The sequence below is a fragment of the Watersipora subatra genome, chromosome 5 (genome assembly GCF_963576615.1).
Source record: "Watersipora subatra chromosome 5, tzWatSuba1.1, whole genome shotgun sequence".
Taxonomy (NCBI): Eukaryota; Metazoa; Bryozoa; class Gymnolaemata; order Cheilostomatida; family Watersiporidae; genus Watersipora; species Watersipora subatra.
Window position 1 is genome coordinate 11,657,897 of NC_088712.1, and position 72,089 is coordinate 11,729,985.

A 72,089-nucleotide genomic window follows, 5' to 3' on the forward strand; every position below is an offset into this window, starting at 1 on the left:
CAGCACGGTCACGTTAGTCTTTTTAAGATTATGGCTGTAGTGAACTTCCAATCTGTTAATAGTGACTATAATCATGAAAATCAACTGAATGCTGCAGTAGATACACAGTAGAAGAATGCTGCAGTAGATACACAGTAGAAAAATGATGAAGGAACAAAAATTCCCACTCCTATTTCTTATTCTAAACAAACTGCAACTCGCGGATATCGCATATAGACTATACACGCGCCGTTCGTTGAACAGATGATCTTCGGAGCATATCCGTGGAGATCGAGTTAAAATTTGAAGCACAATAGTCAAAATCTGCTCTTCTGCTTTGAAAAATCATGCCGAGGGGTTGTGGGCAAATGCCTTTACCACACAATGTTTGGTTAATTTTTCTGAGAAACCAGAGCTAGTCTGTATATTATTTACTATCGCGAGAAGCGTTTCACATCTGGTAGCCAAAACAATCATTATACATAACGGCATCATTACATTACTTACATTACATTACTCATTATCATTACTTACATCATTTCATACGTCACAGTTTTTGGGACTTTCGAAGGGTTTTCCTCTAATTCTTTATTAGGTAGACCTGTGTTTGGCTGGCTATATCTCAGCTTGTAGTGGGTCAATCTCCTTGATTCTTTTTTTAGAACATCAGTCAACACCTCAAGATAACTAATAAAGCATAATAATATTATGCTTTCTTTATTCTTTAAGTATTTTCTGCTAAAAAATGTAAATTATTTAAAAAACAAAATGATTAGAAATTGAGCGTTATATATGTTTTTTGCAGGTAATGGAACTAGTTGCTGCTATGGTAATAAGTGATGTCCATAACCTAATCACAGTGTCTGACTTAGAAAAGTTCTTGGAAAATACTGCTATAGATGTAGATGGAAACACTGTAGATTATCGGATTTACTCGTCTGGAGGCTGGGTGAGTTTTATGTTCCTTTCGTTCATTCGTAATAACATTTGCTGAATATTCAGTTAAAATTAAGCAAATGAATATCATATGAAATTTTTGGTAGACAAGAAAACCTTTGTTGTTGTTTGCAAAGCAAATGCAAAATATTACTAAAAGATAGGTAAAAAAGCTTCCTAACCAGTTCGCTCATATGTGACTCTTTTCATCAAAAATGAAAGGTTTTATTTATGCGCGTTCTTATTTTTTGTCAAACACAAGTTTGATATTTGTCAATGCTATCACCCCAGTATTTCAATGTGTCGTGAGGACTAATTAGATGTACTGTAATAACTATTCACACATTTATTCTACTGTGGCAAAGAGAAGTCAGTTCTAGCAATGTAGCGCTCCTGGCTGCAATTCAGGAGGTTTTGGGTTCAAATCCCATGCATTGCAATCTTTTTTTTAACTTCCAGTCATGGTTTCCCATAGACAAACATCACGGCTTGTATTATAGCTAAAATTTGAAGATCAAACATCTTGCTGCTCACCACAGTAGTAAAAAGTTGTTTTATTGGGATATAGGAACAGCTAAGAATTGCAAGCAATTTATACACAGTAATATAATAATATATTATTTTGCTTATAATTATAATATTACTATAACTATTCCGCTGCAGTAAAAGGAAATCGGTTGATAGCGATTGTAGCAAGTTTAGAGATACAATCCTTTTTTCAACTGACAGGCGACTGGCATGGATATTATTATAGTTGAGCTAGAAGGATCCAATATTCCACTGCTGACCTCAACAGTAAAAACTGTCTTACTGTTATAGGAGAACAGCTAAGAGAGATCAGCAATCAATTACATACTAATTTTAAATGAATTCTACTTAACTCGGTTATCATCCAGCGTCCTGTCAATCAATCAATGCAAAAGTCTACTATAATTTTGCTACAAATATGAGGAGTTGTGCACTCCTACATGCAACCTCAGGGCACAACTCTTACAGCAACCTATTATGGCTTCCCTTACTCGTAGGAATCTGAAAGGACAGTTAAAGCCTTTCTTAAATCATGTGGTGGCCAAAATTCTGCTAGTTTTTAACAATTTGTACATGTTGGTTGTTTGTACCTTTCACTGGTCATTAGGTATGCAGTATACTGCATACTCTGGACAGTATATATTATACTGTATGCAGTACTATGTGTACTGTAGTTGTATACTGTGTATGACATGCAGTATATTATATACACTATTCAGCATGAATTATACCGTATAACGCACACTCTATATAGTGTGCAGTGTACAGTGTACAGCATACCGTATACTGCATACTGTATACATTACTTATGGTATACAGTATACTGTATAATATATATAGCATACATTTGAATATTATACAGTATACAGTTTATTATACAATATACTGTATAATATATCTAGTATACAGCTGCAGTATGCAGTTGTTGTATACAGTATATTGTACACTGTGTATATTGCGTACACCTGTACACAATATACACAGTGTATATTGTGCAATTTATAGCATACAGTGTGCAGTATTTTGTATATTGTATACATCATGCAGTATAATGTACAGTATAATTTATGTGGTATACCGTATACAGTTTGCTTCATACAGTAAGCAGTTACACTATAAATTTTACTGTATATGCTATACATTATAAAGTATTTTGTACACTGTGTACACTATGATGTTTGCAAAATACATTATACTGTATTCAGAAGCTGTATACTGTATACAATATGCAGTGTACAGTATGCAGTGTACTTTATTTTATATACAGCATACAGTATATTACATACAGTACAATTTATGCAGTATATTGTATACAGTATGCTTCACACAGTAGGTAGTTACACTATAAATTATACTTTATATTGTATGAAGTATGCAGAATTTCATGTATGGTATACAGTTACTGTACGCAGTACACTGTATTTAACTGTATATAACAATATAAAATACACAGTATACTACTATTCTATACAGTATACAGCATATTATATACACTATATTTACAGCTACAGTTATACTATTTGCTATGTAAATATTCATTTACATGTACTTTCATGAAATTTTATGAAAATTGTATCAACAGTACTAAGGTACTTTATTTTACAAGACAGAGCCATCAGTGATATAACATAATAGTTATTTTTGGATGTACGACTTCAAAATCATATCTATTGTTAGATGGTTTCTATGAAATTATTTAAAATTTTACTGACTAATTTAACTTTTGGATTGATTGCAAAATACTACCCTGTACTCACAACCTTCAATACTTTTAGAGAGCAGCTTTTTTCAAAGATAAGAAAACAGAAAAGGAAGCAGGCGAGTCAGAAAGTTCAAGGAAGAGACATATTTTTGACTCTTCTGACAGTTTATCGACAAAACACAGGGCTAGAAAAACTTTTCCTCATTCCCCTATGGAGAGTAGTCCATGCAGTCCGACTTCAGCTTCACAGGAACATAGAACTACAGAAAATGTGTATCATTCTTCTATGGAGAGTAATCCGGACAGTTCAAATTCAGTTTCACAGAAACATAGAACTACAGATAACCTTTCTCTCTCCCCTATGGATCTAGGCAGTCCAGCTTCAGCTATGAAAAGACACAGAACTACAGATAATTTTCCTCTTCCCCCTATGGAGAGTAGTCCAGACAGTCCAGCTTCAACTTCTTCAACTGGTAGACAGAATCAGTGGTCTGATCATTCTAAAGCATTAGATTTAGCCGTTTCTGAGCTTGACGACTTCAATTTTGGATTGACACTAGAGGATATTGAACGTGGCCCGCTTGCTGCCTTTTCTCCAAATGCAGAGTATGACAGCTTTATTCAAAAAGATTATATTCTGAATGAATCATCTGATATGCAAACCGAAACAGATACAGACCCCTTAGCAGTACTTGATGGGTGCAGTCAAATGTTTCTCAGAGCCAAGGGTATTAACTTTAAATGGTCTGAAATCATATACGCGTTCACCAAAACGGGTGATAAAATCAAACCAGTATTTATAATTGAAGGAAAACTAGTCATAGACAGGGCTTCAGTGCATGATTTAAATGAAAGAAAAGTTCTTAAAGCAAGAGGAGGTTTAAAAGATTTTAAAAATAAAATGGTGATAACTAAACACGCTCAAACACGAGAGAACTATGAAACCTTTGCAGAAATAAATGGAGAAGTTTTGAAAAATTTCAAGCATAGAAATCAGAAAGGGCTGAAATGGGACCCAGAATCTGTTAAAAACTTGAAAAAGGGTCGAGGGAGTCAGGTCTACGTCGGAAAGCACATATCAAGTAAAATGTTCTTAGCAATATGCAAGATATCCACTGATAGAAGTTTAGTTTGTCTTGAGTTTCTTAATGATGCTGGTATATCCTTAACCAGCATTCAGAAGATGATACTTTTGATGAGTATGCTTAAGCTTTATTACAGCGCCTATAATATGAATAAACTTCCGATGCCGGTAGGTCTTCTCTGGCAGTTTCCTCTAACCACCTGTCCTCACCCTTCACTCGATCTTCTGCTTAAACCAAACCTGAGAAGTCTCAGACTCCGCCCGAATATGCGAAACTCTGACGGAGACGTCTTTTTAGATGCCCTGAATTCTACGAGTGGAATCACGATGCTAGTCATCAACTTGGGTCTAACGGATTCGATACTTATGTGCAACGATGTATTTGATAATTTATTATTTGCTAGCCATACTATGTGTGAGAATAAGGTTGCTTTGTTGAGTGGAACTGGTGCCGAAATTGGAAGTTTTGCTATGGGTGAAACTTGCGTGCAGTTTTGGCTTGCCGATCAAGAAAGCCCTATAATGACACAAGGATCTGCCCCATTTCAACTAGGAAACAAGAATACCAAGTCCTTTCATGTATATGATATTGCTACAAAGATTGAAATTGCTAGAATAGAGCCTGAAGAGACAACGGTTCTTGTGGAAATTATTCCAGGCAGACAAGCCATCGAAAACGCTCTTATCCTAGCCTATTCTTCGTTGTTGGCCCACTACCGCTTCAAGGTCAGCACTCAGATTATGGAGTTTGGCGAGTATCTATATCGGCGAACAGAATGACACTAGTTATTCTGTATCATAACTTTTTGAAGTATATACAACACGTCAAATAAAACTGCGAAACTAATATTTTACAGTACATTTGTTGTGCCTTTTATCTGTAGTTTGGTTCAAGCAGAATAGCTTATAGCTGATTTCCACGCCAATGCAAAATAACAAAATCGCAATATAGTCACTGTGTTTCTATTGTGTTGATGATGTACATTTGGGTTTGTGTGCTCCCTGAGTTACCATGCAATTAGTGGTTTGATGGACATTCTCATGTGCGGTTTAAGATAGAACTTTGTTAAAAAAGATAAGTAATTATACACCAGAAGACTAATGTTCCGCTTAGCAGCATATACTCTTAAAATAGGTATGACGGTAATGTGGAAATATTTAATGTGGAAGAGATTGCGCTGCATTTTCTTGTGCATATCATTCGCAAGTGCTGTTTCCATTTTTTGCAAATTTGCAAGAATCAAAACTTTCTGAACTTGCAGTTTTACTGCTTCCATCTCGTGGATGAAACAAACTTGCGATACCTCATTCACGTTTATTCTGCCTGCAACTCTATATGGGCATAAAAGATTTAAGAACAGAAACCCTTGATTTTACAAGTACTGGCACCCTGACAGATTTGACTGTCATCGTCAGAGATTGTCAGTTTTGCCAAGAGAGCACAGAGAATAATTATGCACGCAACTATTCCTAAAAACCTGCTAAAACCCAGTTAAAGATTGGTGCAGGCCGTAGATTGCCAGATAGTCAAGCTGAAGGTTGAATGTTCAAATCAAATAACATGTAGTACTTTTTCCTAAACCTTTAACAGGGGCTTTAGACTGACGAACAAACACGGCTCATATTATAGTAAAGAAGGCTAAAACTAAAGCTAAACAATGCTCAGCAGCTTTAATTCTGCTCTTGACATAGCCCACCTTCCAATACTTCAAAACTTAACATAGCCTAACTTCCAATACTTCAAAACTTAACATAGCCTAACTTCCAATACTTTAAAACTTAACATAGCCTAACTTCCAATACTTTAAAACTTAACATAGCCTAACTTCCAATGCTTCAAAACTTAACATGGCCTAACTTCCAATACTTTAAAACTTAACATAGCCTAACTTTCAACACTTTAAAACCTACATAGCCTAGTTTCCAATATTTCAAAATTTGATAGCCTAATTTCCAATATTTCAAAACTTTGTTTGCTGTAGTTTGATTAGCGTTCCTGCAGCATGCTGCTCTTAATTCAGAACCAAATGCAAATTTAAATCTTTATGGAAGAAAATAATTATTTTTTTGTTTCAGGTAAAAATTTAGCTCTTTTCCTGGTGTGGCAAGTTGCCAGAATGGATTTTAATTTACTGTTATAAAACTTATTGAAGCACTATTTTGGCAAAAACAATAGTAAAGAGGAAATCTACTAGTTAGTGGTTTGGCCAAGAATCATCTAGTCAGCATTGGATCGGCATTTTGTAAAAACGGTGTTTATTGTCTGCAGAAATTACCAAATTATATGTCTATGTGTGCTTTTAGGTCTAAGTGTTGGTATGTGACAAGTGTTCTTAAATGGGCACCTTTTTATTTCCAACCCTAAAATATGGGGATAGAATATTGCTTTTATTTAAGTTAAAATTTTGGTCGCAAGGTACTTACACTTTAAACTAAAAGACTGATACATTTATAATAGACTTCATGTAATAGTTATATAGTGTATAAGCCAAGTTTAATATAGAACAGCGAGCAATAGTGACAAAAGTGAAATCGGTCATTGTGCAAACTTTATGTAGTGTTCTTACTGTAAGTTCTCAACATTTATCCATTTAAAATTACTGTAAGTTCCCTAAATGTACTCATCTGAAATTACTGTAAATATTTTACATGTGCCCTTCTATAATTACTGTAAGTTCCCTACATGTACCCGTCTATAACTACTGTAATCTCGTTGCATATGCTCATCCATAAGGAAGTCTAACTAGAACACATAAATGTTGTACAACTAATAAAAGTTTTTTTTCCTATAAGGTTGGCGAGGAAAGGGCAAGACAGATAATAATTAAAAAGCATCATCCTTGATCAATATATTTTGACTAGGCATTACAAATTTCCCAGCAAGCAAAAAAATGACTAGTGCAAGGAAACACTAACAAATGAAAGCAACACAAAACCATTGAGAAGGCACAATAAAGCAAGTTTATGCTATTCCAAAAACTCCTTAGCGCTTCGAAAACCAGGTGCATACTATATTGCAGTTTAAGGGTTGTCCTCACTATGATTGTTTGTGGACTATGTGCAGTGAAGACTGATGACATCACAGGGGCATCGCAAATTTTTCAGGTAACATTACAGCTGTTAGACTTTCTCAATATGCCACTCTGCATCTACTGCAGTCTGTGTAACTTACAACACAGATGATGATGGGCTCTACTGCAGTCTGTGTAATATACAACACAGATGATAATTGGCTAACATGAATTGCTAGATTTATATTTCCATTTATAATAGTTTCTGCAAATTACTGTGTCATCATTTCAGCGACAACATTACCTAGTGAGAACAATGCTGCATATTATCAGTTGATGTAAACTTATATGGATTCGTAAATGTGTGAGCAATGTTATTACAGACTATCACCAATTTATTGTGGTATTAACACCAACCTACTGTGACATAGTGTGTGTCAGTTCTAGGAGCTGCAGTAGATCATAGAGTGATGATCCATGGCTGTTCCTGGAAGGTTTTACGTTTTTTGACAAGTTGGCTAACAGGAGGAGCTCCCCACCCCTACCAAGTATTGTTTTCAGTCTTGCAAGGTCACTAGCTACCCTGCTCATCTACTCTGGAGTGTGGATAGATGAGTCAGCTTATTCACTGATGACCTGCCTTAGCACAGAGGCAATTGTGATTGGGTGCTCCTCCTAAAACCACCACTGGTCCTCATGTGATTTGAACCCTTGACCTATTGATCATAAGTCAGCAACCTAACTACTGAGCCACTGCTGTTCCTTGTAATCTGCTCAGCCAAAAACCATCAAAACCACAACTCAACCAAATATATTCATGTATTAATTCTAATATAAGTAATGATTATATATTTATTAACGGATGCTCAACCGAAGAAAAATTTTGCTGCTTAGCAAGTTACTGTAGGCTAGTAAATACGTAATGTCAGTTAGCGAAGAAGCTGCAGCACTTTTCTATCTACTGGTGGAACTTAAAATGTCTGAGCTCACCACCTCTTTAGCGATGAATGTATAAGGACATAAACATTTTTCACAATGTAGTTTATTATAAACTACAGCAGAACATATATTAAGAAGTAATAGATTTATCCCAAAAAATTAATCAATAGACTTTACAAATAGTCGATCAGCTGAATATGATATTTCAAACCATCAGTGTTTCGGGCATGTCCAGACTTGTCAAACCCACAGATACAGTTCTGAACTAGTAAGCGCTGTGTTGGAGGTCTTTTAAGGCAACAGACATCTGGCTATACAGCTCCCCATAGGCTTCCTTCTGCTCTTGGAGTTGTCGTTCCAGAAGCTCCACTCGCTCCTTCAAGTGTGATACCTAAGAAGAAGACAACTCTATCAAATACTTTTTGCAATTATTTTCTTACACATGTAACTAGGTTTTCATAATAACTTATCAGGTCTGTTTGCATATCAGTTCTTAATTTAATTATGTACAATATTTATAGCTTAGGTTTTCATGTAATATGCAATTAGGTCGGTATACTCGGACAAAGCAAGCTAAAACAATATTTGCTCTCTGAAGCATTTGTATGTACTAAAACCCAGAAAAATAATTGGAGTAATACAAAAAAATTATATTTGACAAAAGTAAGTAAAGCATTATTTAATTAAAAAGTTCACTCTAATAATCTTTGATTCAACCTTCGTTCTAAATTACTAAACAATAAAGAGCGCGTAAATTAATGCATATCTAATTCCATCAGCATTCTGTTTGAAAAAGAAGTGAAAGCTAGTAGCTACGACATTTCTGAATAAACAACATTTTTGTGAGTGTTTTATTTTTTATCCGTATTTGCATTTGCCTTGTTGGCCAACATAAATTTTTAACTGCCGTGGATATCTAACTCTCTTGAGACCTCTTACAGGTGTCCAAGGGTAAATAATGAGTACTAGCGTCTTAGTGTTGACCCTTATTCCGGTAGGTATATACTAGGCACGTGCAAGGCTCTGTCCTTGACCTGATCAAAACTTGCCTTCACCTCACATAAAATACTAAGTAAATGCAAGCTTGAAGAAATTTACTTTGTAACTTTATCTCGTATACACAAAAGTGCACAATAATACAATTTTATTTTCTATTTCTATCTTTTTTTGATATGTTTATTCTAACCTCTAATCCTAGCTTTGAACAGACAAGTGAAATTTTGATAGACAGCATATTTCTAGTGAACTAAAAGCTGCTTTATCACTTCAAACCCCGAGCCAAAGATACTTCGGGAAAGTGTTTTCCAACTTAAACTTATGCTTGAGTCACCTCAGTTTTAAATTTTACTTTGTTTTTCTGCACTTTTGGTTTACATAAAACTATGAAACTGTGATAGGTTTGTGCAAAATACATTTGTACAAACCTATCCTATCACAAACCTAAAGCTTCTCTTCAGCAACAAGAGCTTTATACTACAAGTAATTGTTTATCTATTTATAACAATTGAACACACTTCATCACACTCGGTGTACATAAACCCTTGTTTTTCTTCAGTTATGTCTAAAACATCACTTCTTGGAAAAAAATGTTAAAAATTACCCCATTTGATTTCTATTTTCTCCTTAAGTTGTGCAAGTATGGAGCTTCAATATGATGTTCAGTTGAAATAGAATTGTGCTACTCTAAATACACCCACAGTCGTTGGAAAACCCTTAATACTGTTTAGGATCAGGAGACTTACTTGTATACACAAGAATAAGCATCATAGTGTTAAAGCATAAATTTCAAACTGTGTGCCAAAAACTTTAGAGGGCACTTGTTCCAGTCTGTCTTGCTTATTTTAGTCGTCATGTGTCAGAGAATGCCAGCTTTACGGGTCATTTAAGATAGTCTATAACCTTATAGTCTGAGGCAGTCTAGCTTACCTGTGCTTCATAGTCTGAGCAGCGTGTCTCAGATTCTGTCAGCTCTTCATGCAACTTCCTGGCTCTTTCGCTGCCTTCAAACAGCTGCTCATTCTCTGAACTCAAATTCTTCACCTGTAAGGAAACACCCATCAATAATAAGAAGCTAATTAAGCCAATATATATTATCTAATGCATTTATATATACTATTAAATACTCCAATCTATATATCAGCCTGTCTGTCCTGCGGTATATCCGACTATAGCTATTAAAATCTCGGAATGAAGAATCCGTAGCGGAGAAGAATTGATCACGGACCCTCCTATTCACCAGTCCCACCCCTTACCAATTTAGCCACACTAGTTTGATGGATTCATTAGGCTAGACGATGTATATTTTTATATGAGTGCAAATACACTACCGCTCTCCATTATGATGCAACGCAATGGCGCTCATTAGTAAGCTTACTCATATTAGCCATTGGCAATGTGCCAGGCTAATGGAAAGTGGCAGGCAAATACATTACTTCTCATCGTTTAAAAGCTGATTTTTAATACCCGTGCAATGCTCGGCATCCTGCTAGTATAAGTTATCATTAACCAATGGTCAGTGCAATAGTTTTTTTCTATCTTGATTTAGGGCAATTATCAATCAGATTCTGAAAAAATGATTTCTGACAAGACGGTGATTCATTTAATGTTCCACTGAAAGCTTACAAAATTAGTGGGCTACCATTAGAACATGGCAGTACCAATTGGGTTGCAATAATGCTTTTGTAACTTCAACCAAATATTTGATTTTATCGAGTTTTCAAATAGCGAAAATGAACAGAAATATTTGCTGGGTTTGCAGAGCGCGGTAAGAAAATAGCTGGTACAGTGTTTAGTTACTCGTATATTAAAGTTACTTGGATCTGAGCTCAATCATCAACATCTTTTTTTTATTCCAGAGTTTGAACAAGTGAGTTTTTAAAAGATGACGTTTGAAAATAGCTACTGTTTGCGGATAATATTTTAAATTTGCTGTCTTCTTAAAGAAAGAAGTTAGTGATTATTAGTATTACTATTAATATCATGATTATTAGTATTATTTTATTTTCATGATTATTAGTATTACTATTATTATCATGATTATTAGTATTACTATTATTATCATGATTATTAGTATCACTATTAATATCATGATTATTAGTATTACTATTATTATCATGATTAGCAGCATTACTATTATTATCATGATTATTGTATTACTTCTATTATCATGATTATTAGTATTACTATGAGCGATCTTTGTTGTGGTGATCAGTAGTCATATTTTACATATGAGAACATATTTTACAATATGTTCTCCACAAAGTACCACAACAAGTAAACTAAATAGCAGAGTCCAAAATAAAAAAATTAATGAGTAGTCTAACTAATGTAATTATGTTGGAGCTGAATGCATAAAATATATAAAAAGCAAGCTTTTGGATTGATATGAATATCAGCTTTATGTGAATAATTGAAAAGATTCATTCAGGGAACTTGCATGGTTATTGCGGTGCATTCGTACGTACCAGGTTAAGTCATTTTAGTAAGTACCAGGCATAATCTAAGCACTTACGCGCTGTTCAAGCTCTCATTTATTCATCTCTGACACACGAAGCTGTTCACTAAGGCTGCTGTGATTGGCTGAGTATACCGTCACTTCTTTTTCCAGTTCTTCAATTCGCTCTTCCTGTCTTGCCAATTGCTGGGTCTTCGATTCAACTTCCACAAGCTTCTCATTCAAATATCTGTAAAATTTACAAAGTTCTATACAGCTGTTATTTCTTTGTTCAAGGCAAAGAGTTTGTTGAAATAGCTTCACTAATTTTTGTTTTTGTTTTTTACGTAATTTCAAAGTTTTTTTAATAAAGAATTATTAAAAAAATGTCAGCTGTATTGTTGATGCCCTCTTTGAATACAAGCGTTTATTGAAAATAAATAAAAACTGATTTTAAAGATAAAATAATTACTTTAAAGGGAAGAATAGCTATTGAATAAGATTTAAAACTTTTACTGTTCTTTTGCAGTTATACTAAAAATTTGCGTAAAAAAATAACATTGAAAAAAGACAACAGATAGAGAATAATCGACAGACAAGGAGTTCCTTTCAAATAAAACACAGCTTCTACATCAACCAGTTACATCAATCATGCACCATCCCCAAGTATTTCCTGCTTTGTGGAAGCATAAGGCAGCGTTCTAACTACCTTTCTTTCTCACTGACAGCCTTTAGTTCTTGGCTGACTATCTGAGCCTCCTGTTGCATGAGGTTGGAGTGGCGGTGGTAGTCGGCAGCCTTTTTCTCTACCATCCCCAACTTGTCTTTCATCCTCTTTGAGTCGCTAACCTGACGTTCTAGCTGGGTGTTTTCAGTCTGCATTCTAGCTATGGTGCTTTTTAGCTCAACCACCTTGTCAAAGCATAGCAAGTGTTAGCAGGTGCTTGCAAGTGTCATCAATGTGTATTCGAAAATGGAGAAAAAGGTTACTAAGTGGTTCTGAATGCTTTGACTAATACCCCTGACACCTGGTGATGCAAAAGACCTTTTGAAAGTGTTAGATAAAAATGGTAACAAGAACTTTTTGCAGCAAAATGTGTGATACATGTAATATCTTTTGGTTTTGTAATGTTTATGCTACACAGATTTTTTGTTAAGAAAAAATTAGGAAAGCAAATGATGTTAAATTCCATATATTATTTTAGTATTTGTTTATACCTTTTTTCTGTGCACTTGAAACTTCTATGAGTTTGGTTCAATATCTTTTGACTTGTGTTGTAGTCATCCACAAATGAAGAGAAACCAAGAAAAATTTGAGAATACTTCTATATATTGACAGCATAGAAGTATACATAAACTTTTGCGCTAGGAAACGGGGTATGTGAACAAACGTGGAGTTTGAAAAAAACAGCAAATGATTTTACCAATGTAAAAAAAGTTAAGCGTTAACACAACTTCAATTAATTGAATAGGTTTACAATACGTGAGCAATAGAGCACAACTCCAAATAGCTGTCATATTGTTACGAGGTTGTAGGTGCTTATTGTCATAGTTCAATATGATTAACTCACTTGTTCAAACTACTCAAAATATTGACTTCATTTTATAATAAGAGTTCCTCTTACCAAAGTTGAGTCTATTCAATTTTGAACCACAATTGTTCAAAAAATTGAAACGAAAGCAAATTTGAAAATTTACAGATCTATTACCAGATCTAAATAGATTTGTTGTTTTTTTAGTTATTTTTAGTTTAGCGACTCTTTTAGCGAAGCAAAACCACAAATGTGGATCTGAATAATCAAAATAAAACGCTTCACCGTTAAGCTCATTAATTGGCCAAATTTGTTTTGATTATACGTTTCAAAATGAATGTGATTATTTTTTTATTTATAGCTGAAATTTTATTTGCACTACTTTCAAAAAAAAATTTAAACTCATTTTGCAGCATCTTAAACTAAAGCCCAATATTTGGAATAAACATTTGATTTTGTTAATCGCGGTTTATGCAAATAGGCATTTTTACCATTATTTTTTTAAACTGTTTTAATAATATGTACACTGAGTTATTTTGCTACTTGAAATAAATAAAAATATTGCCAAAAACTTTAAAAACACAGCAGTTTTACATAAAGTGATGCTTAACACTGCAAAATTATATTTACTGTTTGTAATTTATTAGCCCGGTTGAATATGAACTTGAATACAATTACAGTTCATTCTACCGGAATGTATCCATGTTTTCTATCATTTGCGTTTGATTTTAATGTTTGATGTAATCTGAATCCCAGGATGTTTCAAAATTAAAATAGATAAAACTTGATTGCTCAAAAAATGCTCAAATGAAAATAGTAGCAAATAGACCAACGGAATAGAGACGAGCAACATTGTAACTTGAACGCAGTAGTCAATATCAACTCTCAATAAAAATAACCGTTAACAACTAGTGATTTCATTTCAAAAGTATTTTTCTGAGCTTTTTAATCACGATCAAGTATTGCTACTTTTAATCTTAAAACATTCTGCAAGTCAATCACTTCAAAAATAAAACCTACCGCAGATAATAAAAATCTATCAATAATTTTTGATAAAGTTTACTAAAATTTTATGTAAATTTATCATTAAGCATTGTGTAAAGAAACCTGCTTCAAGACAGAAGCTTCAATAAATTGTTTTATAAACTACAGAAAAAGTGGTAAGCTTTTATAACAAACTTTGCTTACAACCTTCAATCGTATGCTAGCCAACTTGATTCTAGACTTTCTGCCAGAATGTACAATATTGAGTTAGCACTAGCGCTATACACATCATGTATACTTTGAATAGCGGCATATGGCTTTAACGTATTTCCAGCTGCCTCGTGTACATACCCTGTCCTCTGTTTCCTTGAGCTGATGCAAGAGTTGTCTTTCTTTTTCAGAAAAACTGTTGAGCTCCTGATCCAACTTGTCATTGTCCAGTTGTAGCTTGGCGAGAGATCGCTTGTAGTCTTGTGCCATCTGATCAGACTATAGAAATAATTGTTTTAAATACGTTATGTTGCTAAGTTACAAATTGTTTATCAGGAACAGAAGCTATTTACGCTTAGTTTTTGTTTATTTACAATTAGAATTACCAATGTTTACTTGGCATAGCTATAAACAAGGACACATTGTAAGTTTCATTTTTATTTTGGTTATTTTATAAAAAGAAACGGAATAAATTAAGGTCATATTTTTGTTGATTTTCCAAACAAATTATTTTGTTTGCAAAGTTTCTTCAAAACCAAAACCTATTTTGGACATGGTTTATTTTTTACCAACAATATACCATATTTAACCATATTTTATATTTTTACCAAATAATATTAAAATGATTATGAAATCTTCAATTTAAAAAAAAAACTGTTATTTCATCAGTAAAGGTTTCCAGTGTTATCACTTAGACACTCCATTCAAGAAAATGAAACAAAAAACTCAAAACAAATTTTCTTCAAAGAATTTTTTTATATAATATTTACCTGGCAACAACTTTAACTTCTGAAAGTATTAGCTTACTATATACATTCAGAGAAAGATATAAGAATTGTCTAAAATATTCTTATGTACCTTAGCAGCTAATTCTTTAGCCTCATGCACTTCCTGTTTGTATCTTTCTTCAGAGGCCTCCATGAAGGTCATTCTTTCACTCATAGCTTTAACCTGCACCACATACACAGGACAATTGTGGCTGATCAATCCGAGATACAACGGCATCAGAAAAATGAAATTATATTACAAAATTAAGAATAAAACTCTCTAAAATATAAAGTGTAAAAGACTACAACATTCAAAAAAATTTCTGATTTTCCTTACATTAAAGTGATTGTTGTGTTTACTAAAGTAAGTTGTCCTCATCTGATATTTTAGCATATGTCCTATATTGAAAAAGGAAAATTTTTAAAAGAAAATAACTTCTAAAATAACTGTTGAAATTTTGTCATGAACCATATTTTTATAAATATTTACAAATTTTTTAAACATTCCCATTATGGGTCTATTCAAGGTACCCAGGCTATGATAGCTTTTGCACTATAACAATGACATTAAATCAACAAATTTATACACACAGTTTCTTCTTACTAAATGAGAGCTCAACATGTCTCGACGTCTCAACGCATATGAAATGCTTAAAGGTTGACTCGCAACAAAATTCACACTACGGTTATTTGGTATCAAAAAATTTACCATGTTTTACTCTGCCGCGTTGTAGGTTAAAAGTATGTAGAATTGTGATTACCATATCTTAAAAGCTTAAAAACGAACCATTAAAAATAAAGGCCTTAGGTTGAAATCCTTTTATTTTGATGACATACTTTGATGTGCGTAGTTTATGAAAAACACTTCGGGTTCTACTGAAAATCCCCTATCAAATATAGATGCTCGCTACTTTACAGTTTTGTTTCAGCTTGGTCTAATCATCTAGTCGTAATCTGATCATGTGACCCATGTTTCCAATAAATAGCGCGAACAAATTCTACAGCATTTTTTACCATCACCAATGACCAACAGTCTCCTCATGTTTATCAGAGGATGATATGCACCCCTCCGAGCTGAGGTTAAAAATTTTAACTGATTGTTAGATTAGGTTTTGAGATAGCGGTGCTCAAAGTGACTGCATTACAATGATAATAGACATGGTTTCATTGAATGCATGAAGAATATTTGTGAAAATATTTCGACGATTGTGGTTGCATGAAAATGTAAATAGAAGCACGCCATGTCCAACTATGTCACATTTGAGCCATTTTGAGAAGGATTCCAACCTACAGAGTTTCTGTGATGGCTGCAACTAACTGTTCGTTTTTGAGCTTGTAAGAGCTTGTAATGACATTTCTACATGTTTTGCACCTACAACACGTCAGAGTAAGACATGGTGAACCTTTTAATACCAAATAACTGTAATGTAACTTTTGTTGCAAGTCAACCTTCAACAAGTTTTTGAGTGAAAAGTTCACAAAATCTCTCTGCATTAGAAATCATATTATTACTAATCACCTTAGATCTAAGAATAACAAATATTTGGTTTGTTCAAGAGGAAGATTTTTCAAGTGATGCTTGAAGCAAAAGATGTACTTTTTTAAACCGAGTAAAAAAATCATAAGGGCATCACGTCTAGCTATTTACTCATTCATTTCATGTTCTGTTTTTTTAGGTTTTTTCTTAAGTACGTTATTTCATAATTTGAAAAATATTTTATTAAGATAATTGTTGTATGGTACACATTAAAATGTTTTGGTACCTTTATTATTCTTCTAATAGAAGTGCTACAAGTTTTTGGACTACAACAGAAACAAAATAAACAAGCATTATCTTAACCATCGTTATTATCCAAATATTAAATTTCAAATGTTAGAAGTGACACTCTTTCAACAGCACCACTTTATACAAAGTTGAAATCAGTTGGTGAATTGTAGTTTTTCACTCCATAACAAACATTCTTGCTAATTCAGTACTTTTATAGAGAACAGGTTCGAAGCCTGATGCAAGCTTCTTTTTTTTCAACAGTGGCTTCGGACAGATGGACATGGCTCTTTTCATAGTAAAACTTTTCAATGTTTGCACACATGGTCAGACAACTCCATCTTTTCCCTGTTTTATCCTTTTCTTTAGCCTTTTTCGAAATCTAGTTTAAAATGGCACAAAAACTAGAGCCATTGGGTTTACAACTAGAGAAATAATAGTCATAAAGCATACATCATTAGAGAGGTTGGTTTGACTCCTGTCAGAATCGGTGAGTCTTCCAGCCAACTCTCTTAGTTCTTTGTCAAGATCAAACGCTTTATCCTCCAATTCATCCTTTTGTCTGTAAATGTTATGATTTCTACTCAGTTTCCGCTCACACACAATATTTTGAATAATTTAGTTGGCAGGTTTTTAATTCCCGTTAATAAATCCCCACTTTGTAATGTGGTGTGTCTGTCTGTTAGTCCATAATTCAATATTTTTTGACAAATTTCATCTGAACTTCACATGTGTATGCTCCAGGTTAATAAAATATTTATTTTTAAGCTCTGTCTCATTTCTAGAACCAAATCTTTAAACACCCATCTGCTTAGGAACTCAAGAAGGTGTATTTGAATGCATTAATGATAATTACCATCAACGAACACGTTCATGGGCTGTTGTCATGAAAGCAGTGTAGCAATTTACGTTGAAAAGTTACACAAATGTTGTTGGCTTTCTGACTGAAAATAAAATAAATCCTCTGCAATGCTGGACTTACTGCAAGTATTCATAATAGTTTGCGGTTTTGGTGAAAATTTTAATAAGGAGTTGTTTACACTATCACACATTGTACCTGTTTATTTTAAGGTCTTTCTATAGCTTGCCAAATAGCAATTCTCTCATAAGATTCAGTAGATTCCTTTGATTAAGCATGACCTAATTCTGTTCATGTTCAATAAAAGTTTAAAACAAAACTGTTAGATGCAACAATTTTTATAAAAAACTTTTGCTGAATATCATATCAATTTTGACAAAAGAATACTATTTCAATGTTTTGTTAAAAAATTTAAAACTTTCCCAGCATTTATTAATAAAACAGTTTTTAGTATAACATAGCACCATTTTTTGAAAGTTTAACTACGGTTTGGTTTTTATCCCTGACATTTATGGCATCATCCAATGAGATACATTAATGGAATTTGTATTACAATCAAACACCTCTCAAACTTGAAGTAGAATTGCGGTTAAATTTGTGAAGTACAGTATAATGGTATGTGACACCTAGCCTTAGAGCCCTTATTAGATATGTGTATGCCTCTCACCAGATCATTGAACAACCTAGTTTTAGCTCTTGGTAAATTTTTAAAAACCATAGATGATCACTCAGCAAAAACAGGTGTGTTTAGTTATTGCTACAATGCTTTCAGTTCAATTGTCTACACATCTTGCTTTGGTCATTTATTACTGCAGGCAAAAAGTGGAAGATAACTCCAACTTGATTCTAAAAATTGTTAAGATGGTTCGAATTGAATGCTGAAAACAGTCAAAAAAGCTAGAGCAAATATCTGTGATAGAAGTACAGAATGTATGTGTAGCTCACTTTAAAATTGCAAGGCGGAACTTAATAGTAATCTTGTTTACCTCCCCTTATGGCCTTTCTGTAACTAAAGGTTCACACTATATCGTCGAATGTCAGCATTTTTCTCACTACGATTATTTGTCGATTATGTGTATCATAAACTGATGGCATCGTCAAAGCAACGTAGATACTTTGGAGAATATTGCAGTTGTCAAACATTCCCAATGGTTCACAGAACATTCACAAAAGCTTGTCCAAGGTGTACCACTTCAGTGATGGTGTTTGGCTGTCAGGGATTGCTTAATCTATAGTTTTATTTAAGGAAGTTGTATTTTGTCATTTCTGTGGGTGCATTGTATAATGAGAATGGTATTCCACTAACTATTGACAGATGTAAACGGGGACGGCTTTGAGATAGAATGAACAATGTTATCTCAGATTATCACCAAAGTATTGTGGGATTAATGCTGACGTATGGCGGTATAGTGTGAACTAGCTTTGCAGGAGAACTTACACAACATTTTTGTAGATTTTATCCAAAAGTATCAGTATTTTTTTATTATTTGCGATTGTTTTTGATGTTTTTCGGCGATTTGACTGCCCAGATGTTTTAAGATTAACAAAACTAGATCGCGGTTAAAACGCTTGTATCAGTCGATTATTCCGTCTATAGTTGCAAAGAGATCGTCATATTAGAACCTCACACTGCTGCAACTTGAACGCAGATATTAACTATAGCAACTATAGTAACTAGTCACATCATTTCCTCGTATTTTTGATCAGTATTTTGGCTGCCATCAAGTTTTATCGATTTTAATCTTGAAACATCCTGATAGTCAGATCACCTCAAAAATTTGCTAACAACAGAAAAATACTCATACTGTCTGATAAAATTTAAAAAAAAGATTTCAAGTTATCTTTAGTTCATTACAGAAAGCTTCAAACATTAAATTGATATGTCCTGTTGTGTGTTAGTAGCTCTGCATAATACCAATAATTATATAATAAATATATTGTATTATTGGTAATAATTAGTAGTATAATTCACAAACCTGTGATAGCTGTCTCTTTCCTTCTCGGTCTCATACAACTTCTGCCTCAAATCAGTGACATCCTTTTGTAAGTCGTCTGCCCTCTCGTTGGCCTTATCAGCCTCAAGTCGCAGTGCTGACATACGATTTCTGACACCTGTGTATGCAATCAAAACTATGCCGTAAGCATCTAGATGCATTGAATCAGAGAATATTTGCAGGAATTGCTAGATAATACAAGCATGAAAATGCTTTTAAGTACAGTGAAAACTCGACATACAAACTGGCATGTTAATGTGCTCGTATCTCAAAGCAGTATTTTTCATGTAGAATTACTAAATACAAATTAATCCATTCCATGCTGTGAAAAATATTACCTGAAAACAGAATATTACAATGGAAAAACGTGTTTTTAATTGTTGTAATCCATTACCTACACTTACACAGTAAAAAATACCTATTATGTGGTTATGGTAGGTAATACTGTGTAACATTACTCTGAACAGTACTGCATGGAGTTCTTACCTTTGAGACAGACATAGTGGCTAACGACGGTGTAGTTATGGTAGGTAATACTGTGTAACATTACTCTGAACAGTACTGCATGGAGTTCTTACCTTTGAGACAGAGATAGTGGCTAACGACGGTGGGAGAGAAACTTAACAGCAATGCGTTTGGTATACTAGACTTTTGTGATGCGCTTAACATAACAAACTGTAAATTTAATTTACCCTCGATTTCGGTGTACAAGTCGACCCAGTGTATAAGTTAAAGTCTAAACTTTGATTTAAAATCCTGGTTTTGACATGTGCCTGCTGTATCATTCAAGCACCTCTTTCTCTGGATCAAGTCGTTTTATCTCTAATAGTTCAGCCGACAGCAGAGGCAGACAACGCGTAGCTGGAGAAATGACATTCAAAAATACCATCAGCAAAAACTCTCACATTTTCTTGTGCCGTCGACAATATACTACATGCAACTATTTCCAAAAGAACTAGAATGAAAGTTTTTGTGTGTGGATACAAGGCACGAAAAACCATATTTCACTATTTTATTTGCCCGCCTCACCAATAAACCAAAACTGTTACCTCTGATTATACGTTTTTAACAGAACAGCCATGCTGCCAGAAAAAATGTATAATTATGTGTATATAATTATATAAGTACATATGTAACTTTAATTCGTTAGCCTTAGATTCTGAGATTGATAGGAACTATTTTAGGTTTCAACACCACTCTATATGACATTTCTGCCTTACAATGCCAACACTGACGTCAATGCCAACACTGACGCCTACGGTAATGTCAACAATGGTACAAATTAATGTCGAATTGCAAGGGTCTACTGTACTTCATGTTGGCATCTTGGCTCAATGCCAATGAAGCCTCAACTACTGAAAAATTTAAGGTTTGACGTCATTCCTACCATCACAAGTGTCATTGTTGGAAATTCAAACTCAACCCGCTGCCTACAGGTCAGGTATTCCAGACTAGTAGGCTACGGCTGTTCTGTTACTTACTGAGTGCATAAGTGACCTTCAATTAACCTGAATTGCTCTATCACCTTTCTATCTCACATTCCATTCACTATATGAATATTAAATTTGACAGTTTCATAATAGCAGACCAATTAATCGCATATAAGAGGAGTTTATAAGATAACTCCAAGTTTATGGGTTTTTCAGGTCACACCAATTGCTCATTACGTTCCCCAGCCAGTGAGAAAAGGTTTCTACGCAATTCCAGAAAGTGAATAGGTAATACAAATGCACCCTTAAAATCAATAGCCCAACTATAGTGGTAACTGAAGCCAAATTCTTCTTTGACCGAATGTACCACCCAAAAAAGGTCCACCAACCCAAAGGTGAACCAACCCAAATAACTGCGTTAGCAATTAGATATCTCAACTAGTATCTCGTGATAGATGGTAATAATTGAAAACTGTTCCTGTTTTCCCTCATGACAATTGCCACTAATTATTAAACTTTGACCGTTCATGCAGCCATACAATACTGTAAAGTGAGCTTTGAAAGACATCTCACTTTGATGTAAAAGGTTATATATTACCTTGGATTTCTGCAGTCGCTTCTATAGCCATAGCAGCTGATACTGATGAATCCAAGGGTTGGGATGGTCCAACTCCACCCAAACCTCCTTTAAACCCTGGATTTGAGTGTGGTGGTTTAGCTGGCTTTTGAGGAGGTTTCACTCCCTCGCTGAAAGGTGTTCTGTTATTAGCAGGCGTCTGATTGGCTGGCTGAAAGCCTCTTTGCAGCTGATTTGCAGAGGAAACTTGTGGTTGGGGTGAAAACCTAACCTGTTGTTGTTGTTGCTGTTGTTGTTGTTGTTGCCAACTAGGAACACCAGTATCCTGTAAACATTTATCAAATACCGTAAAACTTCTAAGTGAACGCTATGGCGCTCACTTTTTCAACCCTTCTTCTGTTGTGGCGGTCAAATAGAAGTGGCATTCAATTAGAGGTTTTACGGTAATATAAAATGTGAGATTTCTAAAAAATAGAAGTTATATTATATTGTATTATACCCTATTAGACAATACTATTCACAAAATTATATTTCGTGGAAGTGGTCTTTTTATGCATTTTCAAGGAATGTTGTATTCATGAAAGAGCACATACGAGGATAAATTAATTGTCAACATCATTGACTTGATTGTTATAAGTTTTTGGATGTGATTTTACAGTAAAAAACTGCAGGAGACATTTGAAATGGCAGCGCCATGCTGAATTCGGAAAAGCTTGTAATTTTGTGAAAAATGTGGAGCACTGGAAATGGACATGACTGTAACCCCCAGCATTGGTTACAAAATGTTTGGAACTTAGCTATGTTTTTTACTATAGCTGGTGACTAGTTTTTAATTTTATGTAGTAGTTATACTATTGTAGCTTTTAAAACAAAACTAACAACTTTACCTAAAAACCTTTAAAATACAGTACATAATAGGTCAAGGTTGAAAACTGGTCATCAGAGTCAGCTGAACTGCTTCCTTGACATATATTAATGTGCGGCATGCTCTAGTTAGGTAGATACTAATATGAATTGGTATATGTAAGCTTTACTCTGATCACCGACACAACCAGCTTCTGCTCAAGTGTGATAACAAGTGCTTAAGAACACAATCATGTGTATGTAAGCACAACATAGACAATGTAATCTATAACATCTCACTCCTAAACGCAATACCAAAAGGTAACATTAAGTAAACAATCGAAAAGCATTTTAAACCATTCGGAAAATTGTCTGCCCATAAATTTGCAATTTTTTATATCAATCAAATAGTGTTACCTTGTAGGGTAAATGTAAACTAACTCCATTTTCCCTAAAATCCTGATTTGTGTCCCATAAGAAGTAATTTCTAATCACCCATGTTTATGCTAACGAGAGTTTTGAGAACAAGGTCATACCAGAGAGAGCCAGAGTTACCTAAGGCTACCTACACAATCTAAAAATGTTTTAGTAGGTCTGCTTTATTGGAGTCATCGATAGATCGGATACACTAATCTGTTTTACGCAAAACATCATTCGTGGAAAAAGACTAAACTATATAGCTGGGATTTTAACAGAAGCCCAAGTTATCTAAGACCACCTATGTGTTCAAATGTTACTTATTCCCTGGAGCACTTGCTATCACTTCTCAGACCAATAATTGCATAAGTTTTCAAGTGATAGCTACAGTCAATTACAGTGCGCGATTGGGTTACGATGACCCTGTTATACAATTTTTTACCCTGCAATGTAGAACACACTGATTTTTTGCCCTCTCCATACGCAGTATTTTTTTTCATACGAAATCAACAAAAAATTTTCTGGAAATTCAAGTTTGGTAGGTGTGCTTATTATGTCATAATAACAAATATGTCGATTTGCTATTTGCCGAAATTCCTCTAACAACGAATGAAAGAGATACGATGCTCGATCTCGCTCAGTTCAGTGTTATTCATTATTAGTTCTTGTGAAAATGAAGCCGGAAACAGATAGGTGATAAAATTTTAGCAATAAAAAAGTTGAACTTCAGTAAAATACACACTAAAACCTAAACCTGGCTTTAAGCGTGTGTTTATTGAGCTAAATTCATTTAAGTTAAAATCAACATCCATGTTATACGCCTGTCTCTAAAGTAAAAGCTTCCTACAGTACTTCTGGCACAAATTACAATGTAACATTACATTTTATTACAGATCATGACTACTAAATGCACTAAAGTTAAGGTAGGTAACTATAGTTACTAAGGTTAACATATTATTTTTTACCAACTTTTAATATGTACGGTACATAAAATTTTGATGATTTTTTACCAGGAGGTGATTGCATTAGAGAATTAGTATAGGGTTCTATACCACTATTCGATATTTCTGTCATATGATGCTAACACTTGAACAAATCAAAATCGTATGGCAGGGTCCAATGTACTTAAAATAGCCCCTAAAGTTTGGGCACCTGTTGTACAATGTTCATATTTTTCATTCACAGGTCACTTTTCTAATGCATTATTTATTTATGCATACATCCAACATATACATACACTGTAGCAACTACAAAATACAAAATGCAAAATACATCACACAACATCAAAGTGACCTTATACCAAGTGTCCTTATCACAGAACTTTCATAGCTTCTTAGCTTTTCATAGCTAAATTCCGTAGCAAACAGTTTACTAGATTGAGCACAATTGAGATTGAGATTAAATAGATTGAGCACACAACTCCTTGTAAGAACCACACTATCCAAAGCTTAAAGATGAACATATGCAAAAGGTTAGGAAATTTTATCAGAACACATCAGTATTCTTATATCGTTGGCAATTGATTTTGGTGTTGGAGATGATTTGATTTTCAGGATGTTTCAGGATTAAAATGTTGGATGCTACTTAACTTTTTGGCCAAATACGTACAAAAGCTATAATTTTATTATTGTATTACAAAGGCTAGAAGAAGAAAATTTCACTGCTACAGTGTTAAACTTTTTAAAAAAACTTCATGGCAATACATTTCTTTTTATTTGTTTTTGTGGCACCAAAAGTTGAAAAAACTTAATGATTATGTACCGCCAAATAAAAGTATCTATATATTCTCAACAGAAGAGTTAGCAGCACTTCTCACTCATCATTAGACGAGGTCATGGTGCTCCTGACATGCAATCAGAAGCAGAGAAGCAGGAGTCTACACACTCTTCTTATATGGAGCTCCGAGTTTGTGCAAAGAAATCACATTCAATGAAACTATTTTGTAGCCTTGATTAAAGGTTTTATAAAATTTTATTACATACACCATTGTCAAAAGATTCCTGTGTGAACCAGCAAAGAAATGTAGGTTACAAGAGATAAGTACAGAGAGAAATGACTGACTTTAGATTATCCAAGTAATAATTGTTATCTTGTAAATTCTTCATTCTATGTATAGTAGAAATATCAAAATTAGGAACATATAAATCGAATTTGATGAATGGATAAAAAAATATATGTAAAAAAGCACAGTCACTAGCAAGATAGACCTACCTTTAAATGCTGGTAGATTTGGTAATAAACTATATATTATATTACAGGGAAACACACAAGGTTACTCACAATTAATTATTTTCATCAATGTTTCACATTTAGATTGATAAACCAATAAATGATAGTTGGATGCAAGGTCAGCACTCCAAAGTCATTACATAAAATTTGTCAGTTTTCGCTGAATAACAACTTGGGCATGAAGGGTCTGACCAAAACAATTTAGTTTAATACATTGATTCAAGGGTTTATATTTAATGTGGAATACTGACAAAGAATATCGGGATGGAAAATCAGCTCTTCAACTTCCACCAAATGATTGCAAGTGCTGCCACTTGAATATTTAGTTTTTTTGTAATCGTTCTCAAATGTGTTTTGTCATTACGGTCTGTTTAGGATGGTTTTTGAACACAAAGGTTTGGTAGCTGATGGGATTTTGCACTCTAAATTCATAATTTTCTACTTTACAAAAATAGTAAGCCAGCCAGACTAGCATAACAACAAAAATGTGATATACAGTAGACACTCCTATAACCTTAACCATCGATAATGTAGCATCCAAATAAGATAAATATTAATGTAAAGAATTTATGTAAGGTTTTTACTTTAAATTACATGAGAAATTCCAGATAACGTAGGTTGGCAACTCGGTGCAAGTTCTCAACTTTAATAAAAATAACGAAAGCACTACAGTTACCATTACAAATATTCTTTTTTCTTTTGTTAAACTGTACCCTGGCAGTTTAGCTTGCCATGAGGCATCATCAGGTACGACGATAAAGCACAGAAAAAATTTATCTGCACAATTTTTTAGAAACATCTGAAGGTGGTCAGTTAGTGCAGAAGCTAGACTGTCGGTCTATCAATCAAACTGCCACAAGTTGGAATCATGTTGAAATCACTGTTTTATTCTAATCTTCAACCTTGATTTCGCACAGCGAAGGAACAGATAGACACTGACTTTATGATAGTAAAAATATATCTTTGCTTTGCTTAATTTTAGACAAAAACAAATTTTTTTCGTTCTACAATAGGCTCTGCTATTTAGAAAGATAAAGAAAAATCAAGTTAATTTGGTATTTAAGGTGTTCGCTTCTTTTAACTCAATAGAAAATTGTCGTAATCATGAACCATAAACCAAGTGAACGCGACGAAAAAGAGAACAAATGTTGACAAAAACCATTAATGATAAGGTTACTATAAAAATAATGAAGTTGAAACGTTAAATTTAGTTTTTTCCTATTTAAAAGGCTAATAGGATGCGTTTTGGATGATTTTAAAACAGAGCAAGCAATTTCCATATACTTTACGGATAGAAATACATAAAATTTTTATAACCTTAACATTCTCGGAACAGATTATTTACGTTATAGGAGCTTCTACCGTATACAAGCACATGAGACAGGAACACAACCATCTGTTTGTGTTCTTTTTTCAAAAAGGTGCTTTTTTTAAATTGTTATCTTGGATTTTACAACTCATTTTTAAAAAAACAGCCGGCAGAGCTTATCTACTTAAAGGGTTGATAATCAGGTACTGATGACAAGGGTTGGCTGAGCTACATAAAGGTGGGTCAAATGGAACACACCATAAGAAATGCCTCATGTATTATGTTTCCTCATCTCTAGAAAGCAGTAAGAAGTTCTCTATTAAAATACAGAACACCTCACTAATGAGCAAACAAGATTTATGTTATGAACAAGTCAGCTGATAATAGTAATAACTTATAGATAAAACTTTACCTGCAGTCCTAACTGGCCTCGTCTTTGTTCAGGCTGTTTACTTGCTTGTTGCTGGTGACCATTAGTTTCCTAAAAAGAGGTCTATAATTTAAGCATCCATTTTTAATAAATAACTCAGATACAAAACTTTGTTAGTTGTGAGTTGAGTTAGATTGAAATGATTTATACTTGATTAATTTGAGGTAAATTTAGATTGAGTTGAGCTACTGTATACTTAGATTGGGTTGAATTGTACTTAGATCAAGTTGATTTATACTGATAATGAGTTGAGTTATATTTAGATCGAACTGAGTTGTATGGAGATTAAGTTTAGTTCTACTTAGATGGTGTGAGCTACATTTAGATAAAATTTAGTTATACTTGTATTGAGTTAAATTATATTCAGATAGAGTTGACTTATACTTTGATACTGTATTCTTTAGAATTGAGGCAGTCTTGTGCGGCTAGCGTTTTCAAAAAGTAAAGTTTCACAATAGGTTGAGTCTTAGTTTTTGCTGAAACAATTTAACTTCAAACAGCTTTTGGTAAGACCCAGCTAAAAATATTATGGGAGTTAGAAAGTTAGTAGATTAGTAACAGACGTCGGGTTGTCAAATGTTCTCTAATAACCAAAGTAACAGGTTTAATAATAATGAAAAAATGTTTTTATTTTGATCTATTTCTTATTTTTACTGCTAAAAATAAAATTTCAAACTTTAAACTGTAGTAAGACTACACAAACTATCATTTTTACTAATGGAATGCGGGAAACATTTACAACCATTATTATACACAATTATTTTGGAAGACAACTCCAACAGTGCTTGTGAGTGTCTTTGATTGCTTTGCCAAAAAATTTCAGAAGGATGTTTTTGTTATTTATTATCATGTAACTATAATTGTGGATATTTCATTGAGCCTTTGTATAAGTTTCAAGATGTCATAACAATGTAAAGCCTTTTTGTCACTCAACTTGATACCAGAGGATGGTATAGCCTAATTACTCTCATAGGCGTAAATCCTTTTCTCAACTGGCAACAAATTTACCATGTTACTTATTGTATTTGACATTTCTATTTTGAAAAATTATTGTTGCCTTACCAGAAAAACCCGAAACTAACTGTTTGGTTTTGACCACAAGAGGCATGGAGATGGTTATGTATATTTAGCTTAATGAAATGTAGCGCTACCACTTATTACACACAATTTGACTCAAATAAACTCCTATTTTCAGAAAACTATAGTGTTATTCATGTAACATCATATCACCAACTTGGGACATGCTCAAAACTCAAGTTTTATATGGATGATTTTTAAGCTGATTCTCTATACAATAGTGCTGACTATCTAACTGAAGATGACAAAGTTTAATAACTGCCTTCTCACCTGCTGATGAGCAGGTTTGTTCTTAGGGGTCCATTTCTTCATAGGCTAAGGTCCATGTTTTCCACCTGGGCTGAGTACTTCCTGAGGCCCTTGCTGGCCCTCATCTAATCACGTAAGCAGAATTTGTTTAAAATATGTTGCAGGTTGACTCAAGTGAAAGTAGCAAAAAATGAGCTGATGAATTGCCTAATTAGAAAGATTCAGTCTAGCAAAAAGGTGGCACATAAGAACCATATTTAATCTTCTGCCAAACATAATGTCTATCTAAACAGAAGTAACCAAAGTTATTACAAACAAACCATGAAAAGTTTAGAGAAAGAAATCAATGAGACTCAACCAGATCTCAGAGCTTGACTTACGGGGCTTAATTTACTCCAAAAATTAAATGTTATGTTGCTATCACGACATGTGTCTGCGTTTCTTTATAAGTTATATAAGTTATAAAATAAAAATCTATCAAATGATACAAGCATGTATTTATGAACAAGTGATATTAACGAACCATACTTATATTACACGTTGAAACAAAAAATAACGTTTTAAACCAAAAAAATATTTCCATCGTTTGCTTGGATAGCTGCATTCTGATTGTTGCTTTCAATTGAATGAACATTTTCTAGTTGTCCAATACTTTCCACAATATCTTCTGGCTTCAATTCTTTTTCTGCACTGCTGAACGAGTCGATATTAGCGCCCAAACAATTTTTCGGCAGAGCAAAACTGTCATGCGCTGCATTTAGCATTGATGCAGTGCCATAAGTTTGCTCGCTAAACGTATAACCTTTGGTCCAAAACTTGCTAACCAGTTTTTTTATGCATTTTTTTCGAAGTATTAGGACCGCGATAAACAAGGATCGCTCCTTGTTTATTAGCCTGAGATAGTTGTTAGTTATTTTTATGGCGTTGCTTTCAAAGTTCCATATACCGTCGTAATTTTAAACCCTTTTTTATATATGTACATGTACTTTAAAGCATCAGGACCGCGTTAAACAAGGAACCACTATTAGCCTGAGGCAGCAATTGTTTTCTATAGCACTGCTTTGAAAGTTTATCTACCATCCTAAATTTAAGCCGTTTTTTATACATTTTATATGCAGGCTACTTAGAAGTACAAAGACCGTGTTAAACAGAAAGCTACTACTAGCCTGAGACTGTTATTGATTATTGCTACGGTGTTGCTTTCAAAGTTTTAACGACAAAAATTAAAAGCTTTAGAATTGGACAACGAGAGAATTAAATGTTATTGATATATACTTTTTTACTGATCAGTTGATAATATGGGCTCGGAAAGTTCAAATAATGTCAAAATAGCGGTCAAATAGAAGTGGTGTTCAATTGGAGAGTGGCGGTCTATTTTTCAACCATTTTCTCAGGATGATGGTCAATTGAAGGTGGCGTTCAAATAGAGGTGACATTCAATTAGAGGTTTTACGGTGTCTAAATCTCAATTTTTGTTTGATGGTCTGTCATCCGTGTGTACAGTTACAGAGCTTACATTCTAGCAATAGAAAATCCGCTTTGCAAAGGATTTGATCTCAAAACTTCCGAGTCTGCAAACTGACCGATGTTCAACAGACTGTAGTAATAAATGATTGCATTTATATGCCTTATATCGGATGAAATACTCACGCTTAAAGCGCTTGTGTTATTAACTAGCACGGTTGATCAATACGCGTAATGTAACGACTATTAAGCTGGCTTCAAACAAGGCTATTGTTTTAGTAAAACTTTAGACTACTTAGTTTACCAAGTAAGTTACTCAAATTTATTGGTTAATTATTTTATTACCTGTGAAACACTGGGAATTTGGCACGTAGAGTATGTAACTCTACCAAGTCTCCAAGATTTATTAGAGTAAATTCCAAGTTTTTTTTGTATGCCTAACCAAATTCTTATGTTAAGATCGATTAGGTTGTCTGCTTAGCTTACTGCTTGCATAGGCTATGCATGTTTTAAGAGCATTGTTGTACAGACAATGGCTCTGTGATTTTAGATGGACATGTCTGAGTCTAGTGATGAGGAAATCTCGATGACTGGAGACATGCCCAGTTGCAGAGAGCAATTTAAGTTTGGATATCATTCCTGTCACAAGCAATGACCATTTTTTGAAAATTAAAACCCATCCTGTGGTTTGCGGCTCAGGCGTTCTAGATCACTAGATTATGGGTGCTCTTTTAACACACCCCTATCCATTGATAGATATTTTTTATATACTACTTTCCATATGTAGGCTACTCTTTTGAGAATCTTGACGCAGCGTTAATAAAATTTCACACGACAGGAAATACAATGGATTGCAACTACAGGAGCAAATCTGTAAGTAGTACCTTAATGTACCCAGAACAATGCCTAATCAACCCACAAGAGAATTAGCTAGACAAATTACAATAAAGTTCCATTAGCCAACACAATACATCTACTCAATTAATGAAAACGCCGGGCAGCGGATGCCAGCAGCATAAGCGAGGAGCAGACCTTATGCTGCTCTTGGAATAATGAATACATCAGCTGTTACCCATAAAACCATTCACAGCAGTTATAATTAGTCACTGGAGTCTAACCGATCCTTCGACTCCTACACCTGACCTTATGCAAGGAAAGTAGTGAATGTTTGCTTCGGACTGGATTTTGAAAATCTACTAAGTAAAGATCATGATTACTTAACTGATTGTACACCTTGTTGAGCTTTTCTATGACCACTAATACCTGAGAGATGTCAGTGTAACAACTAACTGCAGTATTATTAACAACCAGCTACACAGAGCTAACAAGCAAACCAGTTATGCAATCTACAGTCTATTCTCAAGGGAGTATATGTTCCTACATAAAATGCTCATAGCATAAAAAGATTGCAAACTAATTAATGCCATATGTAGAGGTTTGACTGTACTTTTACGTAGAGGTTTGACTGTACTTTTATGTAGAGGTTTGAATGTACTAATGAATAAAGGATTTGACTGTATCGGTATGTAGGGTGTTCACTGTACTTGTAAGCAGAGTTTTAAATGTATTGGTGTGTAGAGGTTTGACTGAACAAACCTGTATGTAGATATTTGATGGTTGCAACATGCAGAAGTTTACAAACCCACATCCTTTAAAATTGTCATGGCAAGCAATACTAAAATAACAGGTGATAGTCTTGTAACATGTTGCATCACAGTCTTTACAACAATGTCTATCATAATACTATTAATAACAATGATAATATTAATAATAATGATAAGAATAATAATTCCACAACCAAATGAGTGGGAGCGAAGTTTGAGAGTTTTTATGATAAATGCATGTGCACACAACTTACGAAAATTATTCATCAACGACGTCGCAAACTTTTGTTTTAAAATCTCGTCAACAAATTTAACCATCGTTTTGTAGAGTCATTAAAGTATAATAACAATACAAAACACATATAAACCTATTTAAATATGTTACCAAGTCTTTGTAAATTGTCGACAGTCTCTTAAATCGTACCCATCTGATCGGATTATACACAAATAGACAGATTAATTTGGCCGAAAATCGTCACAAAACGCTTGAAAAGCTTGGTTTAATAAAAGTTAAGACCGGCAAACGAAATGCCGAGCGACAGAGAATGGAACGATTAAGTCGTGCGCATTTCACGAAAAAATAACGTGCACATTTTACCAGTCTATAGCATTGTCAAATTGCCGAAGGTTTCTGTAATTAACGTGGAAGTACAGAAATCGTTTCTTTTTTGCTGATTTCAAAGTAACTGGCGTTTTGGAAACTTTTGAGTACTTTGGTATGCTAACTGATGTCCAAAGCAGTGAAAGTAAAGGAAATGAAGATGATATTTTTTTCTAACGATTCTTATGAGATTATTACAGTATTTAATTATAAGTTTGGATGACTATTGAAATGTAATAGTCACACTAACAACATCGATGATGGGTAATATGTTACTGTTATTATTTTTTGTAAATAGTTTTGTTAAATAGATTTTCTAAAAATCTATATAAATGTCACAACTTCTTGATATTGTTAGCTATGACGTTTTGAAATGTAAACTAAATTGTGCATTGGTTTTCTATTATTGCTATATTAATAATATTGGTTATTCTAATAATATCAGTGCATTTTACTTCTAATATTGACTAATATTGCATTTCTCCTATTGCAGGGGGAAAATATAAACATAATTTTTTCCTTTTATTATTGCTGTTTGTTGTATATAATAACGCCCACACCCAGTACATTACAGCTACCATTGCAGTTACCCTACTGCACTGCAGTGCCGTTTGTATTTTGCCATTTTTATGTAATGGACTTTCAACATGTTGAACTTTGACACCAATGATTGCAGGGTCTGTAATGACCCAATTGTTTGTTAGTCAACGTTTTAATGCAGCTTCTACAGGTATGTTGATTTTAAGGTTTGTACCATAATTTTAATGCCCTAAAGGCTGAGTTGTTGCACCATCATCTTATAATTCATTACTATTTTAATCTTAAGATAGGCTACAGTTGCTTGCAAACCCATTAAAATCACTTTTTCAAAAGAGCGATGGAAATTATTATGCATTAAATTGCAGCAATACTAGCATTGAAGGCATACCTGATCTTTGATTGAAGCCATGATGTTGATTGTTTGAAGGGTAATGGTGTTGCGATTGATTGGCTGCTTGGTAGCTCGGTGATTGCGAAGCTGCTGGCTGGTAACTATATGGCTGTTGATTGGCTGCTTGTAATTTTGAGATTGCTGATAGGCTGGCTGTTGGTGAGAAGTGTTGAAAGTGGAGTCAGGTTGCTGGTAATTTTTATATCCTGAAGTTGGTTGATAAGCTTCTTGAGGGTAGCTCTGGAGGAAGAAGGTTGTCTGAAGCTCAAATACAGGGAATAACAAAATTTAAACTTCTAGTTAGCATTTTTCTATTGTATTGCCTTATTTAGCCTAATATAACTTGCTTGTTGGTACGAGTTCCCAAGGCATCACTCTTATTCGTAGCAGAGCGATTTTACAGGAGCCTAGCTGTCTGTCTAAAAAAAGCACTTCCTAAATTGCTTCCTAATTACATCCCACACTCATGATGCACAAATTTGAGCCAATCTGTAAGTTAGCCGCATCATGAAAATGGCATATGTCTGCAAGCTAAGCGAGTTTTGCCATTGGCAAAACTCGCTTAGCTTATCGAATCTTATCAAACTTATCGAATCTTATCAAGCTTGTCAAACTCGCTTTATCGAATCCATCATGCTTTCTAATAATGCGCAGTAAAATACCCCTCTAGCTATTCAATGTTAAACATTTTCAATACTTCCGTTCGTCCTTTCTCAATCGAGTTTCATGTGTTTGCGCGACTAACACGTACATTGCTAGCTACGTCACTAATAATTAACTTTTAGCGTACAATTCCCTACTTTTTTCAACAAGGCGCCAGAGTCAATCCATATCATGCAAATGTCCATAGAAATCCGCATGATGGGAGTCATACACATAAAAAAACATAGTGATAGGTTGTACAGAATACTGGTTACAGCATCAGCGTTACTCATCAGTGTTACTCGTCAGCTGAATTTTACTGGTTCAAACCATCATGGCTGGTACTCAACAATAAAATCTTTTAACAGTTTTTAATCTTTTTAACAGTTTCAGGTTAGGTTGGAGAGAGAAACTTGTTCATTCCTAATAGCCATCAAATCTAATGAATTTGTTTAATTTTATTGTAAAACTACCTTACAGCGACTAATAGTCTATTATGTTTACATGAATAACAAAAGATGCAAAAATGCTAAGAAAACAATTATTTCCAACTGAGTAACTCAACAACAGCGAAACAATTCCCTTCATTACAAGACGTTTTTACATCTATACCAAGCCAAAATAAGTAGGAAACATAACTGCAGTTCTGTCTGTTCTACAGCTCAGCTACGAATATGTACATTTGCCACAAACGATCACTTGTATAGAATAAGCACTTGTATAGAATATGCTAATCCACTTTGTGTAATGATCCCCTTGCTAGGGCCTGCATCCACAAGGCCTACTTTATTCAGACATACATTTCACCTGTACTCTTAACATGCCAAGCAAGTGCCAATTAATGGCATATATTTGCATTAACAACGGCTATAGGTCAGAGCTGAATGACATAACTTCCTGTAAACATGTGAGCCATGCACAATGAGTCGGATGCCCTGAGTAAGAGAGAATTTGTAATAAAAAGTGAACCTTCATGGAAATTTTGGATTTGTCACCCTTGGTTGTTTTCAGACCATGTCGTCGTCGTTTGGTGTCTGTCCAGCTATAGCGATTAAACTCTAGCAATGAACAATTCGTATCACAGAAGATTTGAATGTCACCTCAACAATCCGACAGAGTCAGTTTGCAACAATTTATTGGGAGTTTAATTCAGTTGTGTCAGTGATAAACTAATAACATGTGCTGAATTGCTCCCAATGAGGCTATGCATGGAATTGCTTTATCTCGTCCGCAGGTATCTTTGATGATTCTCAATTCAAATGTAGAAAAAACAGTGTGATGCATTCAAATTTAATCTTTCAATACAACAAAACCTTTTCAAATACTATCAAGTAAATACCAAATACATACATCAGAAGTTGGTGCAGGCCACTTATATTAATAGATTCTTGTATCAACAAGAACCTGTTTTGTGTCAACAGCATAGATTTTCCATGGCATCACATATTTCTTTCATTAATTCGGGGAATAGCGCGAACGCAGTCCCCCACTACCAAAAATTATGCACCCGAGTTACCCACATTTGGGATAATCGCAGGCGCCAACCAAACCGAAGTGCAATGGTAAGGCCTCTTCCTGGGGAATCCACCTTCTTGATCATGGATGTCCCTGTGCCAGGTAAGTATGAGTTGCTCCACCTTAGATGTGTTACTACACTACGGCCACCGCATGCATAATACAGTGTCAAAACACATCTTTCAGCTAGTTAAAAGTAAACTTTGCTTTTATTTTGAAAACTTTTTTAAAAAGCAGATTTCGCTATTATAAATGAATTGAATAACTAACCAACTACACGCCGAAACATTAAACAACATATCCAGATTATCACCAGACAGAGGAGACAATTTCAAAAATATGAGAGCTGTTGGCTTATTGGTTTTACAATAGGCCATTTGTGTAATGCTTGCTGCATAACGTTATTCTACGCATAGCCTCTATAAAAAGCTAATAACTAGTTTATAACGACAAATTGATGATATCAGTTTAACTCCAAGTAGGTACTAATACTAGCTCTTCCAAACATAATGAAATTATAATAAACAAACTCAAAGCAACTATAATTTAAGCACTTGAAACAAAGTACTTATTGAGATGTTCAACAATAGTGTACAATACAACCATTGTGAGTGGGCTGTTTATGGTAATTAATGTTTTGTTGTGGTGCGCTTCAACTGTCAGTGATCACAGCTGCAGTCTGACAATGAAAAAAAAATTTCTATAATGTAATGTATAGAAATAGTGACTTATATAGTAACACAGAGTACTTAGTTATTAGTTAATCACTACAGATCTGTTTCAAACAGATATAGGTCTGCTCTCATCAGGTGATTACTTCAAAAAGTATATACCTATATCTACATTTGTAGATATTTACTTATCATAGATATGTATGTATTTACATATATATGTACATACATATATATATGCAGTATATATGTATATATGTATATAATATTGATGTAGCCTATGTATATGTTTTGTGTTTGATATTCATAAATATAAATGTCGAATACAAAATATTTTGCCTACGTTTTCTAACTCTAATAAGTTGAGAAGATTCCTTGAAAGTCTGATACTAGCTTTAGTATTTTCACTAGTTATTTCCTCTCCAGGGTGCTCCAGCTTTAATTTTGTCCCTAGTCTTCTACAACCATTCGACATTTGCCAACAAGTGCTCACTTCGATGGTATTTACCCCTGATAGTCCCATTATATTTTTAAACAGGCAACTAAAAAGTACAGTTATATGTTTTACTGTATGCGCATCGCAAAATTAGGCAAAATTAAAATATAATAAATGAAACAGAAGAACTATTATGGCATGTTTTCAATACTCAGTAATGAGTTTCTAAGAGAAAATCAACATTCTATTTTAGGCATTTAGACACTCAAACAACATACATTAAACTGCTAGTAACTGTCAAAGGCTATAGCTGCCAGGATTTATGCAGCAGATAAGCTGGGTCTGAGATGTTTTGTACATTGAATTTAAATGGAATCACTAAAATACCTGTAATCTGGTTATCTAAGCCCAACACATCACTGATTCGGCATCGCTCACACATATCTTCCAGTAAATTCTTTTTCATAATGGTGCTTTAGTCATCTGACAACGAAAGGAAAGTTTTTTTGTTACTCACCCTGTTCATGCCATCTTTTTGACCCTGTCCAATGACAGTGACAGTCCTTGCAGGTGATTGACCAGCTCTATTAAAACTTCCCATGCTGATCTGCGTGGTAGCGCGTGACACCTCATATTCCCCAGACATTGTCCTGATTTATAACTAAAGCATTACAGAAAATAAAAACAAGAAACTTTTAGGCTATATTTTACACCAACTAGATTGCAGTATATAGTTACACAAAACAGTAGTGTATAAATACAGCAGATTGTGTTACTTATTAAAATTTTCAACAAAAAAAAGTTTCATTGCACTATGGTGAGATTTGGTGGAAACTTTAACCGAAGTTTCAGTCAAAGTTGGAGACAAGAGATGTTCTATATGCAACTCCAAAAATATGAGCAGCATTTGTTATTCACGGAAACATTGTTTTCTAGGTTCTTTTGGAACCATTGTTTTTCAGTATGAGGCAGACCGTTAATCAATATATGTATCTTAGTCATCATGTTTCAATTGATGGTTGATTGGCTCAGTCGATAGAGTGTAGATAACCATGCGGAATGTTATGGATTTTTTTCTCGAACTATGAGCTGTCACAATGTTACCATGACGCGGATGATGCAGATTTGCAATTGGCCACACTTTGAATTACTGTGCAATCAATGTTTTAAAACTGTAAGTGTTTTGTTTTAAAAAAAGAAATATCATCTCTAACTCCTTTAACAATGTTCCACCCAATACCTGTTCTTTTAGCAGAGAAAAGTCTTTCAAACACTAAATGCCAAGCTATTTATTAATTATTTCAGTGTCAGAAGCATATGTTCTTTTAGACAATAGTCACTGGTTTTATCGCTAGGCCATTTAGAAACCATTTAAAGCAACGAATGAGATGTCAGAAAGGTCATGACCTGACAAAAGTTTATCAAGGAAATCCCCTCAGACTAAGTGCTAATAGCTAAAAGGTAATACTTAAAAGTCAGATGAATGTATTGTATTTTATTCTCAGCAATAAAATCTAAGTGATAACTTTTTATCAATTCATTTATTCCATTTGTTATATTTATATCATCTGCGAAAATATAAGACCACCTAATAATTTTCATACACTTGAACTATTAATAGAGCTCAATAAACTCAATAAAAACAACTCAAATAAAAGAAAGTTACATATCATTTTAATCTTAAACATGTCCACTTTTTATGATGTTATTGTAATGTTTTCAAGTTAAAATTTACTCTTAATTACATAATACTCTCACATAATAAGATCTGCTCTGTACTAATGAAATAGTAGCAAAAGTTAATTAGTAGTTATTATTTCTTTCAGCACGCTACTTTGTTAAATTTTTTGAAGTTTCCTCAAATGTTTGAAATTCTACTTCTCTATCAGTGTAGATTCAGTCATTTTTGACATTTTAGCACACGTTTCTTAAAATGGAGTTGTTAAAAAGAATATTTACATTTAAAGCCGTTTGACAACATAGCAGTCAGATTATTGTCTTTAAATACTAATAAATAAGACACACAGATCGAGGAAATTCTGAGCATTAAAATGATAATTTTAATTATCTGCATATCTGCGTTCTTGTCCTTTTTGAGACAAAATACATGTAACAAGTAAAAGTAAATGTAAAATAGTAATGTAAAAGTGGAAAATGAACCTTCATAGAAGTTTTGGATTTGTCATCCTTGGTGGTTTTCAGACCTTGTCGTTGTCGTCATTTGGTGTCAGCTATAGTGATTGAACTCTCGCAATGAATAATCCAAATCACAGAAGAATTGAATGTCACATCAACAATCCGACAGAAAGTCAGTTTGCAATCTTTTATTGGGAGTTTGATTCAGCCGTGTCAGTGATAAACTAATAACATGTGCTGAATCTCCCCAAATGAGGCTATGCATGGAATTTCCTTATCTCGTCCACAGCTCACAGCTATCTTTGATAATTCACAATTCAAATGTAGAAAATACAATCAAAGGCATTTAAATTTAATCTTTCAATACAACAAAACCTTTTCAAATACTATCAAGTAAATACCAAATACATATACATACCACTTATCTATCGTTATTTTGACGTCATCAGATCGTTTGCGCATGTGTTCGTTCACAAAAAAGCCGCCATATTTGTGGAAAAAGATCGGTATTTTATGTAATAGTACTTTTTTGGTTTTGTTTCCATACTATAATAAAGATTTGCAAGCAAAGACATCGTTTTCAAAAATTCTTTGCAAAAAGCTCCGTGTTTGTAACGATAAAATTGCCTATAAGAATGGCCGACAACGATAAAATGATGTCACAAAAAATGAAGGATATCAACTATTGTATCGACAAGGGAATATTTGTTCAACTCAATAGCATTTAGATTTACATAGCTATTACATACTTCTTTTGTTAATTTCAGGGGATAGCGCGAACGCAGTCTCCCACTACTGAGAATTATGCACCCGAGTTACCCACATTTGGGATAATCGCAGGCGTCAACTAAACCGAAGTGCAATGGTGAGGCCTCTTCCTGGGGAATCTATCTTCTTGATCATGGACGTCCCGGTGCCAGGTAAGTATGAGTTGCTATATCTTAGATGTGTTACTATAATAAGGCCAGCGCATGCACAGTGTCAAAACACATCTTTCAACTAGTTAAAAGTAAACTTTGCTTTTATTTTTAAACTTTTTTTAAAAAGCCGATTGTTTATTATAAATGAGTTGAATAACTAACTGACTACACGCTGAAACATAAAACAACATATCTAGATTATCACCAGGCAGAGGAGACAATTTCAAAAATATGAGAGCTGTTGGCGTATTGGTTTTACAATAGGCCATTTGTGTAATGCTTGCTACATAACGTTATTCTACGCATAGCCTCAATAAAAAGCTAATAACTAGTTTATAACGACAAATTGATGATATCAGTTTAACTCCAAGTAGGTACTAATACTAGATTTTCCAAACATAATAAAATTATAATAAACAAACTCAAAGCAACTATAATTTAAGCACTTGAAACAAAGTACTTATTGAGATGTTCAACAATAGTGTACAATACAACCATTGTGAGTGGGCTGTTTATGGTAATTAATGTTTTGTTGTGGTGCTCTTCTACTGTCAATGATCAAAGCTACAGTTTGTGATTGAGAGAAAAAATATCTATAATACAAAGTATAATGCACAGAGTACTTAGTTATTAGTTAATAACTACAGATCTGTTTCAAACAGATATAGGTCAGCTCTCATCAGGTGACTTCAGAAAGTATATAATTATGTTCATTCATCTAGTACTAAATCATTTATCTGTTTATATATTATATATATATTATATATATAATATATATATTATATATATATTACATATATATAATATATATATAATATATGTATAATATATATATATAATATATATACACTATATATATAATATATACTATATATATTATATATACACTATATATATAATATATATTATATATATTATATATATATACACTATATATATTATATATATATTATATATATACACTATATATATTATATATATATTATATATATATTATATATATATATATTATATATATATTATATATATTATATATATACATTATATATAGAATATTTATAAGTGGAAGTTCACTCTATAAGTTAAACATTTTATTACTAATAGTTTCATGTGGTACAATCAGTATCACACTCTTCAGATAAAATGTCTAAAATGAATTTCATACTCCAGTAATAAATGCGCTGTTATGCAGAGTTAGATAAGCTGATAATTGGATGAGTGTACAGAAGCCAAAAGCCAAATAAATAAATATTTTATAATTTAGCTCTGATTTATCATTGAGCACTCTGTAACGAACTGTGCAGCATATATATATATATATATATATATATATATATATATATATATATATATATATATATATATATATATATATAGTATATATATATATATTGTTAAAATGTACAGTGCACCCTCGAGATACAATGTTAATTTGTTCCAAGGTTGGCATCGTATAGTAAAAAAATCGTATGTAGGGGTATAGAAACCATTGTAATTACACAATGCAAAAAAAACTAGTAAAAATCATCCAAAAATTTATAAAAATGTTGTACATATTAAAAATTAGCAACAAAATAATATGTTAACTTTAGTAGCTATAGTTACCTACAGTAGCTGCATTGTATTAAGTGCACCTAGTGATTATAATCTGCATAATTGTAAAATGTAACATCATGTTTGTACGAAATGCAGTACGCACGGTAAGGAGTTTTTACTATCAAGATATACGTACAACATAAGCTTTTAATACACTGCAAATGTGTTTAGCTTACTAAACACACATTCAAAGCTAGTTAAAGCTGAGTGTTAGTATGTATTTTCTCTTATTTCACTAAATTTCAACTTTTCTTCACTAAAATCTTTTCGCTTCCAAGCTTTTATTATAGCCTTTAGCGAGTCTGGTAAAAACCTTTTTAAACCTAACCGACCAAAAAAGCCGTGCGTTGCAATTCTCAAAAGCGGCCTCTCGTACACTTGGCCATATAATGGCCATCATAAAATGAAATTTTATTTGCTACACAGTAGTGTACGCACATACCTTTGGAGTAACGTGACTTGAGCTGTTGATCTAGTTTATTATTTTTGGGTCGTGAAAAGCAGAAATTGCCAGGAAAACACAACTTTGCTGCTGGTACAGAGAGTGCTCGAAAAAAATAAGCTAACTTAGTGTGGATTATTACTTACTTAAGATGGCGCTTGCTCGTGCACTGTAAATGCTGGTGCAGTGCAGCAAATTGCTAGCTAGCTAACATTTGTAAAAGGATTCAGAGAAGGTTGTACGGTAGTTTGTCTTGAATGAAACGTCCACAAAAATCAATGTGCCCGTACATACAGAGGTTTGTACGTATTTATACACTAAACGGCATGGTTTTAGCATCTTCTACAAAGTAACATGGATGCATCAACTATCTTGAGTAGATAGTTATATATGAGTTACATACATACAATGATTTGTATTTACGTATTAAAAAACAGGCCCATCTGCAAAGACATGGTTAAACAAGAAAATAAAACAAAATCAAAATGAACTAAATAAAACATAAATGTATTGAATAAAGCACGAAAAAAATGCCAAACAAAGAAGATAAATAATGATAAGCATTGTACAGTTATGTTTTTATGTACCAGTTCACATCGGTAAATTAACACTTCACACTTTTCTGTCGATGTGGGTTTTTATGTCTCTTCTACATCCCGTGTGTTGCTTTCAACTCCTTCAAATCGTCAGTCAGAAGCTTCTCCTTGTGCTTGCTTTAACGAATTTCTTATTTTTAATAATTGCAATTGTTGACTGGTTGCGAACATATTCCTTGGCAATATTAACAATACAGGCGTCTTCTTCCTATTTATTTATGACCTCCAACTCTGTTGTCATAGAAATCATTTTTCCTTTGTCTTGTAGAGGGATTATAACGCTAAAAATGGATACTCGCTCTCGATTATGTGCTTTTCACAAAATTTCTCATGTGGAACGCTGACCTGAGAGGAGTCGATCATCGTGTCTCTTCTACACGTTGTGAAATGTTTTCGGCAAACCGCATTTCGGCATCTTTGTTATTTCAACGTGCGTTATGAGCACACCAACCGCCAAATTTTAACTTGGGCGAAACTTTTCTCAAATTCGTATGGTGAAATAAAATTCGATAAGCGAGGTGAAGATCTCACGATGTTCAACTTCATAAGGTGAAAAAAATCGTATATCAGGGTAATCGTATCTCGAGGGTGCACTTGTATGCATCTTCACAAAGAATTGAACCCTTAACCTCTTACACCAACAGCCAGAATCCCAGACCATCAAGCTATTAAGGATGCAAATACAAATTGACTAATTGTTATTATCTCAAAGCAAAAACCATTGCTAAGGGTTCTGCTGCTTTCTTTAGAACTTCCTTAGTTTTCACTAAGACTAAAACTTAGCATAAGATTCCGGAGCGATATAATCTATCAACAACCAATTTTAAGAAAACTTTATTTGGTCGATGTACACAGAAGTTAGCAAACTTGTAAAGATTGAATTCATAAACATATGAAAAAAACGATGGTGAATGAATCCATTGGTGACAAATGAGAAAGCGGTAAGTAGGTCAAAAGTTCAGTTATGTGAAGACTCGCATAGACTATAGGAAACAGTGAGGCATCACGCAGTGACCGAGTCGGGTAGCGCTTGTTAACAGACGATAAGCATAAACATATCCGTGCCTCATTCAAAAATATAGCCTAAGATCTTAATGGTTGGTAAATATTTGCGGGCTACGGTAATTGCATACTTGTTGTGGAAGACAGGAATTCATTGTATTTGAAAAATGCTTTGGCTGCATTTATTTAACGGTCATGATTTAATTAATAGAGAATTTACTCTATCAGTTGTGTGTTGATGAAAGTGGCATTGAAAGATAATTTGTAGTTTATGCAAAAACAGCGTTTAAGCGAATTTTTATTGTGCATTTCTAAGAATTCAAGTATAAATACTATTAGATAATCTATCGTGAATATGTGAAAATAGATACAAAATAGTTGCATACCAGCAGGTAACAGCGAATGAGAACATTACAACAAATCTATTTAATGTGTACTACAAATAGGTCATTCAACTGTGCCGTAACTGGTTACACCTGTACGCTATGTTTATTCAAACAAGAAACGATATAAGCTCGTGTAGAAATAAGCCTTTAGTAAACATATTTGAGGTACTACTTAGTCTGAATTTTTTTTATGAAACTTAATTGTTTAAATTAGTAGATAACTCATGACAAAACTTTGGTATTAAAATAAAACTTCTTAGTATATTCCTTTAAAAAATACCAGAAGCTAATGCGAAAGATTCTAGCTTGTTGATGAAGGTCAAAAGGAAGTATTAAAATATAAAAATTTACTTCCTTTTTCACAACATAGCAGAAATATTAAGATTAGGCACTCCTCCTCGAGTGGGTAGTCTATTGATTGGATTATAGTTTTAACTTCTAAATTAGACAATGACATCAGACGAGATGGGAGACACGGAGAATTTAAGTTACACCAAGTCTCCCTAGCCTTAAATGCAATACATGTAGTTGGTATCAAACACCAAATGCTTTGGTCAAGCAGTTATATATAACGTTGTGTATTGTGTGAATTGTACCTCTAAACACTGCAGTAGGCTGCATAAAGCAATCTACCCAAAATGATTTTATTGGGTAACTTTATTGACTAATTTTAAAGAAATCTTCAGACAACGCTGTCAATATCGTAAAAGTCGTAAAGACCTACAGCTATGGGAAGTTTAATAAAATTCAGAGAAGTAATTAAAAATGAGAAAATATTTGATAAGTCAAGTGGGTAATGAGATGGGAACCGCAATAAAAAAGTGTGTAAGATACACTCTGTAAGATGTTATTCCTACTAGTACCCTGCAGTCTAGTGAGACACGATAAATCATCAAATGTAATAACTATCTGCGCAGTTTTTTTTTCCAAAAAGTATCACGACAATTGATTAGCATATACAAAAATGTGAAAGTTGGCCAACCAAAGGTTGTGAGTTCAAGTCCTTGATGAGCCCATCTTTTTTCAACTTCCAACCGTGACTTTGGACAGACACAGTTTTTTTTAATAGTAATAATGATTATAGAAAATATTCAGCTAAATAGGAGTTGTTCTCACATGACTAATAATGATTGAATTTTACAAAACAAGTACGTTAACAAATTATCAATTGTTTATGAATTTCCTTCGGTTGAAGAGTGCTTGAAGAGTTAGGAGTTACTCGCCTGCATTAAAAGAATTAAAGTTTAACTTATGAGTTTTTACTTATTACTTAGAAAGTACAGATTCATTCGCAATTATATGACTTTTACACAAATAAACAAACATTATTCTGCAAACAATGGTGATATGAAAAAATATAAAAGTCGCACAAAAAAGCTTTAAACAGTTCTTGCAATAAAAATTGCTTACAGTATTAATTATTATTATAATTATAATTATTAATGTCAAAATTAAAAGCACTGGGTTTATTTAAACTAAACATTTACATAGCACTGCAATAAAAGAATGTCCGTATTGTAAATCAATATCGTCTTTCAATACCAAAGCAGAGTTTAAAAAAAACTAAAAGCATGACTTGCTTTTATGTTTCCTCTTTCTTCTTTCTTCTTCTAGAATTGGTGACATATTATATTTATAACCGCAGCAATAGTTGCTAACCTCAGAGTACTTGGCATAAAGCGATATGTTTACTTGTAACCTATATATTTAATAAATAGCATTGCATGTGCTTGTTTTTGTTAGCGATAGACTCTTTGTTAACAGTGGACAGAATTGCTAGAAAACAATTTGCTGATAAGCCAATATTTTGCAGATAGATTTTCCAGTGCAAGAACTAGCAAAGAAGTAGATAATTAGCAAATCATTTGCTAGCTTGATTTCTACTACACTTTCTAGTCCAGATTTCTTCTAGCAAGTTCTCCTAGAAAAGGGAGTGGAGTTGAACTTTACTAAAATTCAGAAAATCAACCAGAAATGAGCCAATATTTGATAAGGCAATTAGGTAATGAGATGGGAACCGCAATAAGAAAGCGTGTCAGACAACAAATTCTGTAAGATTTTATGCCTAGTAGTGACCTGGCAGTATAGTGAGCCATGAGAAATTGTCGATTGTAATAATTATCTGCGCAGTTTCTTCAGCATAGCAGCACAACAAATGATTAGCAAACACGATAGTGTAGGGGTTGGCTAACCCAGCGGCTGTGGGTTCAAATCCCTGATGAGTCAAGTTTTTCAGAGGCAAAAAGCCATGTTTTCAAAGGCATGGCTTTGAAAACAATGTCTGTTTAAAAATGTAGTTTTTCAACATCCAACCACGGCCTTTTAAAGAAATTGCTGTTGTTATAGGAACGAAAATCGGAGTTGCTTTCACATGGCTATTTATGATTGAATTGTCTTTAATTATTGCTACAACAAAGACTTCATGCCCTGCATGCAGTAAGTTTGCTACCTATCTTTTTTTTTACATTATTGACAAACGTTTTTGTGAACCCTGTTTGGTAACATTGATTAAACAACCAAGAAAACATACAAATATTGAAATATAAATCATATCTTGCTTTGGTTGAGACAAAAATACAAAACTGTTTGTAGTACTTCGCGAACATAAACTTATAAGGAAAGACAACTCCTTAGAAATGTACCATACAATTGTCTTTCAAGATACTAATAAAACACCAAATATAACTTTGGAAGTTGTTGCAAGTGTCTGGAAGATAATTTAATGAGCCAACCACAATGTAAACTATAAAGCCAAAATAACTTGAAGTAATCTTTATTTTAATAAATTAAAAATAAACTTAAAACAACTAGCGAAAAAGTTCAAATGTTTTTAAAATCCAACCGAACTCATTGTATTTGGTAGGTAAAAATTTTCTTATAAACAAAGTTGAAAATTACATAAACTTATCAGATATAGTGAAGCACTTACATGCCTCATGTCTCTGTGTGTCTTGTTACTTTCTGAATGGCTAGACACCCACCGCTTGTCCAGCCACCGTCTCCTTGGCTATCCATCTTGTTCATGTTCAACTACTCGTTTAACCAGCTTCACCTCTTCCTGGCATACCCAACCACCTTCTACCAATTCATTAGCAGTATTAAACACTAATTTACACAATATATTTCAATAGGTCAACATAGCCTTAGCCATCAAGCCAAAGGATTAAATTTTGAGTATTTAATCAGCAGCCATTATGCCAGGCTACACACTCCAAACAAATACATAGCAGAGCTCAAGTGGTAGACAGCTGCAGTCAGGACATGCCCATGCTAGTAAGCAAAACATTGCACCAAGGAATCAAAAGGCAACTGAGAGATTACTTTGACCAAACAAAGATCCTGCCATTTTAGCTGGTCTACCGTAACAAAGGTATATTTACACTGATACGTACAGTGCCAAAAATCAAGGTGACTGTGTTTTCGATGTCGTGTCATAACAGCAGCACCTTTCAAGATAGCAGGATAAGCTGTAGAATTAGTGTTTAAACGCATGATATGAAACAGTATACTAGATTCAGCGTCTAAACACAATTTGGTAGCCAATCAGAGCTTATATTACACAGTTTCAGATAATGGCATTCGTTAGATAAGTCCATACAATTTGTTCCCTTTTGACGTGTGCAGTTCTAAAATTTCATACAATCCATACAATTTGTTCCCTTTCTGAAGTGAGCAGTTCTAAAAAACATATATTCATTTTATCGACTTGTTGCATATTATAAAGGAAAGACAGAACGATAAGACAGTTAAGGAGATGTGTATGCTTGGGAGAATAAAAATAAGCACCTTCCTGACGTGCCACAGTGTTCCAAAACCCGAGCCGTCAGCTGTCAGAAATAAATATAATCCTTCGCACAGCTACATATGGTCAGAGTCGACTACTGAGACAACGGCAGCTGGAAAGCTACACTGAATATCAACTGTATGTACTTCTAAACTGTCAAGTGCTTGACAAAACCTAATAGGTTTGCTCTTTGTTAATACATTTCTGTCAGCAATGGATTTGCTCATTTGCAAATGATTGACTGAAAAGCTCATCATTTGCTGAAATGCATTGATTTGATTTTTTGCAAATGATTAGCTGACAAAACACCATTTCCTGAAACTATGGACTTGCTTGTTTGCAAATTATTGGCTGAAAAGGACATCATTTGCTAATACGCAAGGGAATTGTAAAAATTGATGTTTGCAACGACTTGGCATTTTATAAGCAATACAAAATAGTTTTATAATATGGAAAGTTAATCCAAAGGAAGCAATTAGGCCAAGTTTCTTTTCTTAAACTTTGGAAAACTTATGATACACTGTGGATGGTAGGCCTGTGTTTTCAACTGTTTTTACTGTTTGTAGTTATGCTATGTTTTATCTCTAAACCCCTGTATCTCACATGATGACTAGCTGAGACTTCACACAATTCTCCATAAAACCATTAGACAAGACTTGATGAAAGCATGATTATTCGCCATTGTTACACGCAACATCCAGTCATGCATTTCTATTGCATGTAGATTGTTTCTCAACGTTGGAATACTATTTTTTGGTTACCATTAAAGAAGAACTACTGGTAATATTGGGAAAACATCAATGCATGGGAACTCAATTATTACAAGAGAAATTGCTTCAATTCTTTCTACTGTCATTGACACGACCCGCTTACAATTTACGAGTGGCTCTCACCATCACAGAGACTTGTATTTTGTGGTTAAGCTCTAAGACTTAAAGATGGTACACTCTCTAGCATTTCATGCTGCGATGGTTAGTATGATTACTGACCATATTGTTTATCCTTCTACCTATTGCTTATACATTCGACAAACAAGAGATCACGGAGGTAAGCTGCTAACATCACAGTATATTTAATAGTCATAGACCTGTATATGTCTATAATATCAATATTCATAGCAAACTACAGTCAGTTTCCTATTATTCCTGCACACTATTGATATCGAGTAAATTCTACTGAAATATATTAATAGAATGAAGTGGCTTCATGGTAGTTTTATGAAATTATTCATTACGTGTCCATACAAGCATAAGCATACAACTAAGACTCTCACAGAAATGCAAAAACATGACAATTTTTGTCAGAATAAAATATTCTGAAATCACAAATATCATATAAAAATTTGAAAGTCTGAGAGTATATAAACTAGCAATTTGTAGGTATCAAAACTAACCAGAACTAACGTTAGAGAGGAAATGAGGCTATAGATGAATATGAAGTCTATGAGTTTATGAGTTGAAAGTAACACATGGATAACATCTCATTTAATCAACTGTAATTTGACCTGCTGTTGGAGAAGCAATCTGCTTGTCACATCTGCACTGTCAGTTTTCCTCTTTGAGTACCGAGTGATAAGGCTTTGATTTTATGTCAGCCATGAGGATACGAGTCTGAAAAAGGTATGAATTGTTCTGAGAACATAAATCAACAATGGATAGATAAAACAGGCCTATAAGACACTTGACATATACATTTGAAATGGGCAAGATGTGTACAGAAAAAATTTTGAACCCTTGAATTAGTGAACCCTGGACGACACCGTCAATGCGGACCAGTAACCCTGGTCAATTTGTCTAATGATCAAAAGTTTTAAACTTTTATTAAATATATCTAAATGTGCTCATATTACAATTATGCTTAGTAGAACACTAGTAAAAAAAAGTCGGACCGCCGACAGCAAACAGCGTCAAACAGCAAAGAACATTATGTCACAATTATCTGGGCTAAAACCATACAAATTCCTATGGTTTTAATAGCTCGTATTTAAAAGTATTTACAGTAGCTTCATATCAGATGAGCAAATGTTCATCATCTCATTGCTCAGAATAAACTGGATAATTATAGTTTGTGTCAAAAAATTCGTCATTTGCATCACATTCATTCATGACCAACCAACAAACGTTCCAATTAAAATGGTTATTATAACAAATTAAGTAGAAAAAGATATTTGAAAAATGCTAGTCGAATCTACAAATCAGTACAGAGAACAAGTGTTAAATTCTAACTTTCCAAATTCTAGCGTTCCAACATATTGAATAATGGCAGAAGTTTACAAGTAACACATGGAGTTGACCACACGTTAACACTAATTACAAATAACCAAGAAAAGAGAAGATGATTCCGACTAAAACAAACTAGCTAAACAATACACGGGCAATCACTATGAGTGCATACTAGGGATGGCATTTGTAGTTTGGAAAGGTGTGATCGAATATCATTGGAGTTGTCCCCCCGATAGCTATGGAACTATCAATGAGCAGTGGGAGTTCATCGATAGTTATCACGTGACTTGGCAGCTGGTAAACCTATCGTATTATCGAGAAGATAACTCTAAATTCATGAGACAGTTAAATGTCATATTTTTGTACAGATGACCACACGTGCCTGAAAAGGTCGAGGATTGTGGGAAGGGATGGGAAAAGGAACTGCTGCAGAAAAGAATCTGCCAAAAGACAACAAAAACTATTTGCAAAACTATCAGGTTGTAATATTTTTTTATTATTCGACAGCGATATATAAGTTTTAGATGTTTTGATAGGCTAAAAAAAGAAACATATTCATATCGAGAAGACTACTACCGACTATCGCATTCGACTATCGAGTGATCGTGCAACCCTAGTGCATACCAAACCCTAGTGAATATCATTAGCGGGCGCATACCATATACAGCTGTGTCCAATGCACGGGTGAATGGCCTACACAAGCTCATACACAGGTGCATACATTACATGAGTGCATGCAATATACAGGCGAGTGCCATATAGTAACGCCTACAATACGTGGTCACAACCATTCACGGGTATATAACATACACAGGCACATACACAGGTGCGTAACATACACATGTACATAACATAAACATGCACATATGATACACAGGCGCATACCATAGACGGAAGCAAACCATATACAGGCATGATCCATACTCGGATGCATACCACACATGGGAGCATACCATACATGGATGCATACCATATGCAAGCGCATGCAAGTGAGCTTGACTTTAGAAAACCTGCAGTGCATGTTGTTGGTTTCATGACCATTGTGTTTCTATGTAAGTCGCGAAGGCCTTCCAAAATCACTGATAGAAACCCTGAAACTAAAGGGCTATGAATAACTCTATGATAGAAACCCTAAAGCTAAAAACTATGAATATGTCTATGATCGAATCCCTAGATCTGAAAGACTATAAATAGCTCTATGATAAAAAACCTCAAGCTAAAAGTCTATTAATAGTTCTATGATTGAAATCATAAAGCAAAAAGACTATGAATAGTTCTATGATAGAAACCCAAAAGCTAAAAGACTATGAATAGTTCTATGATAGAAACCCTGACTCTAAAAGACTATGATTAGATAAATATACAATATGATAGACAACCTAAAGTTACATAACTATGAATAGCTTTATGTGTGTAAAACCAAGAGACTATTAACAACAGGTAATAAAAGTGTGACTAAAATAGGCAGCCATACTTACTGTAAGCGACAGTAGTGGTTGACATTGAAGTGAGTATACAGGTGGACTTACTACTGCTAGTCGAATCTGAAAATTATTACAGAGGACAAGTGTTAAAATTTCACATTCCAACACGTTAAGTAATAGAATGAGTTTACAGGTAACATTTGGAGTTGTCCACACGGTAAATCTAACTGCGAGTTATCGAGATAGAGAAAACGATGTGACTTGAACAAGATGGAGAAACAATACATGAAAAATACCATTCACGAGTGCATAACAGACCATATACAGATACATACTATACACGCACGCACACTATGCACAAGGGCATACCATACACTGGCTCATACACAGGGTCATACTATGCATGGGTACATACAATACATGGTAACATACCATACACAGGTGCATACCACACACGGATGCATACCATATGCAAGCGCATGCAAGCGAGTTTGACTTAAGAAAGCCTGCAGTGCATGTTGATGGTTTCATGACTATTGTGTTTCTATGTAAGTCGCGAAGGCCTTCCAAAAATCACTGATAGAAACCCTGAAACTAAAGGGCTATGAATAACTCTATAATAGAAACCATGAATAGCTATGAATAACTCTATGGTAAAAACCCTAAAGCTAAAGACGATGAATAGCTGTATGATAGAAACCCTAAAGCTAAAAGACTATAAATAGCTCTATAATAGAAACCCTCAAGCTAAAAGACAATAAATAGTTCTATGATAGATACCATAAAGCTAAAAGACTATAAAAAGCTCTATGATAAAAACACTCAAGCTGAAATACAATAAATAGTTCTATGATAGAAACCCTTAAGCTAAAAGGCTATAAATAGTTCTATGATAGAAACCCTAAAGCTAAAAGACCATAAATAGTTCTATGATAGAAACCCTAAAGCTAAAAGACTATAAAAAGGTCTATGATAGAAACCCTAAAGCTAAAAGACTATAAATAGTTCTATGATAGAAACCCTAAAGCTAAAAGACTATAAAAAGCTCTATGATAGAAACCCTAAAGCTAAAAGACTATAAATAGTTCTATGATAGAAACCATAAAGCTAAAAGACTATAAATAGCTCTATGATAGAAACCCTAAAGCTAAAAGACTATAAATAGTTCTATGATAGAAACCCTAAAGCTAAAAGACTATGAATAGTTCTTTGATAAACACCGTAAAGCTAAAGACTATGAATAGCTCTATTGAAACCCTGAAGCTAATAGACTATAAATAGTTCTACGATAGAAACCCTGAAGCTAAGAGACTATGGATAGTTCTATGATGGAAACCCTAAAACTAAAAGATTATTAATAGTTCTATGATAGCAACACTAAAGCTGAAAGACCATAAATAGTTCTATGATAGAAAACCCAAGGCAACAAAACTATGAATAGCTTTATGTGTGTAAAACCAAGAGACTATTAACAACAGGTAATAAAAGTGTGACTAAAACAGGCAGCCATACTTACTGTAAGCTACAGTAGTGGTTGACATTGAAGTGAGTATACAGGTGGATTTACTACTGCTAGTCAAATCTGAAAATTATTACAGAGGACAAGTGTTAAAATTTCACATTCCAACACCTTAAGTAATTGCATGAGTTTACAGGTAACATTTGGAGTTGTCCACACGATAATACTAACTGTGATTTGTCGAGATAAAGAAAACGATGTTACTTGAACAAAATGGCGAAACAATACATGGCAAAATACCATTCACGAGCGCGTAACAGACCATATACAGATGCATACTATACATGCACGCTAGCACACTATGCACAAGGATATACCATACACTGGCTCATACACAGGCTCATACCATACCCAGGCTCATACTATGCATGGGTACATACGATACGTGGTAACATACCATACACAGGTGCATACCATACTCGGATGCATACCATACAAAGATGCATACCATATGCAAGCGCCTGCAAGTGAATTTGACTTTAGAAAAACTGCAGTGCATGTTGATGGTTTCATGACTAATATGTTTCTCTGTAAGTCGCGAAAGCGTTCCAAAAAATCACTGATAGACACCCTGAAACTAAAAGATTATAAATAGTTCTATGATTGAAACCCTAAAGCTAAAATACTATAAATAGTTCTATGATAGAAACCCTGCAGCTAAAATTCTAAAAATAACTAACTGTATGATAGAAACATAAAAGCTAAAGACTGAATAATTCTATAATTGAAACCCTAAAGGTGAAAGACTATGAATATGTCTATAATAGAAACCCACAAGCGAAAATGCTATAAAAAGTGATATGATAGAAACCCTAAAGCTAAAAGACAATAAATAGCTCTACGATAGAAACCCTCAAGCTAAAAGACAATAAATAGCTCTATGATAAAAACCCTAAAGCTAAAAGACAATAAATAGTTCTATGATAGAAACCCTAAAGCTAAAAGACAATAAATAGCTCTACGATAGAAACCCTCAAGCTAAAAGACAATAAATAGCTCTATGATAAAAACCCTAAAGCTAAAAGACAATAAATAGTTCTATGATAGAAACCATAAAGCTAAAAGACTATGAATAGTTCTATGATAGAAACCCTAAAGCTAAAAGACTATAAATAGCTCTATGATAGAAACCCTCAAGCTAAAAGACTATAAATAGTTCTATGATAGAAACCCTAAAGCTAAAGACTATGAATAGCTCTATGAAGGAAACTCTAAAGCTAAAAGACAATAAATAGTTCTATGATAGAAACCCTAAGGCTGAAATAATATAAATAGTTCTATGATAAACACCCTAAAGCTAAAGACTATGAATAGCTCTATGAAGGAAACTCTAAAGCTAAAAGACAATAAATAGTTCTACGATAGAAACCATAAAGCTAAAAGACTATGAATAGTTCTATGATAGAAACCCTAAAGCTAAAAGATTATAAATAGTTCTATGATAGAAACACTAAAGCTAAAAGACCATAAATAGTTCTATGATAGAAACCCTAAAGCTAAAGACTATGAATAACTCTATGATAAACACCATAAAGCTAAAGACTATGAATAGCTCTATGATTGAAACCCTAAAGCTAAATGACTATAAATAGTTCTACGATAGAAACCCTCAAGCAAAAAGACTATGAATAGTTCTATGTTAGAAACCATGAAGCTAAAAGATTATAAATAGTTCTATGATAGAAACACTAATGCTAAAAGACCATAAATAGTTCTATGATAGAAACCCTAAAGCTAAAAAACTATGAATAACTTTATGATAGAAACCCTAAAGCAAACAGACTATAAATAGTTTTATGATAGAAACTCTAAAGCTAAATGACTATAAATAGTTCTATGATAGAAACCCTAAAGCTAAAAGACTATAAATAGTTCTATGATAGAAACCCTAAAGCTAAAAGACTATAAATAGTTCTATGATAGAAACACTAATGCTAAAAGACCATAAATAGTTCTATGATAGAAACCCTTAAGCTAAAAGACTATAAATGATTGATTCTATGATAGAAACCCTAAAGCTAAAAGACTGAATAGTTCTATGATAAACACCCTAAAGCTAAAGACGATGAATAGCTCTTTGATTGAAACCCTGAAGCTAAAAGACAATAAATAGTTCTATGATAGAAACCATAAAGCTAAAAAAACTATAAATAGTTCTATGATAGAAACCATAAAGCTAAAAGACTATGAATAGTTCTTTGACTGAAACCCTGAAGTTAGGACTATAAATAGTTCTATGATAGATACCCTCAAGCAAAAAGACTATGAATAATTCTATGATAAACACCCTAAAGCTAAAGACTATGAATAGCTCTTTGATTGAAACCCTAAAGCTAATAGACTATAAATAGTTCTATGACAGAAACCCTGAAGCTAAAAGATTATAAATAAATCTATCATAGAAACCCTAAAGCTAAAAGTCTATGACTAGTTCTATGATAAACACCTTAGAGCTAAAGACTATGAGTAGCTCTATGATAGAAACCCTAAAGCTAAATGACTATAAATAGTTCTACGATAGAAACCCTGAAGCTAAAAGATTATAAATAAATCTATCATAGAAACCCTAAAGCTAAAAGTCTATGACTAGTTCTATGATAAACACCTTAGAGCTAAAGACTATGAGTAGCTCTATGATAGAAACCCTAAAGCTAAAAGACAATAAATAGCTCTACGATAGAAACCCTCAAGCTAAAAGACAATAAATAGCTCTATGATAAAAACCCTAAAGCTAAAAGACAATAAATAGTTCTATGATAGAAACCCTAAAGCTAAAAGACAATAAATAGCTCTACGATAGAAACCCTCAAGCTAAAAGACAATAAATAGCTCTATGATAAAAACCCTAAAGCTAAAAGACAATAAATAGTTCTATGATAGAAACCATAAAGCTAAAAGACTATGAATAGTTCTATGATAGAAACCCTAAAGCTAAAAGACTATAAATAGCTCTATGATAGAAACCCTCAAGCTAAAAGACTATAAATAGTTCTATGATAGAAACCCTAAAGCTAAAGACTATGAATAGCTCTATGAAGGAAACTCTAAAGCTAAAAGACAATAAATAGTTCTATGATAGAAACCCTAAGGCTGAAATAATATAAATAGTTCTATGATAAACACCCTAAAGCTAAAGACTATGAATAGCTCTATGAAGGAAACTCTAAAGCTAAAAGACAATAAATAGTTCTACGATAGAAACCATAAAGCTAAAAGACTATGAATAGTTCTATGATAGAAACCCTAAAGCTAAAAGATTATAAATAGTTCTATGATAGAAACACTAAAGCTAAAAGACCATAAATAGTTCTATGATAGAAACCCTAAAGCTAAAGACTATGAATAACTCTATGATAAACACCATAAAGCTAAAGACTATGAATAGCTCTATGATTGAAACCCTAAAGCTAAATGACTATAAATAGTTCTACGATAGAAACCCTCAAGCAAAAAGACTATGAATAGTTCTATGTTAGAAACCATGAAGCTAAAAGATTATAAATAGTTCTATGATAGAAACACTAATGCTAAAAGACCATAAATAGTTCTATGATAGAAACCCTAAAGCTAAAAAACTATGAATAACTTTATGATAGAAACCCTAAAGCAAACAGACTATAAATAGTTTTATGATAGAAACTCTAAAGCTAAATGACTATAAATAGTTCTATGATAGAAACCCTAAAGCTAAAAGACTATAAATAGTTCTATGATAGAAACCCTAAAGCTAAAAAACTATAAATAGTTCTATGATAGAAACACTAATGCTAAAAGACCATAAATAGTTCTATGATAGAAACCCTTAAGCTAAAAGACTATAAATGATTGATTCTATGATAGAAACCCTAAAGCTAAAAGACTGAATAGTTCTATGATAAACACCCTAAAGCTAAAGACGATGAATAGCTCTTTGATTGAAACCCTGAAGCTAAAAGACAATAAATAGTTCTATGATAGAAACCATAAAGCTAAAAAAACTATAAATAGTTCTATGATAGAAACCATAAAGCTAAAAGACTATGAATAGTTCTTTGACTGAAACCCTGAAGTTAGGACTATAAATAGTTCTATGATAGATACCCTCAAGCAAAAAGACTATGAATAATTCTATGATAAACACCCTAAAGCTAAAGACTATGAATAGCTCTTTGATTGAAACCCTAAAGCTAATAGACTATAAATAGTTCTATGACAGAAACCCTGAAGCTAAAAGATTATAAATAAATCTATCATAGAAACCCTAAAGCTAAAAGTCTATGACTAGTTCTATGATAAACACCTTAGAGCTAAAGACTATGAGTAGCTCTATGATTGAAACCCTAAAGCTAAATGACTATAAATAGTTCTACGATAGAAACCCTCAAGCAAAAAGACCATAAATAGCTCTATGATAGGAACCCTAAAGTTAAAAGGCTGTAAATAGTTCTATGATAGAAACCCTAAGGCTGAAATAATATAAATAGTTCTATGATAAACACCCTAAAGCTAAAGACTATGAATAGCTCTATGAAGGAAACTCTAAAGCTAATAGACAATAAATAGTTCTACGATAGAAACCCTCAAGCTAAATTACTATGAATAACTCTATGATAAAAACCCTGAAGCTAAAAGACAATAACTAGTTCTACGATAGAAACCCTAAAGCTAAAAGACTATAAATAAATCTATGATAGAAACCCTAAAGCTAAGAGTCTATGAATAGTTCTATGATAAACACCTTAAAGCTAAAGACTATGAATAGCTCTATGAAGGAAACTTTAAAGCTAAAAGACAATAAATAGTTCTACGGTAGAAACCCTGAAGCTAAAAGATTATAAATATTTCTATGATAGAAACACTAATGCTAAAAGACCATAAATAGTTCTATGATAGAAACCCTAAAGCTAAAAGACTATAAATGATTGATTCTATGATAGAAACCCTAAAGCTAAAAGACTGAATAGCTCTATGATAGAAACCCTAAAGTTAAAAGGCTGTAAATAGTTCTATGATAGAAACCCTAAAGCTAAAGACTATGAATAGCTCTATGATAGAAACCCTAAAGCTAAAGACTATGAATAGCTCTATGAAGGAAACTCTAAAGCTAAAAGACAATAAATAGTTCTACGATAGAAACCATAAAGCTAAAAGACAATGAATAACTCTATGATAAAAACCATGAAGCTAAAAGACTATATATAGTTCTATGGTAGAAACACTAATGCTAAAAGACCATAAATAGTTCTATGATAGAAACCCTAAAGCTAAAGACTATGAATAGCTCTATGATAAACACCCTAAAGCTAAAGACTATGAATAGCTCTATGATTGAAACCCTAAAGCTAAATGACTATAAATAGTTCTATGATAGAAACCCTGCAGCTAAAATTCTAAAAATAACTAACTGTATGATAGAAACATAAAAGCTAAAGACTGAATAATTCTATAATTGAAACCCTAAAGGTGAAAGACTATGAATATGTCTATAATAGAAACCCACAAGCGAAAATGCTATAAAAAGTGATATGATAGAAACCCTAAAGCTAAAAGACAATAAATAGCTCTACGATAGAAACCCTCAAGCTAAAAGACAATAAATAGCTCTATGATAAAAACCCTAAAGCTAAAAGACAATAAATAGTTCTATGATAGAAACCCTAAAGCTAAAAGACAATAAATAGCTCTACGATAGAAACCCTCAAGCTAAAAGACAATAAATAGCTCTATGATAAAAACCCTAAAGCTAAAAGACAATAAATAGTTCTATGATAGAAACCATAAAGCTAAAAGACTATGAATAGTTCTATGATAGAAACCCTAAAGCTAAAAGACTATAAATAGCTCTATGATAGAAACCCTCAAGCTAAAAGACTATAAATAGTTCTATGATAGAAACCCTAAAGCTAAAGACTATGAATAGCTCTATGAAGGAAACTCTAAAGCTAAAAGACAATAAATAGTTCTATGATAGAAACCCTAAGGCTGAAATAATATAAATAGTTCTATGATAAACACCCTAAAGCTAAAGACTATGAATAGCTCTATGAAGGAAACTCTAAAGCTAAAAGACAATAAATAGTTCTACGATAGAAACCATAAAGCTAAAAGACTATGAACAGTTCTATGATAGAAACCCTAAAGCTAAAAGATTATAAATAGTTCTATGATAGAAACACTAAAGCTAAAAGACCATAAATAGTTCTATGATAGAAACCCTAAAGCTAAAGACTATGAATAACTCTATGATAAACACCATAAAGCTAAAGACTATGAATAGCTCTATGATTGAAACCCTAAAGCTAAATGACTATAAATAGTTCTACGATAGAAACCCTCAAGCAAAAAGACTATGAATAGTTCTATGTTAGAAACCATGAAGCTAAAAGATTATAAATAGTTCTATGATAGAAACACTAATGCTAAAAGACCATAAATAGTTCTATGATAGAAACCCTAAAGCTAAAAAACTATGAATAACTTTATGATAGAAACCCTAAAGCAAACAGACTATAAATAGTTTTATGATAGAAACTCTAAAGCTAAATGACTATAAATAGTTCTATGATAGAAACCCTAAAGCTAAAAGACTATAAATAGTTCTATGATAGAAACCCTAAAGCTAAAAGACTATAAATAGTTCTATGATAGAAACACTAATGCTAAAAGACCATAAATAGTTCTATGATAGAAACCCTAAAGCTAAAAGACTATAAATGATTGATTCTATGATAGAAACCCTAAAGCTAAAAGACTGAATAGTTCTATGATAAACACCCTAAAGCTAAAGACGATGAATAGCTCTTTGATTGAAACCCTGAAGCTAAAAGACAATAAATAGTTCTATGATAGAAACCATAAAGCTAAAAAAACTATAAATAGTTCTATGATAGAAACCATAAAGCTAAAAGACTATGAATAGTTCTTTGACTGAAACCCTGAAGTTAGGACTATAAATAGTTCTATGATAGATACCCTCAAGCAAAAAGACTATGAATAATTCTATGATAAACACCCTAAAGCTAAAGACTATGAATAGCTCTTTGATTGAAACCCTAAAGCTAATAGACTATAAATAGTTCTATGACAGAAACCCTGAAGCTAAAAGATTATAAATAAATCTATCATAGAAACCCTAAAGCTAAAAGTCTATGACTAGTTCTATGATAAACACCTTAGAGCTAAAGACTATGAGTAGCTCTATGATTGAAACCCTAAAGCTAAATGACTATAAATAGTTCTACGATAGAAACCCTCAAGCAAAAAGACCATAAATAGCTCTATGATAGGAACCCTAAAGTTAAAAGGCTGTAAATAGTTCTATGATAGAAACCCTAAGGCTGAAATAATATAAATAGTTCTATGATAAACACCCTAAAGCTAAAGACTATGAATAGCTCTATGAAGGAAACTCTAAAGCTAATAGACAATAAATAGTTCTACGATAGAAACCCTCAAGCTAAATTACTATGAATAACTCTATGATAAAAACCCTGAAGCTAAAAGACAATAACTAGTTCTACGATAGAAACCCTAAAGCTAAAAGACTATAAATAAATCTATGATAGAAACCCTAAAGCTAAGAGTCTATGAATAGTTCTATGATAAACACCTTAAAGCTAAAGACTATGAATAGCTCTATGAAGGAAACTTTAAAGCTAAAAGACAATAAATAGTTCTACGGTAGAAACCCTGAAGCTAAAAGATTATAAATATTTCTATGATAGAAACACTAATGCTAAAAGACCATAAATAGTTCTATGATAGAAACCCTAAAGCTAAAAGACTATAAATGATTGATTCTATGATAGAAACCCTAAAGCTAAAAGACTGAATAGCTCTATGATAGAAACCCTAAAGTTAAAAGGCTGTAAATAGTTCTATGATAGAAACCCTAAAGCTAAAGACTATGAATAGCTCTATGATAGAAACCCTAAAGCTAAAGACTATGAATAGCTCTATGAAGGAAACTCTAAAGCTAAAAGACAATAAATAGTTCTACGATAGAAACCATAAAGCTAAAAGACAATGAATAACTCTATGATAAAAACCATGAAGCTAAAAGACTATATATAGTTCTATGGTAGAAACACTAATGCTAAAAGACCATAAATAGTTCTATGATAGAAACCCTAAAGCTAAAGACTATGAATAGCTCTATGATAAACACCCTAAAGCTAAAGACTATGAATAGCTCTATGATTGAAACCCTAAAGCTAAATGACTATAAATAGTTCTTTGATAGAAACCCTAAAGCTAAAATACTATGAATAACTCTATGATAAAAACCATAAAGCTAAAAGACTATATATAGTTCTATGGTAGAAACACTAATGCTAAAAGACCATAAATAGTTCTATGATAGAAACCCTAAAGCTAAAGACTATGAATAGCTCTATGATAAACACCCTAAAGCTAAAGACTATGAATAGCTCTATGATTGAAACCCTAAAGCTAAAAGACTATAATTAGATAGATATACAATATGATAGAAAACCTAAGGCTACCAAACTATGAATAGCTTTATTTGTGTAAAACCAACAGACTATTAACAACAGGTAATAAAAGTGTGACTAAAATAGGCAGCCATACTTACTGTAAGCGACAGTAGTGGTTGACATTGAAGTGAGTCTACAGATGGACTTAGTAGTGATAGTCGAATCTGAAAATTAGTACAGAGAAAAAGTGTTAAAATTTCACGTTCCAACGCGTCAAGTAATAGCATGAGTTTACAGGTAACATTTGGAGTTGTCCACACGGTAATACTAACTGCGATTTATCGAGATAGAGAAAAGGATGTGACTTGAACAAAATGGCGAAACAATATATGGGAAATTACCATTCACGAGCGCGTAACAGACCATATACAGATGCATACTATACATGTACACACACACTATGCACAGAGGCATACCATGCACTGGTTCATACACAGGCTCATACCATACCCAGGCTTATACTATGAATGGGTGCATACAATACATGGTAACATACCATACACAGGTGCATACCATACTCGGATGCATACCATATGCAAGCGCATGCAAGTGAATTTGACTTTAGAAAACCTGCAGTGCATGTTGATGGTTTCATGACTATTGTGTTTCTCTGTAAGTCGCGAAGGCCTTCCAAAAAATCACTGATAAATACCCTGAAACTAAAGGGCTACGAATAACTCTATGGTAAAAACCCTAAAGCTAAAATCAATGAATATGTCTATGATTGAATCCCTAGATCTGAAAGACTATGAATAGCTCTATGATAAAAAACCTCAAGCTAAAAATCTATGAATAGTTCTATGATTGAAATCATAAAGCTAAAGACTTTGAGTAGCTCTATGATTGAAACCCTAAAGTTGAAAGATTATAAATAGTTCTATGATAGAAACCCTCAAGCTAAAAAAACTATGAATAACTGTATGATAGAAACACAAAAGCAAAAGACTATGGATAACTCTATGATTGAAACCCTAAAGGTGAAAGACTATGAATATGTCTATGATAGAAACCCATAAGCGAAAAGACTATAAAAAGTTCTATGATAGAAACCATAAAGCTAAGACTATGAATAGTTCTATGATGGAAAACCTAAAGCTCAAAGACCGAATAGTTCTATGATAAATACCCTAAAGCTAAAGACTATGATTAGTTCTATGCTTGAAAACCTGAAGCTAAATGACTAAATAAATCTATGATAGAAACCCGGAAGCTAAAAGACGAATAATAGTTCTATGATGGAAACCTGACGCTGAAAGAATATGAATAGTTCTATGATTGAATCCCTAAAACTCAAAGACTACAAATAGTTCTATGATAGAAAACTTAAGGCTACAAAACTATAAATAGCTTCATGTGTGTAGAACCAACATATGATTAACAATAGGTAATAAAAGTGTGACTGAAACAGGCAGCCATACTTACTGTAAGAGACAGTAGTGGTTGACATTGAAGTGAGTCTACAGGTGGACTTAGTAGTGATAGTCGAATCTACAAATATTATAGAACAATTATTAAATTCTAATGTTCCAATGTGCTGAATAATGTCACAAGTTTAAAGGTTAAACTCGGAGTTGTTTGCCCGTTAACACTAATTGCATTCGCACTAAGCCGAGAGAAGACAACCGCCACCATCATCAAATGCAGTACACTTTTGACTCGTAAAACAAACAAAGAGACCTGTTGAAATAATAATGCTAAAATAAGTTTACTTCAAGTTCTCCCTTGGAAGTTTCTGCAGGAACCTGAATGTCATTTCCTTTTCAAACATTTTATAAAGCCTATCACCGTTTTGTGATACACCACCCTATTCAGTTCTTTTTTGAAGCAGGTAATATAGCATAAGTTTCTCCAACAACACATTTACGACAAAGCTTGTCTATTAAATAGAAAATGTCTCGGAGGTAAGAGCTGCTTTGGGCAAGCTAGACTATGTACAATTGCTATATGAAAATAGACCAGTTTTCTTTAACCCACAAGCCGTTATTATAATTACGTATAACAGATACTAAGAAAATTACAATTTCATAAGAATTGTAACCATAATAATTACACTGTGATCACGATACATCATTATCTAATTACACATTAGAAGGTTTTAGATGACCTCGCATCAGAGCTGTCAACTATCCCGGATTTTGTGGGACCCTCCTGGAATTGAGATTACCTTCCCGCAAATATAAGATCTTCCGGTAACCTGCCGGATTTATGTTTTGTGCTCTAGGATAAAATACCCAACTATTTATTTATCAGTTGCTATAGTATTAACGCAATTCGCGTAATCTAGGATAACGATAGACTCGCTGTTTCACCAAAAACGCACTCTTATGGCTTCGTGCATAGAATTACCGTTCGGTAATTTTTTGCCAACCAAAGTTTTGTGATGCTATGGCATTAGACCGTTACCCCTTACTGACGAGTTTAATGAGGGCCATCCTCTGCATACCTCACAGTAATGCAGCAACAGAGCGTGTTTTTTCTATGCTTGAAAATACATACCAAGGCTAGGGCTGACCCATGTTCTGAAACAGTGAATGCTCTGACAGCTATCAAAATAAACTGTTCTACCTGCTGCTTTGAAATAGAGTTGAAAGCTGACCTACTCAAAAGCCTTAAAAGTCAGCCAAAACCTACAGCTTGAAACATTGGGGAGCAGCAGCTACCTCACCTCAAATTAGTGCAAACTCAAATGTAGAGATGATATACCGTACAGGATGAAAATATCCGATGGATATAAAAATTCGCGATTTCGCGAGCAGTAAACTCCGCGAATTATTAAATTCCGTGAATAATTAGTTCTATTTTTAATCACAAGGGAGAATAACTACTGCATCAAATTGAAAACTAGTCGCTAGGGTAGTTTTTAATATAACTACTAAACGTAGGTGAATTCCAAAACATTTTTAAAATCATTGCCTAGGCTTTGAGCTAACACCATTGCCAATGCATCACACTTATTTACAAAATTATTCAAGGTTGTCACAAGATAGGCAGAATGGCGTCATAGCGAAAATAGCCACTAGGCAGAAGCACTAAACGTAGCCGAGTTCCAAAACTTCTTTAAAATCATTGCCGGGGTTCTGAGTTTTATTGCCACTGCAGCAAACTTTACAAAATTATTCAAGGTTTTTACAAGTTGTTCGGCATGGCTTCATCATCGCAAAAAAGCTCTCCTAGTCTTTATACATTGAAATCAACTTCATCAAAACTTATTTTTGGTGGTTAAAATTAAAATTGGACAATTTTGAGCCTAAGATATGTCTGATAAATATATTTTTCTATTAGAAAATGGGGTCTGCGATTGAGTCACACTTCAACTACTAATAGCGTTATTTGTTTGCAGACTGTTTCCGAAACTCAAAAAACTAGTTACACCTGTGCAGTGTGATAAGGTCTTGTTCTTCTGTTACTCCATATGCAGACATGCATAACTATGAGGCCTCACACAACCATCACTCTACTACAGGCTACTATGAAAACATATCTACTTGTCAGCAGAGCATAGCCTTCTGCACTGGTTCACCCAGCTGTCCCTACTCTGTCCCTGTACAGAGACTTAAGGTCCGGCCACACGTAACGAATTATTCGTTCAATCTGACCGAAACCACGAACTTCACAGAATTCACAGATCTATACTGCCGAATATCATAGATTCGTCTGAGCTGTGCATGCACACCGAATTCGTTACCGAAACGCGTTTAATTGGCTAACCAATTTTTTTAGCGAGCACGATTCTATTAGCTTTGACAAGTGATATAGTCCAAGACACGTACGACGACACACAATAAAAGTATCACCGCAATATGACTTGATACATACGATGCAACTGCCTATATGCGCTAGAGATAGCGACTGTTTTTGCGACAGAGCTTTTGCTGCATAAAAAGAAATTATTATTATTTAAAAAGAAATAATTCATAACTTCTAAAATATCTATAAAAAAAATTCTGAATACACGATGAGAAGTTCCTGTCATGGTGAACCAACGAGAGAGAACCAACAATAGCGCATATAGGCAGTTGCATCGTATGTATCAAGTCATATCGCGGTGAAACTTTTATTGTGGGTCGTCGTACGTGTCTTGGACTATATCACTTGTCAAAGCTAATAGAATCGTGCTCGCTAAAAGAATTGGTTAGCCAATTAAACGCGTTTCGGTACCGAATTCGGTGTGCATGCACAGCTCAGACGCATCTATGATATTCGGAAGAATAGATCTGTGATTTCTGTGAAATTCGTGGATTCGGTCAGATTGAACGAAGAATTCGTTACGTGTGGCCGGACCTTAAGCCAAATTACTCATCCTAAGCTATTTATAGAAGGCTGGCACAGGATGTTTGGACTAGTGCTAAATTCAGTAGCTTTATTTAGTTGAAAAGGCTCTTACTAGCGAGATGGGAGTGTAAAGCCTGGTTTCCATATACATCTCAAAGCACCCGCGACAGCACCGCAGGCTATTAGCAGTGAAATGGGAACCTACGCCCCGGGTACCGCCGGCAGTTGCCGGCGGCAACGCATTAGTTTAGCACTGTTCAAATTGTGCTGAAGGCCTCAGGCAAAACCTTCTCGAAATGCACTGCGCAGGTGAAGGTCACCATTATAGAAACGACATGGCGAGCGAAAATTTTATTTGATTAGCAATTATGTTTAGCGATGTCGCTTTATATGTGAACAGATGCCGGCGAGCCTAGCCTCGCAAGCGTTTTGCTGCGTAAGTTACTGTCGGAATCTCGCAATCAGGGGCAATGCGTGAGATTTGGTTTTTCGGCAATTGATGTATCAATGATAGTATATATAAAACTGGAAATCGGGGCAAAAAGATCACGCATTTCCATTTTTTCTTTGGGGTGATTGCGTGAGTCTCACGCCCAATGCGTGAGAGTTGGCAGGTATGCTCGCAATCAATATGTGAACAAGGCTTAAGCCTCAAACTGCTAACATATCCATGAGATCTTCACTCACCTCCATTCCATGCCAAGACAATCCATACAAGTAATAGTAGAAATCAAGGTGAATACAATCAGATGTCGAGCAGAAGCGAGACATTCCTATCACTGCACTCCTGTACCTACAAACAATGAACATAGGAAATCACTACACCATCTCATCATCGAGCAATACAAAAGAAGAATTCACTAATTGTCATTGTTAAACTTTTACAAATATGTAAGGAATTTAACAACACACACAATCAGCTATACAAGTGCGTTGGATTTGAGAAAATCTGAAATGCACATTCATGGTATTGTGACTATCGTGATTCTATGGAAGTAGCAGAGGTCTACCCAAAATATCAACTAAAAAGTCTACAGGTAAAATTCTATGTATAACATCAAAGAGAGATGGCTGAGGAATTTCTTTTAAAACATTATCTTAACCCACCTCTCTGTTAAAATTTACCTTTCCCAACAGAATACTACCAGACAAGCTAAATTCAACAAAGTTATAAATTTTAAATTGAAAAGTAATTCATGTTCTACCATTTTAGAAGGATCAAGTTAGTTGGATAGTATTCTACTATCATCATGCATATTACAAATGGAAGTCATGTGAGTTGAGTAAAGACTAAAGTACATTGGAGGAACATCGATGGAATTTGTTGACTTTGAATTCACTGCAGCCGACACTAGTGATGAACACTCCTGTGTATGTACTTGGAGTACTTAATGTGTACTCCTGCTGCTTTGTCATGACTGGCTAGGAGTCTTATATTTCAAATTAACGCGAAATGAAACAAAAAAGTACTTTTAACCTTTTGAACCCTAAGGGCTGGTATTCCAGCATTGCTTAGGGCATGTCAGAAAACCTAACCGGCATTAACATGACTTGGTTTACAAATGCTATTTCCAAGTAACAGTGTAAACCAAACAAATTTTGTTGCGTACAGCATTAGACCATATTTTTCTTTTCCACTTATAACCGTTTTTCAGTCATCTTTATCCACTCCGTTCGTTTTATCAACAATTTCAATTGGAACGATATCGCGAAAAAATCGATACGATACGTTTGTTGGTCGGTCATAGATGAGTGTGATGCAAATGAAGAAATTTATGATAGTAATTATAATTTTACAGTTTATCTTGAGCCATGAAATGATGAAGAACGCGCACTCGATGGATCTGGTGTTATTATAGATATCTTTATGAGCTTTTAAAAACTTATAATTTTTTACAGTTTTAGCCCGAATAGTGGTGCTTTTTTCTGTTAGATGACATTTTCTTTGGGTTGACCAACATTTTTACTAGTGTTTCACGAAATATCATTGTATTATGAGCTTATTTAGATATATTCAATGAAAGTTTAAAACCTTCAGATCGTTAGACGAATTGCCAGGGTTACTGACAGCGTTGACAAGGACGGCCAGGGTTCAATATTCAACAATCCGGATGAAAACAAATTGAAAACTTATAGGAGCGTCTCTACAGCTGAAGAAAAAGTTGAAAATCCCTATTTTAAACGCAGTAGGATACGAGAAAGTTGGCCAAAGAATATAGGCTTACTTTAATATTGCCAATTTTTATGAGGATCGCCAAAGATGAAGGATGTTATCTATACCAGAGTCCATAGCAGCATACTTTTATCTCACTTTGCAGCAGGCATTTGAAATAGGAACCAAAGTACAAAAACGTTCAAACTGGAATAGCTTGCGTTGCATTTTCTCGCGCATCGTTTTTACATGCCATTTACATCTTTCGTAACATGAAACAATAGTTTGCGAGTAACAAATTTGCTTGACTCGCTGTTTTTTGCCGTTTCAATCTTGCGAATGATACAAACTAGCAGAATAACTGAGTCATGGAAATGTAGTGATATAAATGGACATCCACAAGTTTTCTATTTACATTGTATGCTGTGATCAACAGAAGGTTCTGTTACCAGCTGAGACATTGTGTCTTACATAACGTCTTCTCAAGCCAGCAAACGCTACTAGAACAGTACCTATTCCTATTGGCTGCTGGTGAATTGGCATGTAGCCAAGGTAATAGCCGAGCTTCTTTAGAGAGCTGTTTACTGTTTCAGTAGAATATAAAATGGCAATGAATAGCATCAAATATCCATGCCCAGCATCACTATTCAATTTAAAAAAATTATGATCAGAAATTTGATAAACTTTGCACTAAATCAATAACAGAAATAAATGAAACATTTGTGCTAGATAAAAAAGTTCACTACATTCCATTGACTCTTTACTGTGACCAATATATTGAATCCCCTGCAGACGAACTGCGAGTGACTAAACCAGCAGTTCAGTTTGTGTGACTAGCAACTTCTAGCTACTAATTTTATATACTATTATTTATTGTTTTATTATTACCACGTATATATTATGTCACAATTTTATAAAGCACTAGCAGCCAGCCTGGAGTTGTTTAGGAGTCCTCAATCTTTCAATCATATATCCCAGCAGGCTTGTAATATTACGATAGGATTTTTGCAACATACAGCCACTTATTTCCAGTCGCTGTATATAAATATCCGACACACTAAATACTAAGTGAATGCACACCATTGCACACAATATTGATGCCTACATTAAGTGAGCCATGTAACAATAGTAATGATAGGATATGGTCTGATAGTAACCAATTCATGTGCAGGTCGTGCACGCTGATTTCTGACATGCGCTAGTAAAATCATGTTAACATCATTTCTTTTGTAATGATTTTAGCATAATCATGCTATCGGCCTACATACTTCCATGGAGTATAAACTAACCGTTATTCTCATAACACAATGTATCAACTGCTGACCTGCCTCTACGGTTCCTATCTCCCTGCCATTATCACGGTTTGAAGATATTTTCGATTGAACAGCGGTTTGTTAGAGCTCCGCATCATCTGTATATCTTCAGGGAGATGATTTCAACGGACACTTGAGATTAGTACATCTGCAAAAACAAAATAGAAAAAACTAAAAATATTATTTTAACGCAGTGTAACTAAAGATTTACCTGTGATAAGCACACAAAGTTACAAGATTATGATCATAATACAGTCATACCCGGACATACGAGTTTCCCAACACGCAACTCAAGACACGAGTAAATTGACAGTATGACTGTAGAAAATTTAACAAGAGACTAATATAATATGCCACTCAGCTATCAACAGCCCATCTAGCCAGATCAGGAATTAGTCATCATAGTTTATTTATAGAATATTGGCACACAGCCAAGGCAGGTTAAAACTGGAATCATTGCAGAGATTGGGCAGATTGCTTGCTTATGGATTTCTACAGCAGATACATCAGACCACAGCCCATGACAGCCCATAGCGTTAATGTAATTAAATAGAATTTGGTTGTTGAAACCAATTCTTCTCACATTTTAAAATTGTTAAAGTAAATTTTTAATTGTAAATCGGTTTGAACACTTCTACTGCTACAACATATACGAAACGAATATGATATCAGCACAAATCCTCTGTGGAATTGACAATACGTTCTTTGTTCTTGAAGTGAAACTCAAAAGAGAAGGATTATTACGGTGTTTGGAGTTTCCAATAGCATCATATCAACTCTCATAATTGATTGACACTATGATTCCTTGATGCTGATTGGAGAGTGCACACGGGTAGAGTTGCTGTATGATAGGTGTTTCAATAGAATTCACTAGTAATCTGTTATAAAGATGAGGAACTCTATACTAGAGATCATAGCGGAACTCGTCTGTCTTACTTAGCAGCACGCTTTCAAAATACGAACAATTAAAGGGTAGAAAATGTATAAAATGGAATATATTGTACTACATTTTGTGTTCATTATTCATAAGTACTGCCTCCATGCGCAAGCATGAACCATTTGGTGAAAATTGCGAAAAACCAAATTTGCTTGACTTGTGGGTTCGTACAGTTTCTATTTTACGGATTATACAAACTTGCATATTAACAGCATATTTGGCAACAAAGTGTTATAAATGGATAATTATATATTTTCTTTTTCAAATTTAGCGCAGCAATGAAATAGTTATAATGCATGATGAGAGCAACAGAAGGGTCTGTTACCAGCTGAGACATTGTGTATGACATAACGTCTTCGCAGCCAGCCACTGCTACTGCAACAGTGTCTATCTCTATTGGTCACTGATTAACTAGGTCAATTGGCATGCAGCCAAGAAGAGAGGTCATCTTCTTGAGGAGCTTTCTACTGTTGGATATTATAGCCTTGAGTAAACACAGGACTATATTACATGGAAAAGTTAATAGTGATAAAGTAGTAACTCTTTCCCTACTAAATTGTTTTCTTTACCGTGACGTAATTATTAAGTAAATATTAAGTAATTATTAAGTATTCCATAAAACCTGCTGATGCCGTACCATGCAGTGCTTTGCCACACTGAAACGCTTTGCTGTACTACTGTACAACTCCAGTTGCAGTGTGCAGCCATTAGGCCTACACAAATAATTCCATGTGTCGTACCAAAGCTTGTTCCAGACGTGTCGAGAGACTATTTATTGGGTTAAATGAAAAAAGTTTATATTTTTAAAGTTGTTTCTTATTCGGTAGTACCTAACATAATTTGATTTATATTCAAAATATAAAATTTATTCCAGAACATTCTAGAATATTAGAGTCGGCCTATGCTAAAGTAATAACTATAATGTAAATTTTGTTTCAATACTTATCGACTTATATGTGAGATCCTTGAAAACCTGAATATACAGTTATACCTCGACACACGAATGTTTCAACCAATCAGAAATTTAAGATTCAAACGTAAGAAACGATTTTCGACTTGACTAGGATGTGGGAGGCCACTTGCGAGAATATAGCATAACTTGGCCTGATTTATCGGATCTGTTTAAAGGTTGAAAATTGAAACGTACCAAACGTGTCGCTGTCATTTCTATTTCATTACACCATTAGCCACTATGTCTGTCTTGAAGGTAAGAACTCCATACCGCATACTACTTACTGTATCATAGACTATGCTACGTACTGCTACATAACACCGTTAGTTTGTTGCATATCATAACCACTAGATAGGTAATTGTTACTTCGTAGGTAGTGAATTATAACAACAAAAGTACTTTGCTAAATATAATATGACTGTCATCATGCCTTTAGGTATTTGGGTTGAAAGGGTGGAAACATTAATTAGTATATTTTATGTTATATTAGACAAATTGATTTGAAATACTAGGAAAATTGACATACGAGCTTGAACTTGAGATGCATCAGGCTCCCATGTTGAGGTACGACTGCATATGGTAACAATTATTCCCATATAGAGCAGCATGACATCTGACTCACCTTGACTGATGATGTTAGTTTTGACTGGATCAGGTTGTCATCTACCCCATTGTATCATCATGGTTTACAGATACTTTCTGGTGAACAGAAGGTTCTTAGATGTCTACTATGGCTGTATATGTCCAGGGAGGCCATTTCTACAGACAGGAATGACACTTATGCATAAAAATAGAAAAACTACAAACTTTATTTCAGCATAAAGTAGCTATAATTTTTTAGTTTATGGTAACAAAAGTGTCGACTCTATCAAAAGTACGCGAGTGATGTTGACTAAGACAAGGCAATGCGCGATTTTCGTCAGAATCAAAGGCGTGCGACTGCTGTCAACTCAGAGCCATAAGCGTGCAATCGCTTTCGACCGCGATCGCATTCGACTCGACTGTGAAAGCGCTCGATTGCTGTCGACTCGAAGAAGAAAGCGCTATCACCATCGCCTCAAAAGCACGCAGTCGCCGCCGAATCAAATGCGAAAATGCCCATCGTCGTCTTCTCGAACGCAAAAGAGCGTGATTTCAGTTGAATCAAAAAGGAAAATGCACGATTGTTGTAGACTCATACACACAAAAGCATGTGATTGTCTCTGACTCGAATATATTTCGTCGTCGATTTCCGATATATTCACTCTAAAGAATAATAAGTAAATATTCCTCGTTCAGAATGCTTGATCAACATTTATAAGTTTTATAGTCATTTTAGACCAAAGCCATTGAAAAATTTAATTCATTTCATATTTGTGTCTAGAATTTTACAAGTAGCATGGATAGATATTTAAATTTGTGACATAAAAATGGATAAACAAGCGAAAACTTTTTACGTAGCAATGAAAAAACTTGTTTCAGATCTTTTAACATTTGAGAAACACTTGAGAAATACATTTGATAAACACATGCAAAATTCTATCAATATTGGCATTACCTATCAACATGTAGGATAATTTGAGAGCGTTTATAGTTGTGCAGTCCGTCACAAACTGTAAAAATTGCAATTCTCTCTGACATTTTCATTTATGAACAGAAACTAGTCTAAAGCGCAATTGTTAACTTTGTCAATGGTTAACTTAATGGGCAACTCCTGTCCTTCACCGGGTACTCTATAGGCCTATGTTATTGTGTAAATTCAATCGATGAGTGGCCCGTACCATCTAAAGCTTCATGTATGGTAGCTCATAAACAGTTTTTCTTTTGAAATATTT

General features: G+C 33.8%; 1 long non-coding RNA gene, 2 other non-coding genes and 1 pseudogene across 3 annotated transcripts; all 4 read right to left on the reverse strand.

Moving 5' to 3' along the window:
- Window positions 1-8,369: 8,369 nt before the first annotated feature.
- Window positions 8,370-22,028, reverse strand: LOC137396793 (golgin subfamily A member 6-like protein 7; annotated as a pseudogene).
- Window positions 22,029-26,964: 4,936 nt separating this feature from the next.
- Window positions 26,965-33,018, reverse strand: LOC137396158 (uncharacterized). Its single transcript, XR_010978486.1, has 3 exons — window positions 32,882-33,018; window positions 28,306-28,409; window positions 26,965-27,009 (listed from the first exon to the last, which is right to left on the reverse strand). It is a non-coding gene; the product is annotated as an uncharacterized lncRNA (long non-coding RNA).
- A 1,969-nt stretch (window positions 33,019-34,987) lies between these two features.
- On the reverse strand, window positions 34,988-35,151 carry LOC137397720 (U1 spliceosomal RNA). The gene has a single exon (XR_010978771.1). It is a non-coding gene; the product is annotated as a U1 spliceosomal RNA (small nuclear RNA).
- Window positions 35,152-39,048: 3,897 nt separating this feature from the next.
- Window positions 39,049-39,212, reverse strand: LOC137397826 (U1 spliceosomal RNA). The gene has a single exon (XR_010978874.1). It is a non-coding gene; the product is annotated as a U1 spliceosomal RNA (small nuclear RNA).
- Between the last annotated feature and the right edge of the window lie 32,877 nt (window positions 39,213-72,089).